Source organism: Eufriesea mexicana, unplaced genomic scaffold (assembly GCF_001483705.2).
Source record: "Eufriesea mexicana isolate 0111107269 unplaced genomic scaffold, ASM148370v2 scaffold2134, whole genome shotgun sequence".
NCBI lineage: Eukaryota > Metazoa > Arthropoda > Insecta > Hymenoptera > Apidae > Eufriesea > Eufriesea mexicana.
Window position 1 is genome coordinate 6,671 of NW_016910211.1, and position 72,089 is coordinate 78,759.

The window sequence follows — 72,089 nt, forward strand, 5'->3', positions numbered from 1 at the left end:
ATTTGTTTAGGATTAATAATTCGTAAATTTATTTTTGAACACTATCGTTATTATTTATAACGTTTATTTAGAAATTTTGCTAAATCAATTTTGCTAAATCATTTAAAAACGTCTCTTGACATTTTTGACCGATGAAGTCAGGATAAAATTATAACAAGTCATTTAATTTATGCAACGGAAGAACTCTTTATCGTTGGAATTAATTACCTTAAGTGGCAGTGGTAAAGCTCAGAAAGTGGTCAGGCGTCAGTCTTTGCCGTATACGTGGAATTTTATATAAATTACCATTAATAACTACTTTTCCTGATTAATAGTGGCCATAACGTCAACCATTCATTTTTCCCATTAATTTTAGCAATTGAAGATCGTGATTATTTACACATTATTCAATTAAATTCGATGGAATAGCTGGTCGAATTTAAAATGTGAATGAAAATTGATTTAATTAAAACAAGTTACATTTAGAAATGTAAATTACGTAAAATAGATAAATAAATTATATGAAAATTACATAGAAAATATTTCATATTTACCGTTCAATAATTTCGCGGTTAAGAAAATGCGATTTTAGCGAGAGGTTTCGTGTAAATAATTTTCACACGATATATCGTTGGTGATACTGTGGTTTACGATTGCAAGCAGGAGCTTGACCGTACTGAGACGGTTACTCATAACAGTTTACTAATTATTACCAATTAATATGACTGTATAAAGCTTATTCATCTGTCACTACAATTCGAAATGCGGATACGATGTTATATCAGCGTATTTCACGCGTGTTAGAGTCGTTATTGATCATTCCACCATTAAATTTCGTTAATATAACAACCCATATTATGATAACTTTTAAATTACTATTTTATTCAAAGGAAAACGATAAAGATAATAAGTAAATTAATAAAAATTATTAACAAATTAACGAAAAGAATTGGCTTTGCGTTGAAACGAATTGTATTAATTTTATAAGTAACGAATTCAAATAATTATAATTTTCATAGGGATGTAAGGAAATGATTTATTCATAAAAATTACATTATTCAGAATGATCGACGATTTCATATTTTATTTGCTATTTTATTTTTATATAGAACTTGAACCTTGTTTTAATAGAGCACGAATTGGGATAAGAAATGATTTTACACTGGAAGCTTACGTGTGAAATATTATTTATTTAAGTATCATTCGTGACTTTCGCATTAAATCTGTGCAATTACATGTAGTAGTGTGGTATCATTGTGTGTCACTGTTGTGTAGTGGTTGTATTAACTCGTTGCAAACAGGTCGATCCTTGAACTAAGCTGTAAATAAAAATAGAAATGATCATTGATTTTGAGAAAAGCGATTAACGAAATACCACGAATTTGATAGCTGTGGAAATGTGTCAATGTTGGTATGTTATGTTGTATTAGAATAATATTTTAATATTCTAATGCTTTGTCCTACGAGGAATAATTTTCAATTACTCCATATTTACATAATTTTATATACAATTTATTATAATATAATATTCATATAGTTCAAATAACTAAGGATATTGAAATAATATTACAAAGTAACATTCAGTTAGTGAAATTCCTATTTAATGTGTCATTTCCTTTACAACGTTGACAAAAATAATTAACACTATACCTTCGTCGTCGTTTCAGACATTTCATATCTATAACAAACGTTAGGCCTGTAAATTGTTAATCATACCTTGCTGTAACGTACATATCACATTAATTAGTTATTCAGATGTCTTTTAATTTTAACGGAGTTAGCGTGTTACGTCACGTTCGCATACAATAACGAGTTAATTTGTACAATTCGATCGATCAGCTTTAATACTCCCGACGTTTCATTGATTTCGTTATGTACACCTACAAGTCACCCTAACGGCGCAGCTGTGCAACGTTTCAAAGTCTTTGGTCGTTATCAAAGGGTTACTATCCTGTCTCACATGTTTAATGTAATTTACATAAATAGTATCACATGGTAATTTTACTGGTTTATAAATTACAACGTGTCATATACAGTTAGGAACTCGAGCAGCAAATTGTGTTGCAGTTAGTTACAGAGTGTAATGAAACTTTAATTTTGATTATCGAAGAGCACAAGATATCGTACGGTGTAAATCGGCTTATCCTCATGACGATGATCGAACACTGACCACGCGTACTTAATTATTAACTGTTACTTAGCTAAGGATCCGAACTTTGTAAGCGTATTTGCATTTCCACGCGATCAATCGTGTTGCGATTCTGACTGAATTCAGATTTTCACAACTCACATGACCAACCTAAATTGTTGGACCCTCGGATCCAACTTGGAGAAAATCTAAATCATTGTCGCATCAAGCGCGCCTGGAATGGATCAATTTGGTTAAATAATTCGATGAAATTAAATTACGAACGTACTATGTCTATTTCTACGGTGTCAGTTCTATCCTCATTTATGTTTTCCATCGTACCTCGACGAGATCAAAATACAGGGTGTTAAAAAGTACGAGAGAAATACGAAGCTTCTTTTCGTTTAACCCTTTGCGGATGGAGCGGTTTTGAGTAAACCGTACCGTGAGGCCGAGCAGCTGCCGTGATAGTCATTCAAAATTATCAGCACTCATTTCTACTTAAACGCGATTTTCATTCATAGCGACGCTGGCAATGAGGACATAAAACAGTCCACCACTTAACTTGGGACGTGGGGTCCTAGGGCCGCAACAGCGGGCACATATATGTGTTTTTGGGTCATAGCAACGCGTTTACATGGGACACATTTAAGCCCTATCAGTTACTTCCGTCGAATGCATATATAAGTTCCTCGGCCAAACTGATGGTTTCCATCAAACGCATGTATGCGACGCTATTAAATGCCACGCCATTTTTACGTGTAGTTCCGTTTACGCCACAGTTAGTCGCTATGCGGGCTCTTTCGGGCCGTACGGACCGGCGATGCCTGAGCGGAAAGTCTACCGCCAGGCGCGGCGTTTAACGTGTCAAAAGAATATTCACACGGTATATCATAAGTCGAAGTCCAAAGCTGCGCCCAAACTACCGTGACTGTGACAACCTCGTTCGTCCCGTTGATTAAAATCGTCAAAGTTTAAGACTTTCTTTTTAAACACTCTGTATACCACTGCGAATCGTGACAACGTAAGTACATCGTCGAATCGATCCTTTTCCTGCATCAACAACACCATTTGGAAATCACAAACAATTAATCCATGCACGCGAGTCGGAATGTGTGAATCAGAAGGACGGAATCCTCCTGAGGAGTATCAAAAATACTGTTAACGTCGTGAGAAACACATAATTACTGGACAGACGGAAACCACGTGGAAATTTCGTATCACGAGTTTCTCCTTCAGTCTAAAATCTTCCAAGATCACTCCAACGTCAGCTTCTCCAAATTCCTTCCTCCTTCATCTGCCGCAACGTCCACGAATCGATGACCCTGGAGCTCCGCTCCAACCGCACAGCCATCCTCGATTACCCCACCAAGTCCATCTTCTTCATTCGCTGTCAGAGACACAAGCGTTTTCCTGCAATTTACTCTTGTCCGCTTGATAGAGCTTGTCCCCGTTGATAGAGTAGCAGACCTTGCTGTATCTGTACATCAGCGAACTCCTTCGTCGGAGATACCACTTGACAGCAGCGTACGTTATCATCGCGACGAACACGGCCACGTTGATCCCAAAGAAAATGGTCATCCGGTAGAACCAGAGGGTGGACTGCATGGTCCACGAGTACTCTCGCAGGACGCACACGGACTCGTCGAGATTCGTTGAGAGATCGGCGTCCTCGTGACAACTGGTACACTCGGTATTCGAAGATCCTGAGCAAGTTAGGCAGGAGTAATGGCAGCCTGAGCAGACAGCCTTTGTCTCGTCGGAAACGCCATAAGTTCCGGTAGGACAATCGTACACGCAGACTCCGCCGTGGTAGTACCAGTTCTGCTTACATTCTGGAAAATGACACAGGTCTTTCACAGGTCTTCCCTTCTTCGATAGTGTTTTCTATGATAGGTATCTCGTTGTGTTGTGTTGTTTCGTTGCTTGTTCTGTGTGTGTGTTCGATGATGTGTCGAGTAGCCTCGGAAACATACGGATGACAATAGCAGACTAACTAGTCATGCAAAAATAATGCTTTATTTTTATCTAGCTGTTCGTCTTTGTAGTCAGTAGTTCTAGGTTCCACGTGAAATCCTATTCCTGAATTTTACTTTAATTCTGCTTTAATTTTGCTAGTCTACTTTGACATGCGTCCTCCTTTGGCAATTACCGATCTCGATTGTCCGTCCCAATTATTCATCCCGGTTATTGAATTTCGAGCAAAGGATTTCAGATTATTCGCGAGTTTAGTCGCAGGTATGCAAAGCTTTTGGCTCATTCCGGAAGATAATTTGAATTTTCAAACAATACCGCGCGTCTAGAGAGTGCTGAAAGCGGACAAGAGACGCGTTTCGAGGATCTTGATGAAGTTAATGCCAATGTTGGTAAACCTATGCTCAACGAGGGACAACCGAGAAACCTGAATTACTGTTACGATCAATGGTCATGGAAACCAGAAGCATCTGATTCCTTGCTATGGAGTTCTCGTGACGTCAAGGTAATAACGTTATCGCGTTTAACACTGCAACTACCAATGGCACCAAAATTACTTGTCTCGGATATTTTATTTCCGCCATTTCCGAGAACACGAGTATCATTCGGACAAGAACGTCATTATATATAATCATCTCTCCCGAGAATATTATTGTAACTGAGAAATTCGTTGGAAGAGGATTATTATTATCATCGTATTTTTATAGTCTACTCCAGCGGTTCTCAACCTTTTTACCTGCATATTGTCAAGTAATACGTGTTCCAGTCACGTATCACTTTGCAAGTAGTATCTATTCATTGTGCAATAACATACTTCACTGAGTATATATAACAATAATGGTAATTTAATTCAGTTCAAATATCATTGGTGGTACACGTGTCATAGGTTGAGAACTGCTGGTCCATTCTATACTATAGTCTTATCATACATCAAAGATGGAATTTATATCGATCAATATTGAGGTCTTTAAGTTTCTCAAAGTAAAAATTTGTAAAAGCATAATTTTGGCAGATAAGATAATGTATAGTATAATAATACTCATGCACGATATTTATACATCATAAAAGACAATACATTCAGTTACTCGTTATATGGTACATCGATAGTTATAATGTTAATCAATTTTCGAGTAAGTTCGATCAAATCTTCCAACTGTCAAACTGTCAAACTGTCAAACTGTCATCCATACGTCACTTGTGTGTTGGTTTCGTGTATGAGATATTATGTGGTAACTTTAATTCACAATCGAAATACATTTTCTGGTTAAATATACATATTCGTTTTACAACAAGGTACACATGTGTGCGATAAGCGATGTTCTATACTATAATGACGAACAATTATACATTCACTGTTTATTAGGCCTTGGTGAATCAAAGATCGATCGACCGCGAACGATTCTCGGCACATTGCGCACGAAGACGAGATATTTTGCACTCTTTCCTTTATTCTCCACTCGGGAATAGCAAAATATCCGACTATCGGGCATCATTGCAAATAAAATCCTCCCTAATGTGTCAATTTCGTTTAGAATCCGTCGCAAACGGTTCTTAACCTCGTTTAGACTCAATCGGAGAGGAAATTTTGTTCAGAATCGACGGGAAACGATTCTCAACTTCGTTTAGAATCGGTCGCAAACGATCTTTAACACTGTCTGGGATCGATAACGATCGAGTTGTACCTTGGAAATTCGATTCTTTAAGGATATTTGAGGAATATCCTGATTTCATATTCGCCCAGCCCTAATGTAAATCTGTCGCTCACATTTATCGAATGCGGAAGTAGCGCCATCTGCGTTACTCCACGATAAAAAAAAGAAAAATAAAGAATAAAAGAAAAAAGAAAACGAAAATGAAGCACGTTAGATAAAATTGTAAATTATGAATTCTGCCAGTCGCTATCCGATGTAACTATAGAAAATAATGCGAGGCCAAAATAATGTTAGGGTCCATGCTGAAGCTTATGGTCACTACGCGATTTATTGGCATTAAATGTAATAATACAATTAGCGAAATACATGTAGAACGATGAAAATTTCCTGGTAATGTTTCGTCGTTGAACATGGGACATTCTAAGTTCGATAATGACAAATAATAATATCAATAATAATAAATAATAATAAACCTGTGTCGAGTGTTCGTTGAAAGAAAGTGCTTGCGATTGTTACGTGTTTGAAATGAAAAATCACTAGATGGTAATGTTCAGGGTAAAATAATTAAATACTCGAGGCTGTATCTAGACATATTTCTGTGAATATACGATATTTCGATTTTCAGCAATAAAAATCTCGTATTGCACAAAGTTAAGCGCGGTTTAACCAGGTTAATTCGATTCACTGGTAATCCAGCAAGCAGCGAAGCGCAAAGAAAATATCATTGCAGCAAAGATCAACCAATTCAAGCACTATGCACGGAACAAGAAACTGATGAGAAAGCAAGATCATTAATTACGAGAATAAAAATGATAAGATTCTAACGGAAAAGAGAAAGTTCAATTGAATCGAAGTAAATTGAATCCAGGCAGACTGAGTATAGACACGCGAGCAATGTGAAACAATAAATAATAGTTGGTCGTAATGACATTTTGTCAGACACTTTCAAATATTCTTCTCACTTTTCTTTAGAGAGATTGAATGGCTTGGTGGAAAATGGTTTTCTTTCTCCAAAATTGAGATAAGCGATTTTTTTTCTCAAAACCAAAATGGCTACGTTTCTTTTAAAAACGAGAGAAATACACGAAACAAAGAGAAATACACGATATTAGTAGATTTATATCGAGGATTTTATTATAAATTTCCACATTTTGGAGATGCTGGAAAATATTATTTCAAAATTCCCTAAAATTAAAGATTTACAAAGTTTGAAAATATTCGGAAATATTTCTTCAAAATTTCCTACAATCAAACACCTTATTTCCTCCATTATTTCCCTTCTGAAACTTTCAATAAATTTTTACAATAAAAATAATAACATTAAAAGCATAAGAAATATGGTATTACTATTTAATAAGCAAATTATTAAATTTTGAAATACTATCTATTAAATATTAATTAAAATACTACTAAATTTTTAAATACTATCTAATAAACTCAGTCACAACTTATCACTCGCAAAATGAAATTTGCATCCGATAAAAATTTTCTTTCTCGGCTGAAAAGAGGTGAATCGTTACGTGAATTGTTTATTAACGCTTTCAATAACAATTCTTCAATGATTTTTGTCGACGTTGCCCACGATTCAAGATACTTGATTCAAAGCAGAGCGCTACTAGCCAAAGGATATAAATAGGAAACATTATAGAACGATAGAGAAGTAAGACTCACCGTGCTGGTGAAGCGATCAGGGATAGGTTCTTTTTTATTTTTTATTGGTTGTACGTGTGTGGTTGTGGATGTGGATGTGGTTGGTGATGGTTGGTTGGTGATGGTAGTTGGCTGGTCTGAGAAAATCCGCACCGCAACTCGCCCACGGAGAGCCCCAAGTACCTAAATACGTTTTCAGAACCTGCTATGGAGTAGAGGGATAAAGCGACACGTGACACTTTAGGACAAGTAATCTTTCTCTTTTGCCTCCACTCGAAGTGAATCAACTTTGATCTCCTGGATAAGCGATCACGATGCTCTTTCCGCAGCTTTCTTTATTCCGTTTCTTCGTTCTGAAGAAAGGAGAAACTCGATTGATTCCGTGCAAATCACTGGTGAAATTTTATCAAATGCTTCATGTGATCGATAATTTCATTCCAATAGAAATTTTCGTATAATGTTTTTTTTTCTTTATAAACGGCTAATTTAATAGACAATGCGATAATTTATTGTATCTCAAGGCTCTTATTATTTTAGACTATTACATCAATTTTGCGATGATCAGAATGGTTCCATTTTAATAATTTCTTTTGTTATTATATATTATTATTCAAATTTTATAAACCAGACAACAACAGACAAAATAATTTGCGATTAGATCCAAATTGGTATTTATTTTTATGTATTATATAAATTTTGTAAACGATCGAATTAAAATTAAAATCAAAATTAAAATTAAAATTAAAATTCTGCTATGATAATTTAATTGCAGGGATTCGTAATATTCGAAATAGTATTTACTTTTGTATATTATTATATCAAGTTTGTAACTATCAGTATGCTTTCACCGTGGTAACTGCAATAAGCAATTTTATAACATTCCAAGTGGTATTTATTGTTATATATTGTTAAATTAATTTTGCAAGTATCAAAGTGCTTTTGTTAAATTGCAACGTGATAATCCGTAATACCCACGAGGAAATACTTTATCGTTATCTCCAGGACAATGAAAGATTCATCGGGCAAGAGGCAGAATTCCTGCAATCTCTTGCTCAGCTGAAGGAATGTGACAGAGTCAACGTGTAATACACGAAAGAGTCAAGCTGTAAGGATACACAAGCAACAAATAGTCGTAGAGATTGATCGCGTCGTTGAAAATCGACGTAGCTTTGCGTGGATGTCAGATATCGATACGAACACACACACATACTAGCAAAAGGTAAAAAACAAAACAATCATTTGAGAATTCTCCCAATTCTCTATCTTCCGAAATACATATGCGTATCAAAAATAAAAATAGAACTGAGAAATAACATCATAAGCTCATTTTTAATTTCAACCTACGTATTTCGGAAGGTAAAAGACTTAGAAAAATTCACAAATCTTTACCTCATTTCTCAACCTATGTCAGTAAGTGTACATAATAAGATCCTGTGAGCTATGTTCCACAGAATGCTTTGATCGATGCGTAGTTTCTCTCAACAATTGAAGCCATAATTACACGTTGTTATGAGAAACGTGAGGAAGGAAAATTAATAAAATTGGAAATTTTCGAATTGGAAATTCTCCTGTGTCACTCGTAGATATCCTTTTTTAAAAATTAGCCCTAATAACGTGCAAGTCTCGTAAACACAAAGCGACGTCACACACCAGAAATCAGTCGCGCCATCTGCCAGTCACATGCAGGACGAGACGTCGAAAATGGCGACGCAGGTACCCAATCCGTTCGCACTGTGCAGAAGGAACTCGCATGCAAGGCAGTGCAAGGGTGAATCGCGTTGAAAACTCGCGTTTTCGAAAGATTCATAAATTCAGCGAATCTACGAAAGCGTAGAGCACTGGAGAAGAAACTTTCCGATTGAATATACTTGATCAGGGCAGAAATATTCTAGATACAATCGTGTCCGAGATGAATCTCGTCGCGACGACAGGCAGGCGAAACGTTGAGACCGTTTGGTATGCATAGGTTTGTGTGTATGCATAAGATTTCGTTAACCAAGGCTATTAGGTGATATTGTTTAACCAAGCGAACTGCTAAATATTTTAATTATTCAAATGCCGGTATTATAGAGCTCTTCTCAGAGTCCAGGTTAAAGTTCACTGAATTATTCATGAAGTGCAAGCAGAAAACTTTCCGTATACACGAAAGTTAAATTAAAATCTATTTCTGTGTTAACTTTTAACAGCTCCACTCCCTGCGTTGTGCCCTCAACGTCTACCGTGCTCCGTGCCCTCGAATCTTCCCCTAGATCCCTTCATTAGCATTTAGTTTCCGATGCGGCTTATCGCGAGTGGATGTCTAAATCCGTTTTTGATAACGCAATTAGTCGTATCGTGTGTACCCTTGGATAACGTGTTTATTAATGAGCACTTCGTAACTCGATTAATAGTCAATTATGTTGGGGATTACGAGTAATAAACTGCTTTCCAATGGCACACCACTGCGATCTACTTCGACTACGATTTAAGAAAAATATAACAATTCGATGCGAAAACGTACGAACAGGTGTAATTCAGTTTTCTGACAATTGTCGAATACTAGGAAAAATAAAATTAAATTTGTTCAATATTTTTTGACAATTTTTGGAATGCATAAATATGGAATGCACACGAAGACCGTAAAATCTTTGGCAAAAACATGATAAACGATTTTCATACAAATAAAGTAATAATAATAATTTCTATTAAATCCAATATTATTTAATTCAACATTCAATAATAAAATCTAGTACTCTTTTAATATTACATTAATTATAATTATAAGACGATCGACTTCGTTCATTATTATATTATATTATTTGCATATTTGAGGCTAACAAGTTTCGTTTTCAATCGTCATATTTAAAACACTTTCTAGCTATCGAGTAAAGTTAAAATAATAAAATAAAGTAACATGAACCTATCGTGTTTTCGCCATGCAGTCTTCGAAATAGATTTAATAGAGTTTAATTGAAGATCCCGAGTAATCTGAATTTCATCAAATGTTTCGTACGTTTTTGCACGCTATGCATCTGCTTACGTTTTGCTACGAAATGCACGGAGCTAAAGCGAGAGTACTAGCGATATTAAACTCGTCTTTAAACAACGATAAGCATGTATGAGGAAGAAAATTAAGTGTACGTAAATTTGCAATCGCTCGATTCGCTTTAGCCAAGAGCAATTCATAGGAAAGGAACTCGTTACACATCTACGCGTTCTATTTCTTAACCACTTGTCATGCGACGATTAGATCACTATCACATAACCACATAAATAGACCAAACATGCAAACCGATTATAACTCTGTACTTGGTCCGCCATCCACATAAAAATCGACGGAAGCATGCTTTATTGGCACATACCTGTTTCCCCGATAAATAACAAATCAGGCTAGCGAATGCGTCTCAGACCTAATCGAATTATTAGCCAATCGAAGTGTCGTCAAATTTTCTTTTTTTCCTGTTCTTTTTTTCTTCCCATTGCACAGAAGAGCTCGATATGAATAACGCCTGGTAATATCTTATTCAGGATATTCTCCTCTTTTAATTCATCCATGATATACAAATTTCAATGTCGCATATAATGGTTCATAGTAGTTGCAATTACTTATACAATATATTATGTATATGTGTACATAAATGTACGTGGCAAGTCCTGAACGCCATTCTCATCGCCGATTCTCCTCCATCTCGTCCATTTTTCTTTCTCCTTTCATCTCAATGCACAAAAGACTTTCTCTCTTTCTCTCTCTCTTTCACTCTCATCCTCGATCATTGTCCTACAGAGGTTTGCGAAGAAGATGAACCGGACGGGATGGAAGAAAATGGCGCAAAGTCGTGGACAAGTCAGGCTAATCGCACCTTACATCTCGTTCCTTTTGTCTCAGAACTCTCTATAACTTAGGATATGTCGCCTTTTCAAGCAAAGATACATTTTACATTACATACAAACATTTACAATAGATACATTAACAGTATAGTGGACAGAGGCCACTGCTGGACAGTTCTGAACATCCGATCTCGTGGGGAACGTTCGGGGAATTTTAAGATCGGCAAATCAACCCTCAAAATCGATCTTCCTTCGATTGATATATAGGGATATCATTTTTCTTCTCTCTGGAAATAGTTCTCTTTTTTCGCATACGGACAGGAAGACTAGAAATTATATGATAGATGCGAACTTCATTCGAAAAATATATTTATTTCTTTTTTATCGTTGATGCATCTTCATCGCGGGCTTACGAAAACTATGAACTATGAGAATCGTTAAATCAAAGTGATCGTAAAGCTATAGAAGATTTTCCAATCTCTCCCGAGTCGCGGCCATCTTTTATAGTAATAAGTAACTATGACGCTTTCCCTCTGTCATTTGCGTAAAATTGAATTTTCGTTTGGGCAATGAAAACGATTGAAAATGGATCTTTCGCGATAAAAAATTCTAATCTAGCATTTGATTCGATAGTACATCTCGCTTGTCAAAAATCACCGTTAAAGCTACTAGTAATTAGAAATAATAAAAAATATTTAAGCAATTTCCAGAAAATATTTGGCTATTTTCTAGAAGTCTGAAATTCGTAAGTCGGGAAGCCAGGTCTATTAAACTATGGACAGACGAAAACTATAGTGTAACAAAAATTATGTAACAAAACTATACAAAGCTATCAAATAATATTAAATATATTAAATAATAAAATCGAGACTCGAATCTTATTATTAGTACTTTTTTCCCTCGAAACATCAAAGTACACTGCATGGAAATACTAAGAGTACATTTCTCCTGTTTAATTCAAATAACTCAATAGCTCCACGGGGATCAGTATAATAATAAATCTGTAATTTATATTTTTTTAACGAAAAAGTACTTTTTTAGATTAACAAATTAAGTATCTCCTCTCGCGATGCAATTTCCGTGGAGAAAGATTTCCGTTAAGTACAAAATTGCAATGCAGGATTAAGTATTCATACGCGGAGTACTATGGAATTTTTTGATCTTTCGAATACCACATAAAATTTCCATAATATTTACCTTTAAAGTCACCGTAATAACAGTGCTCAAAATATAATTAAAATTAATAAAAAGAAAAGCAAAATAGAAAAATCACGATTAAAATCGAGACATTTAAATGATTTCACGCGTTCGTCATTCGCCACGATCGAACACGCTTCGAGCCCAGCTAAAACTACCCTCTTTCGAGCCAGATATTCATCTCCTCGACACCCCGTAAATTATAGTTTATTATTGTCATACGAAAACCGCAAGCGATTTAGTGGCGCTGAATTTATTCCCACCCCCGATCACCTAGCAGACACTAAAGATCGACTCTATGAAGCTATTAAGTACTCGACGACGATCACACGACATTGAAAATTTTACTTATGTCCTAGTTGCACCCCCAGCTATCTCTCTCTCTCTTTCTCTCTCTCGATTATCCATGATAACTCTCACGACGATTATTCGGTAATCCCGAATTCCGATTTATCCTCTGATCCCAGACCTTCGAAACTGTCGCTGGCACAGAACGAAGGGGTGTCGTTAATGGAAAATTTGCGGGTCTAGAAATACCAGGGGTGGCCATCGTGCATCGAAGCGTCGGATGGCTGGAAACGGAAATGGTTCTCGCGGCGTATCGGAATATTCAGCTGTCCAGCCGTGTCGTCCAAAGTATTGTACATCTTGGAAGATACTTTTCACACCTGAACGAATCGAAACACATCCAAAATCCTATGTAATATCCACGTCTATACCATTCGTTTCCCTCTTACACGACTACCAACACCCCCTCCACGCTGATTAGAATAATTGACTCTTATCATAAAGAACCCAATATACACGTATAGTCGGTATGTACTTTCGTTTCATAGGATCGAATAGGACCACGAGTCCGCTTAATTTTAACCCTTAGCCTCGTTTACGTCATCTCATCTCGCTGTCTCTTCGTCGTCTTCTTCGAGGAAAGCGTGCCTTCCCTATAGAGCGCGTTTCGAAGCGAAGAAACGGTATTTTTTCCTTTACATTTTTTAATCCCCCGAGTCGAGATTCTTCTCTCGATGTGCGAGGACAAGTTTCGAGATGGGGTCCAAGATTATTTCGCTCGAAGATTCTCGAACGCGAGACGCGTATCCTTTCCATTTTCTAGGTTTAACCTAACGTAGTATAGTATTCGTCCGAGACGAATTCTTGAATTCTTTTTTCCCTTTTTCCCTTATATTTTCGGAACACCATAATGTGAACAGCGAACAGCGTATAAAATAGAACTATTGCACCTAATTTCGTAGATTGCTCGTTAATTCGATCGCAGTTATTGTGACAGTGGTTTCGTTCGCGGCTATGTTTTACATCGCGTTTCTGGACTTCGTTGATGGCGTCTGATCCTGCGCAGAATTCGTGGTTGACGTCGAAGGAACGATAGTCGACTTCGTCGGATCGTCACGCGTATGCTTGATTCGTGTCGGTATTTCGTCTATTATTGCACGTATGTACAGAATTATTATACATTAACTTATAAGGGATGCAACGTAATTAACTCTCCATAAACCAGGTTCTGCTTCACGCCTTAACGCGTGCTTCAGGACTGTTCACCGAGGAAATTAACCCGGAAGACGGTGACTATCAGATTCACGGCGTCGAGCACGATTCGAGAAAGGCAAATTAAACGTTTACAGTGGATTATAGAGAATTGAGCGTAAGCACACGCTTAATGACATAGAAGCGATATGCCGGAAGTGATCATAATTGCGAGAAATATATCAACAACGTAACGATTAAAGATATTGCTGGTATTAACTCTCTTAACAAAGTTTCGCTAGTACATGAGAAAATGATCACTTCTGAGGTAATGACGAGTACAGTCGCCAAGTGGAAGAACGAAACAGGCTTTACTGCAAAAATCGGAATTTTGGCAAGATTTGAAAAATATTTGCATTTTTATATAATTGTCTGATTTTATTTAAATATTTATGATATTTGTTGTAGTAACGGATCTTGGAATAATAAAATTATCGTGTCCTTCGTTTTTTGGACAAGTTAACTCGCAGCTTTTGCCACTTTGTTACGCGTTGATTCGAATTTATAGTGGGTGCTGTCATTCTGCGTTCGACGAATATATTCGTCACCACGGTTGTGTAATTTCTCATGCAGATGATATGTCTAACGTAAAATTCTGGAATTAAGGGATTAATTAACACCAGAATTACGAGACGATATTTTTAGACGATTTACTTTTTCAATTACTGAAAACATGCAACCGTGTATAATAAGATTAACCCTTTCAGGACGACGTTTGTCTAAAAACTCTCATGAAATCGGAATTTGTCTGTAAAAATGCAGCAAAATCCTGCCCTATATATTACATTACTAAGATAAGAATATCGTTAACCAATTCTGCAAATTAAATATATTTGCAAACTATATGAAAGCTTAATTTAATCTCGATTGACTTTAGATACGTACATCGTCCTCGAAGGATTAATAATAATTTTTTATATTATCTTCGTCGTACTTCAATTACCATCATTTATGTACATTTATCATTGTGTATTTAGTTACACATCGCAGGTCAGTAATTCCAGTGTTAATAACCTTTTCCTAACCCTCCAGACACGCCTAAGTAATTAAAAGAAGATAAAATTAAATAACAAACCTCTTAATTCAGATCACATGATCATAGTAACAATCGAGTTATTGCATAATACCTCACTTTCTATTATTCCTATGCTCGTTAAGCGTGGCTCTCCATCTAAACCATTGCATTATGCTGCATTATGTTGCGACATCTATACAACTAATAAATTAAAAGCTAAATATACATACACATCCGGAATTATGTCCTCCATATTAAATGATCACGAACGGGTAAACGATATCCGGAGAACAGATCACCTTTCCTAACTCGCACCTAAGTACGCGAATGAAAGCTCAACGAATATATAACGATCTGTTGCAAAAAGCGTCAATTATTAATATATATATATATATCCATATATATATGTAGAAGCGTATTTTGCTGCTTTATTTGTCGCGATTAATAACCTCTTTGAACATCGCGTGTTAACCTCTTCGAACTTTGAACCTTCCCCTAAACGAACGCCATGCGACTCTTTCGAACGCGTTGTCTCCGCTGTTCAAGAAGAGAATTCTCGAGGAACTGTTTGTGCGTGTATGGTAACTATTCGCAGAATCATCGTTGCCTTCGGAACCATTTCGATCACAGGTCCCGATCTCCTCGAAGGCAGCGACGAGTCCTTCGTTCGATCTAAATCGTTCGTCGCTGAGGTATGTATATCGCGAGAGTTCCACGCGTTCGGCTTGACATGGTCGCGAGTTTCTGTCAAGAATTTTTCACGGTGGTGTCGAAAGGTCGGGGGTTAAAGCCGAAAAGGCGGGTCGAAGGGCGCGCTCGTAGCGCCGCGTCGCCTCGCGTCGCGTCGCGTCGTCGATCCGCGGACGAATCTCGATTCTTCTCTCATCGGCACGAGCGGACAGCGAAAGGCCCTACTGGCAACGAAAAGTTCACGGTCAGCTCGTCACGCGGATGGAGAGGTGAAACGGAAAGCCGGGTCTCTCGAGGGCGGATGAAAAGCCGTGGAATTTAATAGGGAATTAAATAGGGAATTTAATAGGGAATTTAATACGGAAGTGCCCTCGGCGATGGAAATGATATGTGTGCTTGACGGCTGACCTCGGTCGATCGCGGTCGAAACGCGCGTCATATGGAGACGACGATGACGCGTCGTTCACCCTGCAATGGTACCGCGCCATCCGGCTACCATGATATGATTCGCGATAGAATATAACAACGGATAACAGGTAAACGCCGCTGCTGACGAACAGTCGGGCAAATGATAACAATTGACGATTAAACCTTGATAGAGGCTCGATTACTTTAATAGAGCATATATTATCACTAGTTCGGTGCTGCTTGAACGAACAAATAAAGGAACCATCGTCGGTGTGGAGGAGCTAGGTTGGTAGGGAAATGGATCCTCTTGCATAGCTTATTTATTATGACGATTTATCAACATGTCGACTGCCTCGCATTTTTCATATAGTGCGTTTCATGGGACCGCAATAAAGTTCCCATTAATTATAGGATATAATGAATTTATCTACCGATATCTTCTTAACAAAGAAGAACTACAAACCTGTGAATCACGTAGCACCCCCCACCCCTTAAAGGTTGAACATATTGTTCTATACTACAGAAGACACCATAGCATGAAAGCCACTTTAGAAAACATCCTGAAGGAAACTAAAATAATCCAAAACCTACTGCATTATTTAAAACAGATTTTAAACTTTACTGGTAGTCGCTAATAATACAGTGATTTATGCGACGTCAAACAATATGGCAGAAAAAGAATAGCGGAAATTATTAATAAAATAAATAACTATTCAAAGTTCCCTATTTATTTACATTGTTCAGATTTTCAAAAAATGATTAAAATGAAAGAATTATAAATTTAAAAAATTTACTGATGATTATCGTGGCAGTCAACGTATTAAATTTCTATCAAAGTTCCCTATTTATTTACGATGTTCAGATTTTCAAAAAATGATTAAAATGAAAGAAATATAAATTTTAAAAATTAGCATCGTTGGTCAGTGATGACCATCGTGGCAATCAACGTGCTAAATTTCGATAAACGAACGAGTATGTTCATAGGTGTTTTGATTGCTTGCCATTTTGCCAAAAGTAATTTTATTTTATCCTAGCACGAATGAATACGATGCAAAATAGTAATAGAAGTATTATACACAGATAAAATCCCGAAATTCAAGCGTTTACAAACTCTTTTAGGACTTTTACTACCCCGTCACGACGAAGGCCAGGATTTACCGGTAAAACCTGCAGTTTGTTAATCTTTGGGCCTTTAGACTGATGCATACGTATATGCATGGAAGTCGACGATGTTTGAAGAAACTTTGGTACGTATATGCAACATATGAAGTTTGGCTTTTCAGCCAGTTTTGGAATTTTGCAATTAATTTCCCAAGTAAGTTATGTAAACTACTCTCTTTCAGATAAATTGACAGGATTTTAAAGGAACAATTTTTTGCTGTTTTTAAGTTGCGGTTAAAATCAAAATTATCTAAGATACTGCAACGTGTAATCACTGAAAGCACTGTGTCACGTGCATATTAAAAAATTGAAATATAGCATTCCAAAAACTATGCAAAATCGAACAAATTATCGTTCATAGCAAGAGAACTGGGTCAATAAAGTGTCGATATTATAATAAATTGACAGGGCAGTTACATATTAATTAGTAAATTTCCATTACACGATTTCCTGAATTTTCTATCAATTTCACATTGGACCCACAATGCTTGACACACAAACGCAATGTAGCTCGTCAAAAATAAAAATTTATTAAAATTTACTTCATGCTGAAACTTGACAGCACGATTTATCACTCAAATTATTAGAAATATTAGGAAAACTGTATGCAAAAGTGACTGAAATTAATGATACCATATATATAGGTAAAAGTTCTTTGAAAAATTTGATCGTTAGCGACACCGATCGACAAGCTTCATCGATTACATTAGCCCGATGGCGCAAGAGGAACCAGGATGCTGCGAAGCAGGATGGAAGAGACTTCTGAAGTCAGAGTGAGGGAAAAATCTCGGAACAATATCGCGTTCATAAGACCCTTCTTTTCTTTGATTCTCTGCGTCATGCGCTTAAACTTCGATCATCCATCATTAATCCAAGAGTCCTTCGAGCATTTTTAGAGGAACGCGATATTTCTCCGAGTATCGGTTAATGGCGCAAAACGAGGAGAAAGTGGAAGATCGAAGCATACGAGACGGATGGAGGCATCCATCTGTCGGATGTAATGCGTGTAAGACGCGAGATTGAATCACAGACGTTAATTAAGCGAGACAGAATACGTTCCCCTGTCACGCGATCTGTGCGTTTGGAAGCAAACAGATATGAGAAAATATCGACTCTTTCCTGAACAGAGGCTGATTAATCCTACGCGGAGGATAGGAAATAATTTATGCATAAATTATTATCGTCTAATGATTACCTAAGGTGTAAAACAAAGGTAACGAGACTACGAATTAATTTCACTTAAGAGCTAAAATAACAACGCTGAACTAAGTTACGACTTATCGGAAAGTTAAGATCGATATGTTGTAATGAAACTCGAGGTATATTGCCACAATCAGGGATATAAAGAAAGAGAATTCCGCGGGTAGTCCCTGCGCGACGACTCGAATCCTGATCAAACCAATTAAGCTATCACGTCGTCGAGTTCTATGAAAGAGGAATCACCGGTATTTACCATTTCGCTCTTTGTGGCTGACCGCTGGCGAAGCCAATTAAAGGCGAAGTAGGTCGTTCCAACTTTTGTTCCTCCGATTCCTTTCTTTTTCCCATTTTTACTTTCATCGTCTGGGCGACCACTAAATTTTCCCGTGCTTGAAAATCTTTGTACGCCGTGTAACGTGCGTTTTTCCTTTTTCCTTTTTCCTTTCTTTCTTTTTTCATCGAGCGAAGTCGTTTGGAAAAAATTTTTCCATCTGCACTCGGCTGAATTCTTTTTCTCTCTCTCCGACCACTTCGCGTGGAATTCGTGAAATTAGCAGAGGTCTCGATCATGGTAATAATTTCGCGGATGTAGAGAGGAATTCTGTGGCTTTGGCTTTAATTCTGTAGCACGCTCGATTGATTTTAGCCTCGATTTATGGATATTCTGAAAATGTTGGAAAGAATCGAGCAAGGAAACTACTGTCAGGGGAAATATTTTTTCTGCGAGTTCGGGAAGAGATTGCGAATGTAATGGCAGTCGGTAGAGTGCGTGTCTAACGCTTTTTACTTTCTTCGCGTTTCAGTTCGAGAGAAAGTACGTAGCTCGAAGGTAGTGGAACTAAATTCGCACTTGGTGTCTGTTATTTAGACTCTGTTTGAAAGGTGATATCACGAGTATCGTAAAGAGTATTTTATCCGTGGTTCTAGAAGTTAGTTTTGAAAACCTGAGAATCTAAGGGCTGCAAATATTATTGAGTTAATATTAAAAAGAAAGAAGTTTTCTCAATAGAGAATATTATTTTATATTATTATATTTCAACCCTTTGTAATCTAAATTATTTTTCAATTTTGTTCTCAATATCTCCCTACTATTTTAAGTATTTTGTTGGAAATTTACTTCACAGGACAGTTCCTCGACTGCTGCTTATTTTAAAGAATTTCGTTTACTGATTATATTAAATATAATTTCGCAAATATTATTGTAATTTATATTTCGAATTTAAATAATTCGAGTACTTATTTATTTCCTCTTTTCTTGTTCAGTAAATGAAGAATCAAAAGACGTCGAGTGTAACTCAATATAGGATTTCCTGTGATAAAAACTCGTCAAAGGAGTGCAAAGGGTTAAAATATGCCTGATAAATGAAGATAAAAGAATGAAAAAATAATAAAAAATTTATCGATCTTTAAAATTATCCATAAATAACAAAAAGAAATGATCGATAATAATAAAAATCGCTCGATCTTCGAAGACACCGTTAAAAAATAAAGAAAAATCTAATATCGAAGAAGAACACTAAAAAGATCGAAATTACGAATTTTGCTATTTCGAATCATCCTTAAAACACGAAAAGGAACCACGTGTATTAACGAAACTCGCGAAACTTTTTCAAAAGGAAAACATAGAATTCTCCGCTACAAACAATAAATACTCGTCTATGTTCCATGAAGAGAAATCAAATTAATCAGATGAAACGTTCGACGGGAAAAGTTGCACGATACCCTTTCCTACGAGCCAATATTATTCTTCCCAAGTATCCCTTCCAGTTCATTTATACTTCCGCCAAGTTTCGTAAATTGCATTGATCCTCTTATCGACCGTGTTGCTCTCTCAACGATCTTCCTTGCGTCTCCAGCGAGACACGTACGCGTGTACAAATTTATTAAACATCGAATTGTTATTACCACCGAGCAGAGAGGTTCTTCACGTGATCGTGGCAGTGTTCTGATTAAAATCTTTGCCGTCGCCACTTGGAAATAAATTTTCCAAAACTTCCCGCACCGCCGGCGCAATTATGCCTTTGTTCTCTGGTCCTGGCGAGGTTGAGGTTTCGTAAAAATTAATAGAGCATGACGAGGCTCGCTAATAAAATTCGTACGTCAGTTTGGTGTACGTTCGAGACCTCATATTTAAACGATTCTTTCGTCCCGATTACCGGTCTAACTTTAAGGACCATTTGAACGAAAAAGGACCCATCCAACACATTCGAGGGATATAAACGACATCCCTGCCAATGAACCAGGTCATTTTCAATTTGACGAAATACTTGAAATCGTCTGTATAAATTCACGTTGCCTCTTTTAACATCAGGGATATTATAATTGCCATTTTATAATTGCCATAATCCCCTCGTTCCCTATTTTATTCTCACCATTCGCGTCTCTCTAATGGAGAAATGTATTTTAATATAATTCTAGCCAAATTTCATTTTTTCCTTTTCGATATCGTGCGGGATATCAAAAATTGTCGTTTGGAGATGAAAATGGCCGAGAAGTTTGTTTTCGCGGCATTTTTAAACGGTTTCCCTGGTAAAAGAATAGCTCGGGTCCCATTCTTCGTTTATTCGTCACGGAGAATCGGATCGACGATTGTTGCTCGATCGTCAATGGAAGGTAACACTTTCTATTGCCTCATCGTGCGAACGGATTATCGTGTACGAAATAGAAAGTAACGATCGTCGTCGATCAAATGCCGCAGTCATCGAGGCCATAACTTCATCTGGCAGTTTAATCACTTCGTTCTCCCTCTTTATCGTTGACCAGCTTCTATGTCCTCCTTCGTTCCGAAATTTCTCTTTCGCTAATTTATCACTTATCGTGTATCGGTAAACGTTATTCGATCCTTCGCGCATTTAAACGTTCCCTTCGATTTTTCCTGCGCGATCTCCATTCGAATCGGCCTCGATGAGAGGATCCTTTGTCACTCGACGAATTATTCCTCATTCAATTTCCGCCTCGCCATTTTCCCGTTCGACGGATTATACTTCGCTCAATTTTCTCTCCGCCATTTTGCCATTCGAAGAATTATTTTTTCTTCAATTTTCCCGTCGCCATAAGACCTGCAAACCCATTGCACAATGGGACGGCTACTCTTTAAAGCGACTCATTAGACATCATTCTCTGTCTCGTCGCTTTTTAATTACTGCTGGTGTTCGTCCATTTTAAGACCTCGAGCAAGAGCTCCTCGCGAATTTCAAGGAATTTTAGCGTTTCGAAATTTTAACGTTTACCATGTAGAAAGGAAGGAATATTCGGTGGTCTCAATTTTCCGGCCGATTCTCATGTGAATTTCGAATCCTTCTGTCGGCACAGAGCTCTTGATTCGATCCCAAATCCCAAGCGGCGATTTTACAAAATATCAGTTTCCGCGAAAGTGGTGCCATTAACGGCGATCCACGCCAGCGCTCGTATCGCATAAATTACTCGAACGACTCGAAAAGTCGATTAACGTCCCGATAATTTAAAGTCGGGGCACGTACGTTCGTAAGTCACCGAGGCACGTAGTTTATTTAAGGTAAGAATAAATTAACGTTGTAATTACGCAGCGAAGTTGACGTTCATTCGTCTCTTTCGTCGCTAGGGAAATGAAACTGCAGTGAAGATTTTGTCGTGAACTTAGCTTAACTCTTGCAAGGGTCAAGATCTCTAAATTGGAATATTTTATTAAAATTTTGTGCGTGTGTGCGCGGAAGAGTACGAAGAGATTGATATTAAATTTGGTCGCTGAGGATGAGTAGATTCTATGCGACAATGCCTGAAGAAAATGGAGGCTGGACACGAGGAAGAAGATCATAGGATCACATAATAACGTGCAAAATTCAATCTCTACTATAGAGTGAATCTTTTAGCAAGAATATATCAAAGAATTTGAAGAGAAAAATTGAGAGAATTAATAGGCAATGAAACGTATAGGACTCTCGTATATAAACAAAATGGCGATGGTGTGAATACGAAAAGGTAGCATTGCCAATTTAATCGAGGAGTTTTATTATTTCTTTAATATATTTCGATTATTTTATCAAACTATCATCTGTCGTATACAAGGAATAATTCGTTGGAAAGCCAAAAACTAGCAAAGACACCATAAACACCAAAGATCTTCACAGAGACACTATGACGTCTTCGGTGACAGTTGAGAATTTATACAACACAATTTAAATTTTTCATGATACCTAAATTCACACATTCCACAAAGCTACCCGAAATAATTCGTTGCCAAATAATAATTGGTAAGCTAAAAGCTAACAAAGACACCATAAACATCAAAGACTTTCACAGAGACACCATGATGTCTTCGGGTGACAGTTGAGAATTTAAACATAATTTCGATTTTTCATGACACCTAAATTTACACATATTCCCAAAGCTACCCGGAATAATTCGATGCAAATAATAATTGGTAAGCCAAAAATTGGTAAAGACGCCACAAAGGCCAAAGACCTTCACAGAGACACTATGACGTCCTCGGGTGATAGTTGAGAATTTAAACATAATTTCGATTTTTCATGACACCCAAATCCACACATATTCCACATATATATTCCACATATATATTCCATGCTACCAGTGCAACAACCGAAGCAGATTTCAAAGACACTCTAACGCGAAACACGTTAACCACCCTAATCCGAGAGTCAGCCGTGCTAGCCACAGCAGCTGGCCGGACAATAAGCCGATCCTTCGCAAGAAAATCGGTGCAGATAGCAAAATCTCGGTCGTTCGAGTAATTACGATGCAGCTGTAGCTATCCTCTCGGATGTTGGAGAGTTTGCCGAAATTGTAGTTATTTATCGAGGCAATGCCAGCCGTTCCGTTTGGGATCGAAACCGAATAACAGAGCTGAGGGTTCCGCTCTTACGTAAACGTGTACTCTGCAGGCCAGCATCGAGTCTTATGTATCTTCTTCCCGGTTGTTTGCATCAGCCGGTCGTAAACGCTCTGTTACCTTTTTGTTTCGGCAGTGCTGATAACCCCAGCTGGTGTACCCTTCCTCTGATGCTGTCTTGGGCAAGCAAAGCTACAGAGGAAACGAGAGAGAAAGTTCGCCGGGAAGAAAATGAAGCAAAGGGACAGAGGGAACCCGGTGGTTGTAGGTAAAGCAAGAAACTGGAAGATAAAAGTGAAACGTCCGGAAAAAGCGGAGAGGCGGAAGGCAAAGAGATGAAAAGGGGAGAAGCTCTTTGGAACACGTTCGGTCGTTTCGTCAATCGATACGCAGAGAGAAACTATCGTTGCTGGACAGACTAAGCTGGCATTACGAGATTATTGCAACATCTCTTCCATTCTTTTACCTTTTTTCCACTTTGACCCGTATATTTTCCTCTCTTTTGTTTTCCTTTTCCTTTTCCGTCGAATTCTCGCGCGAATTTCGATTACTTCGCCTGTGTATGAATAGAGGGAGACACGGCGTTGAATTTATGGAACGATTAATATCCCGTATGTACACTTTCCTTCAAAAGTTTGGAGTCTTTTCTAATATTCCACGTAATATTCTAAACAACGAAACGAAAGTAACCATCTCATCGTTTCGTTCGTGTTCTTCCCGTTAGGTGAAAGATGGAAATACCCTTGAAAAAGTCAAATCCAATATTACTAAATTCAAATACTCCCGCCAAACTTTCGAACAGCAGTGTAGATATGTACCAATCGCTTATTAATCTCGTATCGAAACGAATCTCGGAGTTTAAGCAACTAGATTATCCCATGGAATATTCGTTATAATTACGCAGTCGAGCAGCCACTGACGATTGGCTGTTTAGTAAATGGAACAATTTCGCGAAATATCGGGGTACCGAATAGAACCTCGTCCACGGACGCGATCCTTCGATCTTAGATCCCCGTAGTGGCAGTTTCGCGGATGACTCGATTACACGTGATGAAAAAGCATCGCCGAGTGTTCCCGGATAACACGGAGCGTGATATCGAAGGTGGTTATACGTGGCTGAAAGGAAACAGATCTCCGATCGAGCAGGGAGAAAATCAAGGCGGAGATGTCAATTCGACAGAGACACTTGGTTACGATTCAGGCCGGTGAAATAAACTGGAACGAATCGCTGGAACCTCTGTACGGTAGCTATCGAGCAACCTTCTCGTGATTAATCTTCTCCAGACCTCGACTCAATGGGAATTGAACAATCAGCGAAGAATATCGAAGGATCGGTCCGCCCTTTTCCACGATGAAAATTATTATCTCAGCGTATCGCTTTCGCGGGATATACGACCGAGTCGGGTATCCGTTGTGAATAATTCATCGGGAGGAAAAATCAAGGGCGACCGCTGCATATTCAAAGGAAGGGGAGTCATAAACGTTCAGCTCGTCAAAATCGATCTTCCCCGATGCTTGATCGAGCTAGCTATCGGTCTATCAGTGTCTCAATGCCGTCCTGAAAAAGAGGCCGCCTTTGGCTACCGCTCACGAACGTCCAGACAACTCTCCTTACATGCATACCGGTCACAGAAGTCTCTCATACACGACACTTAATTGGACTAATCCTAACCCTAGAACGACATACGGTAGTGAGCGATCGGGTGTCCACGTGGAAAGCACGTGAACCAGCCCATAGGACATTTGTAAGCTCGATGTTCGACACATCATCCTCAGAGTTCTTTCTCCGGACGGGCGGGAGGAAAGCGTCTAGGAGAAAGCGGCTGACACGACAGTGTAGATCACCGTCGGCTCACGTGGTTAGGGGAATCACAACACACGATTGTTCGAACGAAACGAAATTGGAACCGACTCTTGGCGCGAGTTCTCGACTCAGAGCGTGGATCGAGAGGCCAAGACGTCGATCGTCCAGGGATATCATCATGAGCACCAGGGAGTCCCTACCGGCCTGTCGATCGCTAAGCTTGCGTCGTATGTCGCCATTCTCTCGCACGACGTCGTCGAGGATGAACCCGAGGTGACGTCGTCCACCTCGAGGTCACTCTCGTTTCGAACACTCAACGAATCCTGCCAGCTGGTCGCCAGGTTCCCCCAGCTGGCTCCACCGAGCAGGTAGGCTAGAAGGAGTAGAATGAGGCACCCACCTAGGCACCTGCCACTTCCTGCGTCCACGCTACTGCAACCGCTCGTCCGGTTCTCGGTCGTCGGTCTTTGTACTTCCTGGTGGGACACGCGTTCTACCTGCTGGCTACCTGTCCATGGGTCATCTACCGTGTTCACGATGTTGTGTCTAGCTCCGATCGCCGTGTTGTCCTGGCCCACGTCCTGTTGATTCACAGGTGGCTGCGGCTTGTCCCTGTCCAGGTCGTTGTCGAACTCCAGAGACGTCTCCGTACCGTAGAACACTAACTTGAATTCCTCGAGGGTGTCTGGAATATCGTGGTGCTTTGTTAGATTTCGCTTTAGGGGTATGAATGAGTCGTGAAATGGAGACGAATTAATATTGCTTCGCTCCACGATGTGGACTCGTGGCTTTGAGCTGAAGTTAAGCGGCCATTGGCGGCGCTGTGATCGCGTCTCCGTTTCACTTGTCAGTTGCACCTCTATGGGGCAGTAATCGGCAACGTATGTCGTTGCACGAACAGAGTTGTCGTTTCTCAGAAGTTTTAGAAATGGACAAGATATATACGCGTATAATGGATTCTCGTTTCCAGAAATTAATAATCTCTTTGTATATTTATTTAATTATTTATATCGTTATATATGAGATATAAAATTTATATCATCTACCTTATTTTATAATATATATATATCAATGAAAAATAAAAATCTCTTATATACATATATACATATATAAATTATTTTTGGTTTTGTCTTTTGAGAGGTAACACATGGTTCGTGCAACGAGGTTCGTTTCTCACAAATTTGTAACACGTATCTATATCGGGGTACACAAAGGGTGCTTATAAATAATGAACGTAAAACACATGTGAGCATGCTGAAAATCAAAATTTTTAAATCTTCGAAATACTTCAAAATGCTGGGCGACATGGAACTGTGGGAATAGGCAAAGATACATTCATCTAACTGTGTATACTAAATTGTACAATAATACTAATTATTTTTGGGTACATCGTTTGAAAGCAACGAAATCGTAGATAAATTCGCAATTCGCTATTTAAATGAAAATATAAAATTTTCTGAGTAGCACAGAAAATAGATACTGCGATAATAATGATAATTTGAAATTATGACGAAAACGAAAGACACATATGATAGAGAAGGAAGAAAAATTTCGTCGTATTTTAAACATGCTGCTAAAGACGTTCTATTTTAACTATATATTTTAAGAGATACGTACAGCGAATTTCCTCCAAGGATAAATATGTGCATATGTTCGCTACGTGGTACGCAGAAACAAATGGAATCGTGCTTGAATAAAGATGAAGGATCTAAATAAGCTTTAAGATAATGTTGCACACCTGATAACACGTAGAATTATTCACAACCTTCGCGTTTTATCTCGTGGACCGACGTAGTAACCATGCAAAGAAGATACATTTAAATTCGCATTTCACAAGAAATTTCAATTACGGAATAGAAGAAATCTCAGTTAGAATTTAATTTCCGGTGTTACAATATTTACACGGATTTGAGTTCGAACTTTTTTCCAGGCACCATAGGAAATGAAAGTACATCGAATTGAACTTCCTGCACTGCTTTCTTTTCCCTTCCCTTTATTTTGCGTATAAAAGATAAAGTAAAAATCATGAACCACGAACGCGATGCATTTGTGTTTCACTTCTCCAATTTAATAAATTCATAAGAGCGATGAATTATCGGAAACAATTCTCTACGATATGAAACCCAAATCGCCATCTTGCTACTCTTTCACGCGAGTTGACAGAATATCAATGGCAGAAATTGTTTAATAATTACGTTGTGTAAAATCGAGAATATTTAAATCGCGGATTAAATCCGTAAACTATCGAATATAGTGAAATGATCTGGATTAAAATTTTCATTTATGGTTGTTCGTCTAATGTTTCGTCATAGCGATTCGTGAAATTAAATTTTCGTGAAATATAAAATGTTCATTTACTATGATATTCCAGGAAAGGATGTAATTGCATTTAAACGATCCAGACTTCTCCTCACCACAGCTATATATATTTTATACGTACAAACAGCTGGTATTATCGATACTTGTCGATACCTTCGACAGTTACAGCTCTCTAGTGCAGAGCTAAGAAGAAAAACGTGCCGACCCAAAGCGCGCAAGCGTCTGCTCGTTTTCTTAATGTCACCACCGTCTAACGACAGATGGGTGCTTCTATTTGACGTGACATAGGTGCACTTTGCATTATCCACACGCAAGCGCGCACACATGCACACGGACGAGTCCGTGTACCGTCTGCGTTCCTTCGCGTGAATAACCATGTTTTACCCATGAGATACTTGGTGTACTCGATGTAGGTGTCTCGAAGCGTGGTCTAGAGGAGACAGTGAAATGGGCGAGGCGAGGAGGGTGTCGATGTCGGCGTCGGGAAATTAATAAAGCGTTACGACGCGACGCGCCGCGACGTCGCCCGAGGAATTTTATTCTTGACATTGACGGCAGCAGGAAACGGATTAGCGTGAAATAAATCAGCACGAGGAATAACTGTCAGGGAAGATATTAATAATGCAACTGATATTTCTAGATTTAACGAATAATTTTGGAAAATATGCTACGCGACGAGTCACTGGGATTTCCAATATTTCTTCGTATTTATGCAAATTTTATATACGTATATGTATACACATGCGATGTACTTTTCTTCTTAACGATACAGAAGACGATCAACCATAATTTCTTTTTTTGAGACGAATTTTATTTGTTTACGTGAGAGATGAACGCGATAAAATGACGCAGATATGAAGGAACGGATCTAGTCAAAAACAAAAATTATTTATGTTTGGATTAGAAGGTAAGTGAATTATTTGATAAATTTATAAAAATACTCATGTAAAAGAAAATTATTATACTAACAATTATACTAAAAAGTTCACAATAATTATTAGTATAGGCAATTATCTTAAGCTTATATTAACTCTTTGCACTCGACGACTTTTTCGTTATAGAAAAATAGTAATTCGAAGACTTTCTGTCATAGAGTCGACGATATTTTTAAACTGGTAAATGAGAAATCATAGGCAAATTAAGACGTAGAATTATTTTTCTTCGACATTCTACACATCGTTAGGTAATTTTAAATTTGATATATTAATTAACGTCGATCTTTAGAATATAATTAAATGGTGACTGAGAGTCACCCAAAGGGTTAATATATTTATATTAATTATATATAAAAAAAAGTCGCATTTATATATTTTTTCTAATACGAAATTTTTGTCCATATGCTGCAATATACCACAAATATTTTGTATCGATTTTTTATCAATGAAGTGTCAATTCGTATTTAATATAATTTCTCCTCCAAAAGTTCCGACAAATAAATATCCAGTGGTATAACATTGGTGTTTGATATCTGACAATTTACAGGACCAAAAATCGGTTTACCGATAGTTTAATGGTCAAACCACTGCATCGAACTATAAACCAATTCGAAGCTATTTGACATCTTCGTTAAAGAGTCTTGTCAAAGCTTTTACGAGCTAATATTTTTTCCCCTTTTTCGATCGTCGAACATGCTGCCATCCTTTGATAGGAAATTAGAAAAAAAGAAAAAAGGGAAGAAATGAAATATAAAGTGGAATGATGCATGGAAAAAATTCTTCCCGAGAATTCTTTGTTCACGTGTATAGAACATAATCCTAAATTTCTGCCTGTTTCATGGGTGCTTTATGATATGCTGCCATCCTTTGATAGGAAATTAGAAAAAAAGAAAAAAGGGAAGAAATGAAATATAAAACGGAATGATGCATGGAAAAAATTCTTCCCGAGAATTCTTTGTTCACGTGTACAGAACATAATCCTAAATTTCTGCCTGTTTCATGGGTGCTTTATGGACATCGATGAGAGCAACTCGAGGGTAAAATGGAAATGTTAGCACCGATGAATAGCCCGATATCGTTATTACTGTTATAAAAAATCGACATGATCGGCGAGTTATGTTTGTCATCGGCAAACTTTATACGAACGTAATATATAAAAATGAGATTTCCACTTTGTCACAGGAAATTGATGAATTTTTTAATAGCTCTCACTGCTGTGAAACGTTTCACGTGTTTGTTATTTAAAACGGTAACCGATATTAAAATAAATAATACTCGAAAAATCGTTTCAAATGATCGAGTTGACGTATTCGGAGGTCAATCAATTTTCGAGAATACAGCTCTAAAAGAGCAATTATTTAAAAATGAAATTAACGAGGTTTGTAGATCGATAACTGGTCTTGTCGTAAAGCATACTTCTACTAAACACACACTTTCATGCATATAAGCGAATTAAATATGGAAGCATTATATGCGACGAAGTTATTGGAAGTTTTGATTAATACGACATAACTTGCGTACGACTATCTTGATAGCTTTAACAGCTTTGCAACAGCAATACCTACAAGCAGCTAAATTTCCATCCATAGGGAAATAAGGTTTCGTTAATACTTAAAAGAGAAGCATTTAAATAGCATGCAATGAAGCTTGTTAGAAAATAGTTTACAAGGACCCTAATGTTAAGAAATAATTTAATGAAAATTAAAATTACGTTGAGTTTTTATTAATTAGAGATATTTTTGATCGTGAATGTAATTAAGATATTATTTCATATATTGTAAAAGTGAAATACAATAGCGAGTAACCCGAAGAGAATAATATTTTCAGTGGCAGAGGATGCAAATTCCATTAAGATGGTAAAAGTTGCAAATGCTAGAATAATTTATTTTATCTTCCAGAGCTGCCAGCGACGGTAAGATAACACAATAAACGAAAAAATAAACGCATATATCATTTTGGCGTTTACAATAGTTTACCATGTGAAATTATGTACAAACATCTTACTGAATAATTCCTATAGCTTCGTCTCCTTTATTTTCTCACTCACCGATATAACAGCAAACGTAAAAGAAAACATTAGTGTAATTTAAAACAACTGCCGTGAAAACACATGGAAAATGTCTCTCGAGGGAACACAGAGGGGAATAATACAAACAAAGAGCATATGAAGAATATTAACAATTACACCGAAGTGTGCTTGCAATAATAGAGTAAAAGTGAGGGCAGGGCAACAAAAGACCTAAACTGTAGGAAGTTCACTTGATCTCATAATTTTACACATGGATGCACTTCTATTTCATAAATTCCACTACTCTGGCGAGATGCGACAAAAGAAACTGGCGTGTATCGCGAATCCGTGGATGGTGCATGCGGATCTATCGAATGACGTACAGTTCCCCTATTCAAACACCAAGATCGTGTCATTAGAATAGTCTCTAGGCGCCCGGGGTCTCATCCGACTCGTCCCAACCCATCCACGGATTGCTCGTTACACGAACGTGGAGTCCACGTGAACGAAAGCAGAATACCCTTGTCCAAATTCTTCGAATCGAACTGTTCGTCCTGGAGTAACACGAGACCCTTAGCCCTGGTTGCGTGCTGCTGACCGGCTCCCCTAACTCCGGCAAAGACGGGATAGAGCGGATAGAGCTGTTGAATTTTAGGATACTGCTGGAAGATCGCCGGTACGTTGCTGATGACAGGTTTCGGTGGTGGCTCCAGGAGGATCAGGCCTCTCTGAAGCGACGAGGCAGTCACCACGTCGACGATTTTTAATCTGCTCGTCACTTTGGTGGTTGGAATCGTCGTAGGTACAGTGGTATGGACGACTGTGGTGGTAATCGGACTAGGTGTGCTCCTACCCCGTGGTCTCGACGTGATTAGGCGTACCTCTCCGGCGATGTTAGGTCCTTTGGCCAGTGTCAGACCTCTTAGCGTTTGCACCGTAGGTCTCGGCGTCGGTTTATTGGCTGATTTGCCGTTTTTGTGCTGACCACGCACTTTGCTCTTTTTCTGCGACTGTATCTGAGCATTCACCACGTACGGTGGACTAAGGCTGCCCGGCTTCTCGGATTTGTGTTGAGTCTGCTTGATCTTCGAGCTCGTGAGGGAGTTCTGCGTTTTCGAGAACACGGTTTCCCGTGGCTTCACGAATGGTCTCCTCGGTATGTTCATCCCGGCAGGATTGTACAATGCGTATTCCGTGCGATCAGGCAGCGTTGACGTTCCGTGGAAAATCAACGCCCATTCGTGCAGCGTAGCACGACCTGGTTGTTCGTTGGTCGTCAGAGCGTGAGGCAGCAGGAAATTGGAGAGTTTTGTTATATAGTTGCAGTGATAATCGATAAGTAATGAATGGCGTAGTGAAAAGGCTAGTGTCTTTCGCTCTAGTGCCAAATACTCGGCCCATTCTCGCATCTCTACCATTTTTAGCCACGCTATATAAACATGCATACCAAATTCCTGTCATCGTATTTATTATCACGTTGACGACTACTGATATTATTTTAAATAATAATTTTAATTTCATTCTATGAACTAAAAACACGATATACGCGTGTATCTTTTAGCATCGAATAGTTTCATAAATATTACCGTTTATTTAACTAAACATTTTCGTGAATCTTGACATCGTTACCCATCGATAACCACTATGGCATTAATGGGAAATCGAATGTCGGTCATCGATAATCCCTTTGGCAATTAACCTGTTAATTACTCGAGTGCCACTCAACGCGATCGCGTAGTTCAGATCTTATATCGAAAAGAGCTTCTACATTAAAATGTCATCGTATACAATTAACGGTCCGTTCAGATCCTACCGCAGCGCCATCTCAGACTTACTGATGATTAAAAGGCACAAACATTAAGTATGCTTATACGTCGATACAAATTGAAACAAGCTTAAAGATATCGATTAATGCTTTTCCAGAGATTTCTAAAATTTAGTTTCTAAAAATGCTATAATATCCGATCACCATATGTAACGAACGACACGTTTGGACTCTACTGCAGCGCCCACTCAGACTGGCCGATGATTAAAAGGCACAAACATTAAGTATGCTTATACTTTGATACGAATCGAAACGACGAAATACGAATTAAAGATATCGATTAATGCTTTTTCAGAGATTTCTAAAATTTAGTATCTAAAAATGCTTTAATATCCGTCCACCATATGCAACGAACGACACGTTCGGAGTCTACCGCGGCGCCATCTCAGCGCTCTTGGTGCTCCGGATGAACAAAGCGCGATGGCGTCGCTTGGCGCTGTCTGATAAGATTTACCCAACGATCCCTGATATTCGATTAACACTTGATCGTTGATGAAGAACGATTTCCCCCAAGTTCGTGGTCCCTCGAACGATTTAGAGCCAAGAGATGCAAGTAATCCCATGAGAGAATGTCGTGCAGTCGGGCTTATCAGTGGCTGGGGATTAGAAAATCATTGACGACCAACAGGTGCAATTCTCGACCAACACAATATTGTTGTTGGGCGACGACGACGAGGATGAAGCGGATTTCGTACCAATGTACAGAGAATCAACGCAAACACGACGTGTAATGGTTTGAATACCTGTACTTGGAATGTGTCCCGCATATTACGCGGCATAATGGACCAGGGCTCTATCTTGTGCATGGATACACTAGACTACAAGACTGCACGGGAGTACAAGCTCGCGTTAACTCAAACTTTATGCACATATCGGCTTTAACGGGCTTCTAGCTTGAAGTGGTTCAGACGGTTCCACCCTGCGCAAGGTCAACTTCCCCTAACGGTTCACGAGATCCATTGCTGCTGGATGCCATCGCACACGTTTCGAACATGGAATTATGCCCTTGGGAGATGATGCAGCAGCTTACGTGGTCCCACGTGTACGGTTTACGAGAACTCCGTTTATGTTCTCGGAGATCAGGTGATAAGATAGCAGCTGGCTCTTTGTGTTTACACTGGCCGTTACAGTCTATGGAACCGTTGACAGATTCTGTCAACCTATAGCACGTTTTAATTTCTTTTTTTCTATTTTCTCGACGTAGTCCGTGTCTCGAGACAAGGTATCCGTAATTGGTGGATGGTTTCGAGGATGTTTGTCTATCTCCGATGCAGATTCTCGCGGAAGCTTATAGTAGCTACAGTTTCGTCCCCGGTTTGTCAGTTTAACGATGATGAACTTGATGTACAAACATCTGTTCCTTCGAAGACGATGGGAATTTGCGATGCATAGATGCGGAGGACAGTACGTATAGATACGAACCATTTTGAGATGAATTCTGCGTAATGAATTGTACGTAGATACAAGATTAACTGGATGAGTCTTTTGGTTTACTGTAAAACCCGGTGAATTTAGATTCGTGCCATTGATAATGATACAATGATCATTGTGCTATTCTATCTCGATCGTTTCTCGTTTGTGGTCCAGAGATCTTAGACATGGAATATTTAAATGACTCGTTAGTGTTATTAATCGTTTGTTAATTGTTATTTCGAATACTCAGAGTATGGAGTTTGGCCTAAGTATGGAGTTCCTTCGACTCGCAATGGATACAGAATTAAAAATTCCTACGAAGAATGGCAATCTTTTGGTCATTGATTCTTGGAACGTTTCAGAGATTCACATTAGATAAAGATTCACAAGGAATGGAAATTTTAAAGTAGAATTCGACGTTTCGTGAGATTATAATCGAGGTTGGTTTTCGTGAAGAAAGTAACGGGATACAGAACCCTGGAAAATGTCTGATCTAGACTAGGTTGTGTCTGGAAATGTACGCGATGAAAGGAAGGAACAAAAAGACGCACACAATGGACTTACCTTGGTATCGACCCTCATTGTGGATTTCAAGTTTCCACGTGCCATGTGGCCTTTCTCCCCAAGTGTGAACCGACATAAATGGCCATTGATTGAAACCAGCCTTCGAGACGTCGTGGAGCCTTTTTGCAAGAAGAGTGCTCTTTGTACCTTGCGGAGATGTTAGCTGTATCTGAAGATCTCCTCTCCTCGTGGCCATCAGAGAAACCTTTGCCTATAAAAAAGGCGTACGAATAATCGTACAGATAGAAAATTTATTTCATCATTTAGGTGACACTTACAAACGTCATATAAATATGGGGTTGACACGTTGTAGCAAAATAATTCGATTCCCTTCCGAAATTATTATACAGCTAGCTTCCGATTTTTGCATAAGACACGGAATATAAGATAAATTTCATTTCCAACCAAAATTGATGTTTATCAGAGGAAAGTAATTAACGCGAATTTAAAATAATTATTCGGTTGAATGAAAAAATAATTTTAATTCCGTGCACTCCTCTCTGAAATTTTCGATCAAGCCTGTGTACACGCAGAGGAGAATTTGGGGCGATTCCTCGTATAAAAGTGATCGAAACCATTTCAGAGGAGAACTATTAATTAGCCTACTACTTACAGTGAGTGACATAGTACTTACCTGCACGTGCTCGAGAAAATTAACGCCGCTACACTCCTTGACGTACAATTCCAGAGTTAGCTGGCTCTTTGGCGGTATTGGCCTGTACGTACATATGAAATTTAGGTCAGCCACGGAAACGAGACAGGAAGCTGCCTTGATTTTATTTTTTCTCCCGCGAATTTCGTGCCATCGAATTTGTTAAGAAAATCATTGTGTACACTTTTTCATTATTTTTATTATCGAGAAAATCACTCGCATTTCCACGGTTACGAAATCGTCTCTACGAAATCGAGTGCACGCGTTGCAGAAGTTATTTCCTGGGATCAGTTTATCCTCATCATAGCAAGCAAAGCGAATGGTACGTGGGGGAAATAGTAATGGACCGAACTGCATCGTCACGTCTCGCATAGTCATTTATTTCACAAACTTATTAACTTCTAAATTCTATTTGATATTTCCAGATGACTTAATCTCCGATAAATCGTCTTTTTATATTTGTTTCTGTTAGATTGCACGAAAATAACGTAAATAATTCAGCCACCGTTTCAATTTTTTATTCGAGGTTTAGTTGTAATTGTGATATACCGGTTGCTTGTTTGTAAAGTTCGCAAAGTGTGAAGTAATTAACTGACCTGCTCATGTGCGGTGCAGAAACTTCGCATTTGTGTTGCTCAGGAACTGTTCGCCATCTTCTAGCTAAGCGCACCATGGCGGCGGCGTCCATTAACCCATAGCCAAAACTGTGACTCACTGAGTAAATATTGGAAAATTTAAAAAAGATTATGGCACGTGTACTGTATGTATTAAAATATATATTATTCAAGAAAGTGTGAATAGAAAAATAATTAATAAATAATATTAAAAAGAAATATTTTATATTATAATATTATATTTATAACTGGCTCTGTAGCTAACTTATAAAATTATGTTTATATTATATCCCTGACAAAAAGTTTTTGGTTAGATTCAATAATACTTATTCTTTTATTACTTTCTTTTTGATATTAAATAAAGGTTCGAATTATTTCCTTCTTTTCTACTTTTGTTTCATATCAGACTGATTCAGTATCTAGTTTTATGCTTATATTGTAACACTTTGCATCTAGAAACCTATACTAATTTCAGATAATTTCATATTATCGCTTTTGGCCGAAAATTTTTTGCCATGGGTGGTATTTGACCTAGATCTATACCTGGTTCGTATATTATAATGAATTTTTCAGTTATATTCTTATCATTTTATTTCGCTATTTACTCCAAAATACTATTCCCAAATTTGCAGAGAAAAATAAGGTGTAAATTTAATATAACGTCTCTGACTCGCAAATTCAACGCTAAAGGTAGAAGAAACATGAAAGAAACTCATTTCTTGACTCACCATTTCGTCCAACACCGTTGGTGACCCAGTCCAAAGCCTTCAGGTTCGCAGGTTTAGCCGTTCTCACGACGATGTGCTGCATGTCTCTCCAAGTTAGATCTCTATTCGCCTCGAGGGCAAGGGCGCAGATGCCGGCAGCCAAGGGTGCAGATGCAGACGTGCCCGTGTGACTAGTCGTGCAAAGCTGATGCAGGTCAGTAGTCACTACTTGTTTCTCTTCGGACGAGCCGGAGCTATAAGTGGTGGCAAGAGTGGAGGAGCAGGCCTCGCTGTACCAGGGCACCTGGCCATTCTCCGTGGCGCTGCTGATGGACAACGTCCAGATACTGTTCGTGTAGCCGTCGCAGTTGCAGTTGTCGTGATCCCTGCCTCCGTTTCCTGACGCCCAGACGAAAATTGACCCTTTACCGTTGCGACCCTGACGATCAAAGCGACGAATTTAGCGAGGCGTCCGGTCAAAGAGCCTTTCATAAGGCGCGAAAGGCTCGATTGATCGGTTCATCTTGGCCCGACGCTTTTGGTCTTCGATTTTCCTATGTACCGGATTTTCGTGCAGTCGCCTTTTTAAGTGGCAAGTGGTCAAAGAGGTTATTAAATTTATTCACTACGCCGGAGTTGTATTCATCGTTTCGACACCCAGAGTAACTAAACGTTATGAAGCAGTGAATAAACCGGTATTGGAGTCAGAATTGCTGATACAATCTAACGAAGCTGTCATGGTACGATAGATCAAAGAACATTCGAATTATTTTCACTAGCATCCGAATATTCTAAACTTTTTCTCGCTTTTAGAGTCTCTGTATTATTTTCTGCTTTGGAAAATTCCCGTCTATTCGGTCAAATTTCAGAAGCAGAAAATTTGTTTTGTAACGTAAACACGTGCTGTCATATTTATCGATGTAGAGTGAACAATATTTAAACAATTCACGTCAGCTTGACCGACAGGTTTGATCTTCAGTTTTAACGTTAACAAAATTTTTGAAAATTCTTTTTTGAAAATTTGTGTTATTTTATGGCAAAGAAAATACCATATGCGTATATAGTGACCAGTTGAAACGAAACGCTTCTTCGACTTTTTGCAATTAAATCGTGGTGTACAGAGGTAATACGCCGTTTCGGGACGTAATCGCGAAATTTGATTATAAATCGGGAACGTTTGTTCTTGTTAGCGAGGAGGTACTAATACAAGGTCGAATTCCACTGCCACCACTTCTAGTTACGCATCGAGTTTCTACCACTTCCGGTACCTCTACTGTTCCGGTGATCAAAGGACCATCCTTGAAATTACTAGATTAGTTATGGTACTGTGTTAAATGCAATTCTCAGACTCTGAATGCACTTGTAGTTTTGAATATACGGATACACGTGAGAGCACACGGCGATTTTAATTGAATTATAATAAATCCAATAGGGGATACCGTGGAATGAATAGTCAATAATTTTAGCTCTTTCTGCTATGAATTATTAAACCTTTGTCATTGGTACACATCAAATTGTAATATTAATTCCTACAAAACTTGCTTCTCTAGTTTAGTTATTTAACGTTCGATGTTGTCGTTAATAATCGAGATGAATTAACAATTGGAGATATTGCAAAAATATTGAGTTCGTTCGGGTAATTGAAAGAGCATATAAAAATAGGATTGGTTTATTTATTCTACGCAGAAGACCCAAAGGGTGCACGAAGGAAGTACAATTTATTGGATTAATCTTTGCTATGCAAGCAGGAAGCATCGAAATTTACCTCGATATCGTTATGACAAATACATCGAGATATTCCTTGGAAATTTTCAGCTATTTTCTGATAGAAAGAATAACTCGTGAATGGCTACCAGTGGTTACCGTCTTCATGAATATTTAACGGTTAGCTGTCTATCGAGGAGGAGTGCTTTAAATTCAGAAGTAACAGTAATTACACTGAAAAGCTAAATTCATATTTCAGTACAATACTGACGGTATCGTTGCATTAACAGGAAAGTGGAAGCTAAAAAGTTCTCTGAATATTCAAATGCCATCAAACGAAAGATTTATTTCGATACAAAAATTCTTCGAAAATTTTTCAGACAGTAGTACATATATTTATAATAAAAAGAAGGAAAGAAGCATAAAATATCTAATACGTTTCGAACTAAAAATGAAATATCAATCGAGGAAAGGAAAAGATCACTCGTAGTAATTATAAATTGATCGAATTTCACAGCTTCAGATTTATACGATAATAATTAATATTTAACTGAAAATGTAATTTCAATTATTTCTGCTAATTAAAAAGGCGTTTAATTACATTAAATACACGATATTCATTTCTTCATTTTCATACAGAGTGAACCACGATGTGTGATCAAGCCAAGATTATTCCACTCGCTGATCAAAGCGAGTAAATTTTTCTTTCTAGAGTTTCATCTTTAGATTTTCAACACATGAAACTATAATCTTTCACATCCACGTTTTTAATTTAGATCGAAGAAATATATTAAAATATCATCAATTTATTATAACTTATTAAAAAAAAATTCTAAAAAAATTTACTTCTAAGAAATTGCAAAAATTCCTTTTCCATTTTAGAATAATTTCAGACGACCACGTTTCTCGATTAATTGGCATACCTTAAAATCTACAATTATCAAAATATTTAACTAAACATTATTTAACTAAATTAATTTTAACTAAACATTTCAAACGATATATTTCCCTTTAATTTGTACGATATTCAAAATGATACCTATTTAATTATACCTATTTAATATTTACAATATTCGCAATTGCAATTTACATAGAAATAAAGAAAAATTAATTTAAACAAAAATTCGACAAGCTTCCTTTTCCTTTCGAAGAACAGAATTGCAAAAGATTTGCCATAATCGTCTCCCAGATTTTCTCGAATAATATCCTATCGAAGTAATAATAATAGACATGCCAACGATTCTAATAATTTAAACAAATTCAGTTTTGTGGACCATCCTGTGTTAAAAATTTCTCGATTAGCTATGAAATTAACTCGTTGTGAAAATATTTTAATACGATTATGCGTAAGGTAAACGTTTCAAAGGACGAAGGGATGGAAGAGAGAATTTCAACCGACAGTCGATCCACCCTCGAATGTTCAGTTTGCTTTCGTTCCAGGCACAATTTCTACCTGTATATTTAATAAGATGCAGCTTCCCTGAAATATAAACGGTTCATCTTATAAGTCAGTGGAGTGGTGAAAAATTTACGAGGTGGATGGTACAATGGAATGTCTGCTCGTATAACGGATATCCAAGGGTAGTTTTGGGAAACAGTAGCTCAAACAATGCCGCGTATCACTAGCAACTATTATGGGTCAAAACGAGCGAATGTAACGTGCCTATAAAGAGATGAAAAAGAGGAAAAAAAGGGAATACAATGGTAGAGCAGAGTTTTCGCACTTTCAAAGTGAACGCTGTATAACGGAATAAAAGTATCGTTTTAACGGATGAATTTCGCGTATTCAGAGGAAATTTATGACAGAGTGTTAACGCCTTTGCAAAACTGGAGTACAAGAAATATATACACTGCATAAATATTAAAAACATTTCCTTTAAGAATCCATCGTCTCCGCCAATCTGCACAGATTTTATCAAACTTTGTCAACCATTTGACAATCGTGAAAGTGATCTGAGAGAAGTACTGGCGGAATTTAGAAAAGGGGATCAATGTTTTTGCAAAACTGGGGTGTAATATGCATTACATAAATATTAAAAATTTTTCCTCCAAGAATCTATTGTCTCCGTCAATCTGCACAAATTTTATCAAACTTTATCAACCTTTTAACGATCATAAAAGTGATCTGAGAAAAGTTCTGACAGAATTTACAATGTAGTGTGAACGTCTTTGCAAAACTGGGGTGCAAGAAATATGCATTGAATAAATACTAAAAATTTTTCCTCTAAGAATCTACCGTCTCCGTCAATCTGCACAAATTTTATCAATCTTTATCAACCTTTTAACGTTTATAAAAGTGATCCGAGAAAAGTTCTGATGGAATTTACAACGGAGTGTTAACGCTTTTGCAAAACTGGGGTGTAATAAGCATTGCATAAATACTAAAAAATTTTCCTCTAAGAATCTATTCTTTCCGTCAATCTGCACAGATTTGATCAAACTTTATCAACCTTTTTAACGATTATAAAAGTGATCTGAGGAAAGTTCTGACGGAATTTACAACGGAGTGTTAACGCTTTTGCAAAACTGGGGTGTAAGAAATATGCATTGTATAAATATTGAAAATTTTTCCTCCAAGAACTTATCGTCTACATCGATTTGCACAGATTTTATCAAACTTTATCAACCTTTTAATAATCACAAAAGTGGTCTGAGTGAAAAATCCGAAACGAACAATTTCGTCATTTATTTTGTTTCATATCCGTTTATGCCGTCCTTGAATAAATAGAATAATTTTCTTCCGACAATTCTACGCGAAGAATTAATCTTACGGCGTTTATGGCCTTTTACAAACGTGAATTAGTTCCATTGTCTTTATCGTAATATTTTATTCACCTTGATTCAGAGAATTCACAATGCTTGAATTGTACGTTGTGTACGTTCAGCTCGACGTTCCGGTTTTGACGACTGGTCGAAGCGGACTTGGTCGTTCCAAACGTCTCTATTTATTTTTTCCGCTAGAAGGCAATATGCGTGTGTATACGTGACACGACTAGTAGAAACGCGTGTGTATTGGTGAATGTTACAGAGAGCGGAACAATTTCCCAACAAAGAAGAATCGAATCGTTATATCGAATTTGTACCTGTGCTCTGATTAATTTTTCAACTTATTTTTAATATTCTATCACGAAACACGACTAGACACGTGACCTAGGTAACTTCCACGATCACCGGCAAAATTAATCGCTTTCTCACATTTTCATACCTAATCTCTCTAGCGTCACTTTCGCAACTTCCGCGACTTCGGAGATCTTACTCCGGGACTCCATTTTCGGACTTTCCGGTTCCATTTTAACGAGTTCCCGCGACCCTCGAGCAAAAGTGCCTCCCGATATTTGCATATGACTTACGGCTACCTGGTGCCGGGCAAGGTTAAAATGGTAATGCGTGCAGGTACGTGGACGGGCGACAGGTCGCTTAAAAGGGCCCAATTAGAAACTTTCCATGAGCTAACCCCGTTGACTGGAGTTTGTTAAGGTAGGATTGGGCGAAGAAGTTACCTTCTCCATGACGAAAAATAATCGAATCGTAGTTACTCTTAGTAACGACCGTTTCTGAAGAATTATTTTTCCATCGGCCATATAATTAATTGCGTTATTAACCCTTGGCCAACAACGATTAGGGGGTTAGTTGAATACTTTTGCATTCTTGCTACTATTCGATTGGCAATGACAGAGATAGGGGTTAATTGTCCTGAAAAAAAGACTAATTGTTAATAACTTTGCTGAATCGCGAAAAAATTTGGTGTAGGAAGAAATCATGTGTGAAATGGGACCCTGAAGATCCAGAAAAATCATTTATTATCGAATTAAATCAGTTTTATTCACGTAATCAGATAATTAAATGTATATCTCATCAGATATAATAATTATTTTAATAGTATTTCGTCCATGGAATTTATTAAAAAATAAATATACATACTGCTATATAGGAAAATTTTAGCCGATGAAATTAAATTTCTTGTTAAGAGATATGGGAAATTGCTGGGTTTACTCATTCAAGGTATGAAGATAATTTTAATAACTTTTGGGTTCATTACGTTATCGTTTATGGAAGTATAATGAGACATTTTGGATTTTATATAGGATTTTGTTGAAGCAATTTAATTTATTGACTAATTTTGAGAATCTTTAATTTCATTGAGCTGCTATTAATGAAGGTATATTGAAAAATTTATGGTACACTGCAGAATTTAGTTGATAAAATCTGTCACATTATCCAAATATTTCAAAACTATAGGGAATTCTCTATCACAAGATTTGTGAACTATCTTGAGAATTTTGGGATCCATTGTGTTATCATTTATGAAGATATATCGAAAATTTCACGATCCGATGATAGAATTTAATTTATATAACTTAACAGATCAGGGTATTCTGTACTCTGCACTCTGAGAATTTTCAGAGCATTTTATTTGGAGACTGAAGTTATTTTGACAATTGTTGGATTTACTAAAAATTTCTCAGTCTCATATGAGATTTAGCTGGTACGATTAATTCGTTAATTAAGGTCGAGTTCTAAGAATTTTCATAGCACTGTGTTCCATAGTTAGGGAACTATTTTGAGGATTCTTGGGGTTATCGAGTCGCCATTCATGAAGGTATATCGAAAATTTCTGCTATAGAACTCACTTGATCTTCGTCACGTTATGAGAAAACTCTGAGTATTGTAAGAATTTCTCTATATCAAAAATTCAAAAACCATTTCCAGAATTTTCCACAGAATCTAAAATATACTCGAATGCACCGAGAACGAATTCCAAGAATATTCCAAAAAAATTCCAATTTACATCGATTTACGATTTATTTAAATAAACTCACTCAATTGTTAACACACTAAATGATTTGAAACACACTACAGAAGATAGATAATATCCAATGGAATTTAAAATTTCCATAAAAGATTGCAATTTTAAATTTTTACTGACATTTCGACGTGTTAGAATATTTTTCCGAAATTTCGCTCTCGATCGGCTTTTTCAAATATTTAAACAACGGTTTGTAGAAAATAAATTTTTTCTTTTTTATTTCCAGGACCCAGATACTACAAAACGTTTTTGTCACTGGGCACACGTATGTACACGTTATATATACATTGCGGAATTTCGAGTTACACCAGTGTCCGAATATTTTTTCGACTTTTTTATTATTTCCCCGTAGAACCACCACGAGGCAGCAAATGAAAAAACCAATAAAACCGAACTTGTCGCTCTCTATTATATCCCTCGATTTATTACTCTCAAAGTAATCATGTTTTTCCTCGTTGCCTGTTGAAGGTTTACCACGGTCTCACGGGTCATCTGTTTTAATCGTGGGCGTATCTGTGTTCTCAACGATCGATGCGTTAGTTCGATGTAACGTTGGCCAACATGCTGAAATTCCTTGTCCGAGGAACAAGATAAAAGACCTCCTCTGGCAATCGAAGAGAGTCGCTTTCGAGCGACTGCTAAGCATGTACATCGAGATAACAACAGGGTATCTGCCCTCCAGTTGTCGACCCGTGGAAACATCCTGGAAATGCTTCCAGAAGATACACATTTCTGGAAATTTCATTCCGGCAAACGGGCAACCTTCAGTGCTATCGATTGTACCAGACTTTCCGCGTATAGCAAAGGCAGTAAGGAATTATTCGTTTTCCATGAGACCCTGATGGAAAGCGAGAAGGAAGGATGCAATTTTAGGCGAACCGAGACTATACTTCCTACGTTGGTACAGGGATCAGTGATGAATATTAAGGGGAAAATTGAAAGGGAATATTAACCCTTTGCGCTCGACGATTTTTTGGCTAAAAACAGGTACGAGTTGACAAATTTTCTGCTATAAGGTTGCTTATATTTTTTGAGCAGTAAATAAGAAATCGTATAATAACTAACACATAGAATTATTTAATTTCGATACCTCGCACACTATTATATTATTTTAAATTTGATGTATTAATTAATATCGAACTTCGAAATTTTATCAAATGGTGAGTGAAAAGCATCTCTCGAGTGCAAAGGGTTAAATTGAGAGAAAAAGGCGTTGATATACCGGGTGAATTTCAATTTCCCGTTGAGTTAGTTAAAGGACAACGAGTCCGGACCAAAATTAAGGGAATGTTTGTGAATTTCTTGAGAAGAAGCTATGAGACTTTGTATAAGACTTTGTTTGAAAATACTTTCAATTTTTTTTAGCATAAAATAGCGAAAATTGTAGGAATTATATAGAGATATGTGTAAGCAGGTTCAAAAATGGGTTCTAATGGCTGACTCTATAACGGCTGTTCTACTTATCGAATGGGAAGAAATGAGGAAGTATATTGATTAATGAAGATACAGTTATGGCTCTGACTAGGGAAAAGAAGAAATGTCTGAATATAAATTTATGACAATATTTTGAAATTTATATGACGATTTTCTTCTACCTTTTCTTACATTTTGAGTTAAAAAAAGAAGAGAAAGAAAAATAGAAACACTTGTCTTTCTTGCTTCTAAGATTTTCCAAATATTAATTTTTTTTATAGCTAACGTGACATCCTATGGCAACGAAATTTATTTTCACAGTTTCTGAGATTTCTCACGAATTAATTCTTCGTTATCGTCGTGAACTTTTACTGTACAGGATTTTTTTTATTTTTCCGAGTGGATTTTCATGGCAAAGAAATTTGTTTTTCTCATTTTGGCGGTTTTTGGGATTTTCCAAGCATTAATTTTTCAGCGTTCGCGTAAATTCCTGTGGTGAAGAAATTTGCCTTTTCCGTTTTGGAGGCTTTCCAAGCATTAATTTCTTATTTTTATCGTTCACGCGAATCTCTTTGGCAAGAAAATTTGTCTTCACTGCTTCCGACATTTCCCAACCGTTAATCTTTGATCACCGACACGTATTTGCGTGGCAGAGAAAATCGTGACGCGACGTTAATGCTTAGTTCGGTTTGGTGTATGCGAAGGGTGACGTATTTACCAACCTTTGTGATCCCTTCGATGAAAGCTCTGGTGGCGAGTTCACCTGGACCATCCACCGTTTTTCCATCGTCATCGGGACCCCAGGACGCACTGTAAATGTCGATGTGCTGAGGATTCAGGCTCAGAGATCTTGCCTCTACAGCATCCGTTACGTCTCCGTCTAGCATTCTCACACCTATGGGAATAAGATGAAAGGCGTTTAATTAAATTAGTTATTTCGGACCCGACTTTTATTTTCAATTTTCAATTACTAGTAATTTCATTTACCAAGTTTCTGTATGTTAATTACTAAAATTGCGATACTTGGTAATATTTGTATAATATACAACGGCGAATTTATTGAGTTAGGTTTGGAGAGTTTGCTACGTCTTCGACGTGTGTATACGTGACACGACTAGTAGAAACGCGTGTGTATTGGTGAATGTTACAGAGAGCGGAACAATTTCCCAACAAAGAAGAATCGAATCGTTATATCGAATTTGTACCTGTGCTCTGATTAATTTTTCAACTTATTTTTAATATTCTATCACGAAACACGACTAGACACGTGACCTAGGTAACTTCCACGATCACCGGCAAAATTAATCGCTTTCTCACATTTTCATACCTAATCTCTCTAGCGTCACTTTCGCAACTTCCGCGACTTCGGAGATCTTACTCCGGGACTCCATTTTCGGACTTTCCGGTTCCATTTTAACGAGTTCCCGCGACCCTCGAGCAAAAGTGCCTCCCGATATTTGCATATGACTTACGGCTACCTGGTGCCGGGCAAGGTTAAAATGGTAATGCGTGCAGGTACGTGGACGGGCGACAGGTCGCTTAAAAGGGCCCAATTAGAAACTTTCCATGAGCTAACCCCGTTGACTGGAGTTTGTTAAGGTAGGATTGGGCGAAGAAGTTACCTTCTCCATGACGAAAAATAATCGAATCGTAGTTACTCTTAGTAACGACCGTTTCTGAAGAATTATTTTTCCATCGGCCATATAATTAATTGCGTTATTAACCCTTGGCCAACAACGATTAGGGGGTTAGTTGAATACTTTTGCATTCTTGCTACTATTCGATTGGCAATGACAGAGATAGGGGTTAATTGTCCTGAAAAAAAGACTAATTGTTAATAACTTTGCTGAATCGCGAAAAAATTTGGTGTAGGAAGAAATCATGTGTGAAATGGGACCCTGAAGATCCAGAAAAATCATTTATTATCGAATTAAATCAGTTTTATTCACGTAATCAGATAATTAAATGTATATCTCATCAGATATAATAATTATTTTAATAGTATTTCGTCCATGGAATTTATTAAAAAATAAATATACATACTGCTATATAGGAAAATTTTAGCCGATGAAATTAAATTTCTTGTTAAGAGATATGGGAAATTGCTGGGTTTACTCATTCAAGGTATGAAGATAATTTTAATAACTTTTGGGTTCATTACGTTATCGTTTATGGAAGTATAATGAGACATTTTGGATTTTATATAGGATTTTGTTGAAGCAATTTAATTTATTGACTAATTTTGAGAATCTTTAATTTCATTGAGCTGCTATTAATGAAGGTATATTGAAAAATTTATGGTACACTGCAGAATTTAGTTGATAAAATCTGTCACATTATCCAAATATTTCAAAACTATAGGGAATTCTCTATCACAAGATTTGTGAACTATCTTGAGAATTTTGGGATCCATTGTGTTATCATTTATGAAGATATATCGAAAATTTCACGATCCGATGATAGAATTTAATTTATATAACTTAACAGATCAGGGTATTCTGTACTCTGCACTCTGAGAATTTTCAGAGCATTTTATTTGGAGACTGAAGTTATTTTGACAATTGTTGGATTTACTAAAAATTTCTCAGTCTCATATGAGATTTAGCTGGTACGATTAATTCGTTAATTAAGGTCGAGTTCTAAGAATTTTCATAGCACTGTGTTCCATAGTTAGGGAACTATTTTGAGGATTCTTGGGGTTATCGAGTCGCCATTCATGAAGGTATATCGAAAATTTCTGCTATAGAACTCACTTGATCTTCGTCACGTTATGAGAAAACTCTGAGTATTGTAAGAATTTCTCTATATCAAAAATTCAAAAACCATTTCCAGAATTTTCCACAGAATCTAAAATATACTCGAATGCACCGAGAACGAATTCCAAGAATATTCCAAAAAAATTCCAATTTACATCGATTTACGATTTATTTAAATAAACTCACTCAATTGTTAACACACTAAATGATTTGAAACACACTACAGAAGATAGATAATATCCAATGGAATTTAAAATTTCCATAAAAGATTGCAATTTTAAATTTTTACTGACATTTCGACGTGTTAGAATATTTTTCCGAAATTTCGCTCTCGATCGGCTTTTTCAAATATTTAAACAACGGTTTGTAGAAAATAAATTTTTTCTTTTTTATTTCCAGGACCCAGATACTACAAAACGTTTTTGTCACTGGGCACACGTATGTACACGTTATATATACATTGCGGAATTTCGAGTTACACCAGTGTCCGAATATTTTTTCGACTTTTTTATTATTTCCCCGTAGAACCACCACGAGGCAGCAAATGAAAAAACCAATAAAACCGAACTTGTCGCTCTCTATTATATCCCTCGATTTATTACTCTCAAAGTAATCATGTTTTTCCTCGTTGCCTGTTGAAGGTTTACCACGGTCTCACGGGTCATCTGTTTTAATCGTGGGCGTATCTGTGTTCTCAACGATCGATGCGTTAGTTCGATGTAACGTTGGCCAACATGCTGAAATTCCTTGTCCGAGGAACAAGATAAAAGACCTCCTCTGGCAATCGAAGAGAGTCGCTTTCGAGCGACTGCTAAGCATGTACATCGAGATAACAACAGGGTATCTGCCCTCCAGTTGTCGACCCGTGGAAACATCCTGGAAATGCTTCCAGAAGATACACATTTCTGGAAATTTCATTCCGGCAAACGGGCAACCTTCAGTGCTATCGATTGTACCAGACTTTCCGCGTATAGCAAAGGCAGTAAGGAATTATTCGTTTTCCATGAGACCCTGATGGAAAGCGAGAAGGAAGGATGCAATTTTAGGCGAACCGAGACTATACTTCCTACGTTGGTACAGGGATCAGTGATGAATATTAAGGGGAAAATTGAAAGGGAATATTAACCCTTTGCGCTCGACGATTTTTTGGCTAAAAACAGGTACGAGTTGACAAATTTTCTGCTATAAGGTTGCTTATATTTTTTGAGCAGTAAATAAGAAATCGTATAATAACTAACACATAGAATTATTTAATTTCGATACCTCGCACACTATTATATTATTTTAAATTTGATGTATTAATTAATATCGAACTTCGAAATTTTATCAAATGGTGAGTGAAAAGCATCTCTCGAGTGCAAAGGGTTAAATTGAGAGAAAAAGGCGTTGATATACCGGGTGAATTTCAATTTCCCGTTGAGTTAGTTAAAGGACAACGAGTCCGGACCAAAATTAAGGGAATGTTTGTGAATTTCTTGAGAAGAAGCTATGAGACTTTGTATAAGACTTTGTTTGAAAATACTTTCAATTTTTTTTAGCATAAAATAGCGAAAATTGTAGGAATTATATAGAGATATGTGTAAGCAGGTTCAAAAATGGGTTCTAATGGCTGACTCTATAACGGCTGTTCTACTTATCGAATGGGAAGAAATGAGGAAGTATATTGATTAATGAAGATACAGTTATGGCTCTGACTAGGGAAAAGAAGAAATGTCTGAATATAAATTTATGACAATATTTTGAAATTTATATGACGATTTTCTTCTACCTTTTCTTACATTTTGAGTTAAAAAAAGAAGAGAAAGAAAAATAGAAACACTTGTCTTTCTTGCTTCTAAGATTTTCCAAATATTAATTTTTTTTATAGCTAACGTGACATCCTATGGCAACGAAATTTATTTTCACAGTTTCTGAGATTTCTCACGAATTAATTCTTCGTTATCGTCGTGAACTTTTACTGTACAGGATTTTTTTTATTTTTCCGAGTGGATTTTCATGGCAAAGAAATTTGTTTTTCTCATTTTGGCGGTTTTTGGGATTTTCCAAGCATTAATTTTTCAGCGTTCGCGTAAATTCCTGTGGTGAAGAAATTTGCCTTTTCCGTTTTGGAGGCTTTCCAAGCATTAATTTCTTATTTTTATCGTTCACGCGAATCTCTTTGGCAAGAAAATTTGTCTTCACTGCTTCCGACATTTCCCAACCGTTAATCTTTGATCACCGACACGTATTTGCGTGGCAGAGAAAATCGTGACGCGACGTTAATGCTTAGTTCGGTTTGGTGTATGCGAAGGGTGACGTATTTACCAACCTTTGTGATCCCTTCGATGAAAGCTCTGGTGGCGAGTTCACCTGGACCATCCACCGTTTTTCCATCGTCATCGGGACCCCAGGACGCACTGTAAATGTCGATGTGCTGAGGATTCAGGCTCAGAGATCTTGCCTCTACAGCATCCGTTACGTCTCCGTCTAGCATTCTCACACCTATGGGAATAAGATGAAAGGCGTTTAATTAAATTAGTTATTTCGGACCCGACTTTTATTTTCAATTTTCAATTACTAGTAATTTCATTTACCAAGTTTCTGTATGTTAATTACTAAAATTGCGATACTTGGTAATATTTGTATAATATACAACGGCGAATTTATTGAGTTAGGTTTGGAGAGTTTGCTACGTCTTCGAATAAATATGGTTCCCATAGTTCTTTAATTATATAATGATATATAAATATAGTTATTGTTTGGAAAGTTTGCTACGTCTTCGAATAAATATGGTTCCCATAGTTCTTAAATTATATAATGATATATAAATATAGTTATTGAACCGTTTATTATTCTTATAATTATAAGAATTTATTATCTAATCCCTCTCCAATTGCAAGAAGTTGAATACATTATTAGACAGGAATATTTAACGCCAAAATTATCATAGCTTAAACAACCGACTTCAAATTTTTAATTAAAAATTCTCTATTCAGTGTTATTAGTTAATCCCCTCGAATTTTCGACAGTTCCTTTAATATACGTAGTTGTTCAATATTTTCTATTTCTATTTCCTTTGAAACTCTTCCTCTTTCATTTTTCTAATTCTTCCATCTAGTAGAATTTGACTGGTCCTTGTAGATTTAGCATTGAAGAAAAGAAGACTAAAGGTTTCATAAAAATATGATAATGAAGAAAACCATTAACGAAAAACAATAATAATAATAATAATAATAGACACGCTATTCCATAAGATAATAACTCTACACAAATTTTTCTATCTCAATATAGCAAATGGCATCAATTTATTAAATTAAATTCCATCTTCTGTCAGTTTCCACGTAAAAATTTGACAGCAAAACGATGGAAGTATCTCTTATTTAATTTAATTAATTTATTTTAATTGCAAAATACTGTCTTGGATTTTATACGAATTGAACATCGAATATGCAACATCTTGAAATGCTGTTTGTAAATTATATGTTTATAGATACAGTTATGACTGTCATTATGCTTCGATCTAATGGTTGAACTCCATTCTTCGAGCACACTTACCACCAACGCCAGCTCCAAATGCAACTCCCACAGCGCACAAGGAATTGTTAGCAGTTGCAGCCACTTCACCGGCGCATCTGGTGCCATGTCGATTACTGTCTACGACATCGTATCGCGGCATGGGATCTTCATCATGGTTGTTGACGTCGTAGCTCGCTTGCGGGTCCTGCAACGTATATTTTCGTATTTTTCCCGTCAATCTTGTGCCTCATTTTACAGCTTAAATTACACGCGATAAATATTAAATATTAAACTGGTATTATATAAATGTCATCGGAAAAATGAAATTTTTATCGAGAAATTATTGTAACATTTTTGACATGTCAAAGAATTACCCACTTTGAATCTTTTATGCTATAATATTGCTCATGTTTTAATTTTCTTTATCGTATTTCAGTAAAATTCTTTTAACCTCTACACGCGAAAAATAAATAACTAGAAAGAGAATGGTACAGAATTGGAAGTAATTACTTTATTCCAACGAAAATTTGGTCTAAATTTTATTGGGGAAATATATTTCTGACAATTTCATTTTCTCCTATATAATTACTATTAATTACTATTTTTCTAGTTTTCTGAGAGACAACAATCGAGTACAAAGGGTTAATAATATTTTTATTTCTAAATATAAATATATTTATTTTAATTATACGTACTAATATACTAATTTTAGTGTTTCTTACTTTCTTTTCCTGTTTCTTTTCGCCTCGTGTCTGTTTTACAACCTAATTGCTCGACAATATCTCGTATTATACTGCACCTCTTCTTCTTATCGTTCGATAAGATGTTTGATTAATATCGCGTGAACTACTTTCGTAATTAATGAATACAACTTCTCTACAATTTTACGAACTTCATCGTGAATATCGATTTCCTACTGGATCCGAAGTAATTGCTTTTTCCTTCGGGCAGTTTAAAAATTGTTTTAAAGTCCGAGTTCAGTATCACGATTCTCGATTTCTTTCGTGCAATATCTTCCTTTTATTGGTTAAACAATTCCTTCGAAAAAATTACGAAATCACATCGATTGCATTCCCACGAAACAATATTTTATACTCCTACTCAGTTACAAAATTAGAAAAATATCAAATCATTCTTCGCGAAATTAAAGAACCCATACACCTTCCTATAAGCTCGAGAATAATCGAAGCATTTGTTATTTAATATTAATTAAAAGAATTTTCCACAATATCACTTGTGACACATTTGTGAGTGAATTTGACGATAGTGCAAATTATAAAACACTATTATTAATATTGATTACAAAATAGATATATAATAAATAGATTATAATAAATAGATAAATAGATAATAAATAGATTAAATAATTGGACCCTTTGCACTCGGTGATTATTTTGGTTACAGAGAAATAGCAATTTAATAACTTTCTGCTGTAACGTAGAGGATATTTTTGAAACGGGAAATAAGGAATTGGGTATAAATTAAGACTTAAAATTATTTGATTTCGATATTCCATGCAATCTTAGATTAGTTTAGATTTGATATCTTCATTAACATAGGTCTTCGGAATTTGATTAAACGGTGACTTAGGCTCACCTCTCGAGTGCAAAGGGTTAATAACTATAATCGTTCCACAGTGTATTTCTCTATCTCTCTAATACTCTTTTCCTCGCACTAACAATATGTACTCTTTTCTGTTTCCTTTTCTGCGATTGACTTCTTTCCCATAAAAATCGTCAACCATAAGATTGTTTCTTTTCTAAATTATAATTTATTTCACAATTAACCCTGTTGACAGTCTTTACGCTTTTCGTATTATACAGATGTTTGTCGTTTCACTTTTAATTTATGAGTACTCATTATTATTTTTCGTTTCACGTATCTCCCATCAGCATCCAAGACTAAAATGGAGCCTACAAGATCCTCTCACACATGAAAAAAATATCCCCACTCGAGCATACGCATTCACATTCGTACCATCTCACACGTGAAACCAATCCCGCAGCACCAACCACGAAAAAATTCGACGTTCCTCCCAATATCCAAATACGAAAATCCTATCTTTCTAAAAATTACAGACTTCAACTTCATCGACGAAATTCGTCCACGAAGGTCGTGCCATTCGCGAGATCAATATCGACCAGAGTAGACCGAGTCTGATCATAGGCATCTGCCGGGAAATTGTGCAGCTCGATACACGTTTGTTCGTGGTTGCCTTATTAACCCCGGCCATTTGCCAGTAAACACACGCGTTTCTCTCGTGCGGTTCGGGTCTAGTGTTTGACTCGTTGGCTGGCTCCGAGTTTCACTGCTAACTTCGACAATTTCGCCACGAGTCCACTTCTTGCAGTCCGCGAACCCCTTCCTTCGAGTACTTGCCGCGTTACCTCAGGGTCGATCGTGTGCTACATTAATCGCGCGGACGTATCTGACGCGTTGCCCTCTGATAATTTCCACCGCGACAACCTTCCGCGCTCGGAGTTAGACATTCGGTATACAGGACCTCTCGCGGCAGTTTCCAAACGGCTGTACAGTTTTTGGCACCGTTCCGACAGTCTCCTCTATCCGTCCTATTGCGCAGTTTCCCTCGACCTGTCTGCTCTGTTTGTTTCGTGCGAGCTGTCGATCTTTGTGCGAAGTGCAGCGGACCCTGATAAATTGGCAGGAAATTGATCCTCCTACCGTCAAGCGTTGTAGCTGCATACTCGTTTCGACTTTGAACGAATAGCAGGAACGTTTTATCGAAACCAAGGTGGGATTAGACGTTTTAATTTTGAATCGTTATATTTCTGCACAGGTGTATACTCGTTTTGACAGCTTGTATACTAATATTGGAACGATAGGGAATATCGACAAAACCGTGTGAAAATCGCGAATTTTTCAACCCTTTGCACTCGGAAGTCTTTTGGTTACGTAAAGATAGTAATTTTTCTGACACGAGTCGATGACGTTATTATTATGGTAATAATATAGACTTACGTAGTTATCACAGAGATCAGGATGGTTTTTTTCCAATCCATCATCAAGGATCGTGACTACGACGCCGTGTCCCGTAATTCCTTCGGCCCAGGCTTCCTGCACGTTCATATCTAACCCCTTACCCCTGTTCTGAAATCAATTATCGATAGTCGTGCTTTAATACGTTTTTCTTCAATTTACGAACGCAAACAAGCCTCCAAATTTTTACTCAATCGTGCCAGGGATAAGCGATTTTAAATCCGTTCAATTTCGTCCTTAGACGATAATTGGCTCCGAGAATTTAAATGTAAGATCGAGGGAATGTAAGTTATAATTAGCATGAATTTAGCGTGAAAATTAAAATATCTAGGTAGTTATTTCTGTCTATGTATCATGGTGCCACTTTCAACCGAGTAGCCCGTGCACGTTTGATCGATCTAGCGAGAGAAATGAACATATTCAACTAACCAAGTACCACATTTGGGGCCACATGTCGTCGTTCAGAACGGTTTTCAGGTTGGACGGACCGCGTTTGATTATCAGATCCCGTTTCGTTCGTGATTTTACCCGCTGCTGTTCCGCACGACGCACTCTGCGGTCTTGTATTAGTCTCTCTTGTACCCCGAAATGCGGTTCCGCTGATCTCTTCACCACCGACGTGTGCACCATGTGGTACCAGTCGTCTACTATCTGCAACAAAAAACGATTTCATATTAACTGTCTTTGTCTGGGAAACAGGGCAATTATAACAACAAAGTTTGCTCGATTGAATTTAACATTCTATCACCATCCTCCTCTCGTCATTCGTTGTCATTTATTATTTAGAGATCAGGAAAATTTGATGCTATTAAAGAAAAATTTACTTTCTTTGTCCACAAATGAAAATTCTATCGAATTTTGTTTTTAGTCATTTTGGTTCGCGAGATATTAAAAGAAAATTAGTTTTTGAACTCTAACTTTGATGACTGTTTTCACCCCTTTAATATGGACAATGGCCGATGAAGAAAATACTATAAAATAATTTTTTCGGAAACTTTTTCTCATACAAACTTCATCAAATTCGGTGTATGCGAATTTACAAAATTATTTTATAAATAATTAATCTCGATAGAAAATCTCTGAGCTGCTACAGTAATAAAATATGCATTTTGTATCGAAACCTTTTATTGCTCGATTAATTACGCTTTTAATTAATATTATATATTTCATTGAAATTTCCCGACGATGCACGCTTTTGGTAAATATAATATAAATATCGAACGTATCAGTGAATTATTCTTCACTATTCTTTAATGATACAATAATAATCCCCCTTCCTACGTGTAACATATTATACCATTGTATTCAAGCGCATATTTGTCTGGTTGAAAGACGTAAATGTAAGTCGTCAAAAATTTTCATGTACGAGTGTATTTCGACAAAAATACATACGCGAGCTACTGTAGCTCATTTAACTGAGAAAATATTCACCGAGATTCATCTAACGTCGTGGTCAAAGGAGAAATATAATTATTCGTAAAAGTGTCTTAATCTCGTCGGGAGTAAACGACGATGGTGGCGCTAGTGTAGACTAACGCTCGGAAATTAGAGGTAGCCTTAAGACGAACTTACGTTCGGTACGAGCTACGTTAAATGGAAATGGCATTAAACTAGCATGGGAAGTTTCCTTCTTCCGCTTCATTCTTCTTTTCCTTTTCGAGAATCGTTAACGGCGGAAGGAAAAGATGCAAGTCGTCGCAGACTTTTGCAGGGTATTCATTAAGGACGGAATATCCGTCATATTTTCAGATCGGGGGGGAAATTTGTGTTGCTCTGTATAGCAAGATTATTTGATGCACAAGTTTGTTTCATGGTATGCGCGATACGCGACGGCTAAAATATATGGCGCAACGTAATGATAAATGTGAAAAGTTGGCAACAGCTGTTGCAGGCGAGCTTCTTACTGCTTCTTTGCTCGTGACAACTTGCGCCCCATTTTTTCACGACGTATGTTTCTTTGTTTCGAGAGTGCAGCCCGCATGGAAGCATTTCCATTGCAATGGAATTACAATGGAAGCATGGTCCCAGCGTGCCTTTATCGAGTTAGCAAGAGAAGTACGCTTGTATTTTTATTATTTGGTATTTACTTCGACTCTAATTATTCTAAACCCGATGTAACTACGAGGTAATATTCGTACCACGTCACTGGATTACGAATGTTTGCAGAAATAATACTCGTATGCTACGATAAGCAAGATACCTTTATTTATTATTTAAATTTTTGCACTGTATTACGGATAAAATACATTAAGTATTTCCATTTCCCATAAATATATCTTTAATAAATGAAAGAAAAATAAATTCGCAGGATTTTTAAACGAGAAGATACATTTCCTTTCATATCTGAATATTACTATCGTAAATACCCCTATTTACTTTATTTATCGCAATTATCAAGAATCAGATGAAATAATATAAAATACGCCGTGATGAAAATTTTTACAGTATTTTCGGATAATTAAATCAAAGACAAAGATTGCAGAATTAATAATTTAGCAAAATTAATAAGAAAGAATAATATACAAGGACCCCAGTCTCTTCTTTTCTTTCCTACTTTCTCATCAATTTTCTCCAGTCTCGTCACGCCTTCCATAGTTCCCACGATATCGACATGGCGATAACCAAGCAGATAGGAAGTTTCGAGTAACATCAAAATTCCACTGGACTTAGTCTTGGTTACTCCGTGTTCTCAAGAATTACGACTACCTTTACGCACTTCCACCAGTACAGGTGGTCGTGGATCCAGGCCATCATTCGACTTATAGATCTTCACTCTGACTTGGTACTTCTGCTTCTGCCATTCGCCAGATGACTTGTAACATATACGCTTCTTTCGTGGTGGTAAGTACATTCCATGTGGCTGTTTCGAACGCTTCGCGTCGGCTTCCATCAACCTATTATCGCAGGTCCTTCGTGCATCTTCCACTCGGGGGTCTTTGTGATAACTATACTTCGCACTCGATGCATCAGTCTTCGAGACTCTGCACCTGGCTTTTGATGGCGTCGTTGACGAGACACTTGACGGCTTCGTTGACGAGATATCTGACAGCTTAACTGACGAGATACACGAAGGATCAACGAAATTCGATTGACTCCCTGTACATCTTTCAGCGGATGGATGTCGGAAGCATGTCTTATCAGCTCTCTCCAAGGATTTCTTATACGATGGAGATAAGCAACTATGAATGTCGTAACTGGACTGACGTTTCGTTGGACGTTCTGACGTGCTTTTACTTGATTCATCGTAAGGAACGAATACCATAGGAGAAGGACAAGTCGACGAGCTGCGTTTCTTGTGATACTGGTCCATTTCTGTCCTTTCAGACCAGTGAACAGACTTTGGCGGTGGTGGGTCAGGCTTAACCTCGTCTGATAGAGAGTCAGACATGTCCTCGGAAGGTTTCAGCTTCTTCCTTTTCTCTGATATCATACAGAGAAACGTTTTGATCGCGTCAGAGGTACGTTTCTTCGCGAGAAACGCGATTGTGTCTATTTTTGGAAGCATCTTTGACCCTTTTTTGGCTGCATCGTATGTCGTCTGACGTAGACCAGGCGACTTGCAGTCAGTCTGATCGCGCCAGCGGACGAATCGATTGCTCTTTATACGATCAGGTTGACAATCTTGGGGATACTGTGGTTTACAGACCTTTGGGATCGTTTTGAGATAATTTTCCCACGACCTTTTATAATCCTCGAAATTTGTCGCTGCCTTGTCGACGCTTTTGTACTCTTCGGGTTTGTAGGAATCGGATGGACCCGACTTTTGCATGGAATGAACAGCTTCCACATCTGGATGCTGTGTATTTTGATAGTTCGAACGAGATTGATCTATTGGAGGTGGCTGAGTAGTATGATCAGGTGGATGAGAATGTCCTTGTTGGCAAACAACCTGAGTATCTTGCTGGCATGCGTGAGTGGATGGTTGGACGCTTACTTGAGCAAGAGAACTCTGAGGATCTTGTTGATAAGTATGATCAGATGCTTGGGTATATATTAATCTAGGATCTTGCTCTGAAATTTGATCATGTGTTTTAGAATCTACTTGTCCAGGAGAGTCTTCTGCATTTTGCTGGAAGGTATGATCAGGTGTTTCAGAATATTCCTGTTTAGGAAGTTTCTGACGATCATGCTGGGAAGCATAATTAGACGTTCGAGAATATACTTGTTTAGGATGCTTCTGGAGGCCTTGCTGGGAAGTTTCATCAGGTGTATAGTTACATTCTTGGTTGGCAGATTTCTCATAACCTCCTGTCGTTTTTATAGGAGATTCTTGATCGTTGGACTTTGTAGACCACCTATTTTCGATAGGCTCTCTTTTGACAAGTTTGAAGGAAAAACTTCTCTTTGTACAATTAATTACAGGCACGCTACTTAATCGGTTTAGGCGAATTGGTAGAGCCTGAGTTAGGATATGGGTAGATAGTTTCGTCTTCAGTGGAACGATTTGTTGCTCAGACGAGTTGAAGCGTTCACTTTCAATAGCAAAATCGATACATCTACCCAAGTCAAAGTCTTTCCTGAGAACGAGATTCAATGACTCATTAAATATTCGCGTGGTGGAGATTTTTTTGTTGAAGTAGTAATCGATTATTTCTCTCAACCCGTTCTCTTCACGTCGGGGTCCAGTTTTCCCTGTGACAGTGTTCTCTGAGCCTTTTACTTCGTCAAATTGCGTGCATCTCGTACTCGTATTTCTCATTCCTCGTATTGACAATTGTGCCCTCGAGGATACCTGTCAGTCGTAACACATATCGATGAAGCAGAATGTGAAAGCACGATGAACGAGTATGCGAGCAAAGAAAACGCGAAAGCAAATAATTATTCGAATTAATGCGAGACTGGTGATAGCGCAGAATTTTTATTTCTTCCTTTATATTGTATCTCTTTTCACAATTGCTATAATACAATACTTGTAACCTTCACAATTTACCCTAACTCCTACAAAGACTCTACGAGTACTTAAAATTTTGTAAGAAATATTATTTATATTTAAAAATTTTTGTCGACTATTATTCATATTCATTATCATTTTCTTTTAGTTTACTTTGTTAATTAATATTTTCTACACACATACACTAATGGAGACTTCGTTGTATATTACGAATATATTATTTTTATTATAAAATGTATTTGAAAGGAAAAGGTAAGATCGTTTCACGTAATATTTCCAATAAATATTCTCTGGATAATCTACGCTTTTACATAAAATGGAATATTTCTAGCAAAATGAAATATTCACATTTAAAACGTTTGTATGAATCTTTGATCTGTTTCCCTTTTCTTTTCTTCCCTCTTTACCGACAGCAAGCTGTCGAACAAATCTATTTTTAATCGCGAGGTATTCTTAAGAATTTCGATGGATTTAATGGTGGTATCATGACAAGTTGAAATGTGTCTCATGCTCTTTGACGCGAAGCTTTACCTTTCGAAATAAAAGTCCCAACATTTCCTACAACGACTCGTCGGTGTATTTTCCGTTCAGACCTTACATCTTTCCTCCTTTCCTTCCTCCTTTTCCTGTTTCCTTTCTGCGATTACTCCCTCAGTCTATTTGATTGCACCTTTTCATCATTGGAATACTGATCTCGAGATGGAAGGAGAATATTGACGTGGATTTGATTACGTTCGAGGTTAATTGCTCGAGAAATTTCCTCGTGTTCTTTATTGGGCTTTATGTCACAGAAAGTTCAATATTTTTGGTACTTTCACGCTATCTAGTCGTCACAGAAAATTTAATTACCGGGACATAATGGTTTGGTCAATGGAGAATGTTTCTTCATGACTATCACTAGAATTTTTATACTTATCACGGTGGATGCGAATGATCGAACAGTATTTATTAGCTTATATCTTCAGACTGATCGAAACGTATTTTCAGCATTTTTTCTAATATGTACGATGTTAATTAATTAAAAAGAAAAATTGTATTGGTTGTAGCTCGGTAAAAAATTAACGAAGAAATCGTCCATTTTATGTAGCTCCTTGATATGGTTATTTTTTCGTATAATTTGTAAGATGTTAATTAATAGAAGTTAAATAGTAATGTAATAAAAAGATTTGAAATTTAGAAAAAAATTTTAGTTCATTGCAGCTTCGTATTAAATAAAGAATTAATTCGGAAATTACAAAAGTATAATTCTAAAATTGCAGGAATAATCACAATTTTATTTAGCAACATAAAACAATAATTTTTTCCATGTAACGTGTACATTAAATAGAAAATCACGCGAAGTTCTACAATGAAAAGAAATAACTTCAACTCTACATAGCTTTTTAAAATAATTATTCCTCCAATTATATTTTAGATATTTCTATTATTCAGTGTAAATTATTACTTCATAGATGATAGAAAAAAAGAAATTATAGTTTATTTAAAATTATATGTTTTTAAAGGCGAAAAATGAATACAAAATAAAAAATAGATGGAAAAAACTATTAATTATGAGCGGGATCGAACTCTGCCTCCCAACGGTAGAAACTTTCTAACGCTGCCACTAACCCACAACGGTATTAAGTAAAAACAGATAATTAATTGGAGAAATTGTCCAGTTAAGAATAATAAAGCTTTAAGCATAAATATCTCAAAAACTATTGAGTAGTTGCTCTTATAATGGTACATTTTCTTGAACTGGATGACTAAATCTACAAACCTGAAAAGTTTAAACTAAATCAATGACCCGAATGGCTTACACTCTTCCTGTTAGATTTAATTTTCTACACTTATCGTATTCAATTTGTCATACATCTCAATCTTTCTCATCTCCTTTTCCAGTATGACTTTAAATATCAATATTCGCACAGTTTCCAAAAGATAAATTGAATATAGAGTATAAATGTTACAGTAAGACAAAAATCTGTAGAAATATCCATAGGAACTTAGAAATTATAAAAGTAGCAGAACTAATAGGACTATGACAAATAAACTTGATTGAGCCAATAAAACCAACGTCAAAAGGAGGTAAAAGGTATGTCTTAACTACTGATGATTACTCGAGAATGATTATTGTCTTGCTCGTACAAGAAAAAGATCAGATAGCTGAGAAAATAAAAAGATTAGTGACATTAAAAGAAAATCAATCTATCAAGAAGTTGAAAAGGACTTATATGCAGAGACAATGGAGGTAAATTTGTGGGACAAGACCCCTAGGTTTGGTAAAATCAAAAGGAAGTAAATTAAGATTTGATTCCAGCTGGGATGCTGTGCAATGGAGTTACTGAGAAGAAGTACAAATCCACCATAGAGATGACAAAGATATTTATGATGGATCCAGATTTGCCAATGTATTTTTGGGCAGAAGTGGTGTCAAGTGGTTCAGCTGTCCATATAAAAAACAGAACAAAGTTAGCTATCCGTTAAAGAACTCCTTATGAGGTTTAGTATGAGTGAAAGCTAAACATAGGGTATATAAAAAGATTTGTTCCAAAAAAGGAACAGGTGAAGAATGAATATGATGTAAAATTCAATGAAACAATGAATAGGGCTCAGGTATTGAAAAATGAAGATGAGAAAAAATATAAGAAGAATGATGAATTATAAATTGTTGAATCTATGGATTAAAATAGACAGAAAAGTCTAGGAACAAATACCTTACTGATGTGTTAATCAAAAAAGGATTACACCAGTCAAAGAAGAATCCATGTTTATTTTGCAAAGTGGAAAATCATAGATTTCTATACTGTGAAGTACGCTAAGGTGACATGGTTATAATAGTAAGCAATCAAGAATTTGAAAGAAAAGCCATGGAGACAATAGAACAAAAAATGGATTATTGAAATTATTGGGGGAAGCTAGAACAGTTTTGGGAATGCAAATGGCACAGAACAATGGAAAAATCCATATGTATTTAAGAAACTATACAAAAAAATTGTTGGAATCCTATGGAATAAGAGAACGTAATACTGTATCGACCTCAATAGATGTAAATGTCCATATAGATAACCATGGGAACAGCAGAAGATGCAAGATAAACCAATATCAAGAATTATTAGGGTATCTCATGAATTTGAATAGAAACAGTTGCAGTAGGATACTTAACCATGATTAAAAAATGATAAATATAAATGGATTGAAGAAAAAATTGAGATATTTGAGGGGCACAATGGAGTATTTCCTTGAATTTTGGATAGGAACAGAAATCTAATAAATGAAATGCCAATGTAAAAATTATTAAAAATGAAAAATAAACAATTAAGTTAAATAAATTATTAAACGTGAGAAATAAATTAATTAAAGAAATTAATTTAATAAATTATTATAAGTGAAAACTAGATAAATATTAAATTTTGTAACCAATATATAATATATGTTACTATATATTATAATTATTAATTTTATTAATTTAAAATATCTTTGTAGTGGAAATTAAGCATTCTTTAAATTGTCATTTTCATAAAAGAAACATATTTATATATGCTTCATTGATATTAATAAATATAAGAGATATTGTTTGATATTCTACATCGATAGTTTAGCAAATAGCTATTTCAAAGACGAAGCATCTTCCCGCGAAAAAAACGCATAGCTTGTCTCACAGTAGACAACTTTCAGTCGATGCCGAATCGAAGAAAGAGGTAACACGTGGCAGAATATTATCACTCGTTAAAGTGAAACATTCATTATCGGCTAAAAACGTTTTGTGAAGTAGTGATGTAATTGATGTTTTAATTGTTGCAACTGACGGATTATATATTTAACAACAATAGTGTGCGGTATCGGACATTATTTCAACAATGGCAATTGTAGGTTATATTCGAAACATTGCCGAAATATTTACGAACGGGCGACAGTTTAAAGAATTATGAGACATTTAGCAAGATAAATAGATTTAACCGCAATATTTGGAATGAAGTGAGACCTAGTGAAATTCATGGATGTAAATAGTGTAGTTACATAGTGCAAATCATATAAGGACACATGTGCCAAATGAAGTGGTGTGACTGTAAATGATATAGACCCGAATAATAACCAAACATCAATTGTAGATTAGACTTCCATTGCACATAGGGATAAAAGATCCACATTGCTCAGTCTCGGCAACTCTTTCATAGTTTTAGAAATATTTCTCCCGGTTTGACGATGCATATATGAAATAAAGGGAGAGAAGTACAAATGTGTATAATGTCGAGCCGCATATAACGGTGTATCTTGTCGTTTAGCTCACTCTGTAGCTAAGGCTGTTCGCTGGCAGGTTTACCGATTTTCGCCGCTCGTTTCGCAAAGACAGTGCAGAAAGTGGAATTGTCCGACGGCTCGTGCTGCGTAGTTTCATGTTGACATTTAGATCGTTTAAAATAGGAATTTTGACCCGGTTTTTTCTATTATACTCCGTAGCCTGGAATGTTGGTTAACAGATTTGCCGATTTTTTTCCGATTTTTGCCGATCGTTTCGCGAAGACAGTGCGGAATGTGGAAGTGTCCGACGGCTCGCGTTGCGTAGTTTCATGTTGGCTTCTAGATCTTTCAAAATAGGAATTCAGTCCCGGTTTTTTATATTTCACTCGGTAGCCTGGAATGTTGGCTAACAGATTTGCCGATTTTCTTCCGATTTTTGCCAATCGTTTCGCGAAAACAGTGCGGAATGTGGAATCGTGTGACAGGTCGTGCTGCGTAGTTTCATGTTGGCCTTTAGATCTTTCAAAATAGGAATTTTAACCCGGTTTTTTCTATTTTACTCCGTAGCCTGGAATGTTGGCTAACAGATTTGCCGATTTTTTTCCGATTTTTGCCGATCGTTTCGCGAAAACAGTGCGGAAAGTGGAAGTGTGTGACAGGTCGTGCTGCGTAGTTTCATGTTGTGCTTTAGATCTCTCAAAATAGGAATTCTGACCCGGTTTTTTCTATTTTACTCCGTAACCTGGAATATTGGCTAACAGATTTGCCGATTTTTTTCCGATTTTTGCAGATCGTTTCGCGAAAACAGTGCGGAATGTGGAATCGTGTGACAGGTCGTGCAGCGTAGTTTCATGTTGGCCATTAGATCTTTCAAAATAGGAATTCTGACCCGGTTTTTTCTATTTCACTCTGTAGCCTGGAATGTTGGCTAACAGATTTGCCGATTTTTTTCCGATTTTTGCCGATCGTTTCGCGAAGACAGTGCAGAAAGTGGAAGTGTGTGACAGGTCGTGCTGCGTAGTTTCATGTTGGCCTTTAGATCTTTCAAAATAGGGATTTTGAACCGGTTTTTTCTATTTTACTCGATAGCCTGAAATGTTCGCTAATAGATTTGCCGATTTTTTTCCGATTTTTGCCCATCGTTTCGCGAAGATAGTGCAGAAAGTGGAAGTGTGTGACAGGTCGTGCTGCGTAGTTTCATGTTGTGCTTTAGATCTCTCAAAATAGGAATTCTGACCCGGTTTTTTCTACTTCACTCGGTAGACGGGAATGTTGGCTAACAGATTTGCCGATTTTTTTCCGATTTTTGCCGATCGTTTCGCGAAGACAGTGCGGAATGTGGAAGTGTCCGACGGCTCGCGCTGCGTAGTTTCATGTTGGCTTCTAGATCTTTCAAAATAGGAATTCTGTCCCGGTTTTTTATATTTCACTCGGTAGCCTGGAATGTTGGCTAACAGATTTGCCGATTTTCTTCCGATTTTTGCCGATCGTTTCGCGAAAACAGTGCAGAAAATGGAAGTGTGTGACAGGTCGTGCTGCGTAGTTTCATGTTGTGCTTTAGATCTCTCAAAATAGGAATTCTGACCCGGTTTTTTCTACTTCACTCGGTAGACGGGAATGTTGGCTAACAGATTTGCCGATTTTTTTCCGATTTTTGCCGATCGTTTCGCGAAGACAGTGCGGAATGTGGAAGTGTCCGACGGCTCGCGCTGCGTAGTTTCATGTTGGCTTCTAGATCTTTCAAAATAGGAATTCTGTCCCGGTTTTTTATATTTCACTCGGTAGCCTGGAATGTTGGCTAACAGATTTGCCGATTTTCTTCCGATTTTTGCCGATCGTTTCGCGAAAACAGTGCAGAAAGTGGAAGTGTGTGACAGGTCGTGCTGCGTAGTTTCATGTTGTGCTTTAGATCTCTCAAAATAGGAATTCTGACCCGGTTTTTTCTACTTCACTCGGTAGACGGGAATGTTGGCTAACAGATTTGCCGATTTTCTTTCGATTTTTGCCGATCGTTTCGCGAAAACAGTACGGAATGTGGAATCGTGTGACAGGTCGTGCTGCGTAGTTTCATTTTGGCCTTTAGATCTTTCAAAATAGGAATTCTGACCCGGTTTTTTCTATTTTACTCGATAGCCTGAAATGTTCGCTAATAGATTTGTCGATTTTTTTCCGATTTTTGCCCATCGTTTCGCGAAGACAGTGCAGAAAGTGGAAGTGTGTGACAGGTCGCGCTGCGTAGTTTCATGTTGGCCTTTAGATCTTTCAAAATAGCAATTTTGACCCGGTTTTTTCTATTTTGCTCGATAGTCTGGAATGTTGGCTAACAGACTTGCCGATTTTTTTCCGATTTTTGCCGATCGTTTGGCGAAAACAGTGCGGAATGTGGGATCGTGTGACAGGTCGTGCTGCGTAGTTTCATGTTGGCGTTTAGATGTTTGAAAATTGGCATTTTGACTCGGATTTTTGTGTTTCACTTTTTAGCCTAGAATGTTCGCTAACAGATTTGCCGATTTTTTACCGGTTTTCGCCGATCGTTTCGCGAAGACAGTGGAGAAAGTGGAAGTGTGTGACTGTTCGTGCTGTGTGGTTTTTAATTATAATTATAAAAAAAGTGAAAAAATTAATAAATTATTGTCTATTACTTAAATTTATGCCGTACTTGGCTTAAGGTGTACCTTTGTTTGCCAAAAGTTTATTAATTATTTCACCAATTGTTTATAACAAATTAATATTGTTAATAGCAAAATTTTTGCAATGTAAATTTATAATTAAAGTGAAAAACTTAATAAATTATTGGTTACTACTTAAATTTATAACGTACTTCTCTTGTGATGTACCTTTAAATTGCAAGCAGTTTATAAACTATTATATTGATTGTTAATAACAAATTAATATTATTAATAGCAAATTTTTGGCAACGTAAATTTACAATAAAAATGAAAAAATTAAGAAATTATTGGCTATTACAGCCGAAAAATAATTAATAAAAATTTCTGTGGATGTTAGGGGTGGGGATCAGTGGTTATATAAAGGGTGACGCACCGCTGCTCAAGTCATTTGTCAGTTTGGCATCGGCAGTGTAACATCTAAATATTTTCGTGTGCGGGAATGGGGGTGGGTCCGAAGTGAGGTGGGGTTGGCCACCCCACCCACACCCCACCCCTTTAAACAATTTATTAATCATTTTTTTTATTTTCAGCTGTTAATTATTTGTTTCTTTCAGATTTTATTTTTCGATATCTCAAAAATATTTTAAAAACTATTGGGTAGCTGCCCATATGATGGCACATTTTCTTGAACTGGATGAGTAAATTTACAAACATGCAAAGTTTCAACTAAAACGATGAATTGAAAGACTTACACTCTCCTTGTTAACCCACTGTTCTTTAAGTGTACATTTTAAACGTATCTTCTGTACAATTTAATCATAGACCTCTTTAATTTTTCAAGGTCACATAACATTGCAGTACAAGACCGGCCATTCCAGTTACATCATCCCAGCGACGAGATACAAGGAAAAACTAAACTCGACTTTTGCAGAGGAATTTTATTATATTCTTCAATGTTCGCTGCCTCAAAGTACCGCTTACTCTAATCGCATTACTATTCGTCATCAGGAAAAACCTCCCAGAACGCGCGAGCCATGCAGGAACACGCTGAAGAATTTTCTAACAGACGGAATGGAAAATTTAACGAAAGCGACACAACGAAACTCCTCAAAGGTCAGGAAGTCGCAAAAAGAGATAAAGAACGTGTTCCATCCGTACAGAAGGTTCAAAGGCACGAAGGGGCGAGTTGACAAGATATTCCATCAAAGTATTAGATCAAATCGCGAATATTTACGTTACCATTTTGAAACCACGCGAAACTCATGCGAGTTTCAATGCAATGGATGTGGTTTTTAATTATAATTATAAAAAAAGTGAAAAAATTAATAAATTATTGTCTATTACTTAAATTTATGCCGTACTTGGCTTAAGGTGTACCTTTGTTTGCCAAAAGTTTATTAATTATTTCACCAATTGTTTATAACAAATTAATATTGTTAATAGCAAAATTTTTGCAATGTAAATTTATAATTAAAGTGAAAAACTTAATAAATTATTGGTTACTACTTAAATTTATAACGTACTTCTCTTGTGATGTACCTTTAAATTGCAAGCAGTTTATAAACTATTATATTGATTGTTAATAACAAATTAATATTATTAATAGCAAATTTTTGGCAACGTAAATTTACAATAAAAATGAAAAAATTAAGAAATTATTGGCTATTACAGCCGAAAAATAATTAATAAAAATTTCTGTGGATGTTAGGGGTGGGGATCAGTGGTTATATAAAGGGTGACGCACCGCTGCTCAAGTCATTTGTCAGTTTGGCATCGGCAGTGTAACATCTAAATATTTTCGTGTGCGGGAATGGGGGTGGGTCCGAAGTGAGGTGGGGTTGGCCACCCCACCCACACCCCACCCCTTTAAACAATTTATTAATCATTTTTTTTATTTTCAGCTGTTAATTATTTGTTTCTTTCAGATTTTATTTTTCGATATCTCAAAAATATTTTAAAAACTATTGGGTAGCTGCCCATATGATGGCACATTTTCTTGAACTGGATGAGTAAATTTACAAACATGCAAAGTTTCAACTAAAACGATGAATTGAAAGACTTACACTCTCCTTGTTAACCCACTGTTCTTTAAGTGTACATTTTAAACGTATCTTCTGTACAATTTAATCATAGACCTCTTTAATTTTTCAAGGTCACATAACATTGCAGTACAAGACCGGCCATTCCAGTTACATCATCCCAGCGACGAGATACAAGGAAAAACTAAACTCGACTTTTGCAGAGGAATTTTATTATATTCTTCAATGTTCGCTGCCTCAAAGTACCGCTTACTCTAATCGCATTACTATTCGTCATCAGGAAAAACCTCCCAGAACGCGCGAGCCATGCAGGAACACGCTGAAGAATTTTCTAACAGACGGAATGGAAAATTTAACGAAAGCGACACAACGAAACTCCTCAAAGGTCAGGAAGTCGCAAAAAGAGATAAAGAACGTGTTCCATCCGTACAGAAGGTTCAAAGGCACGAAGGGGCGAGTTGACAAGATATTCCATCAAAGTATTAGATCAAATCGCGAATATTTACGTTACCATTTTGAAACCACGCGAAACTCATGCGAGTTTCAATGCAATGGTAAAAATCCTCGACAGCAGTGGAAACGAATGTCTTGAATTGAAAATTGGAAAATGAAAAGTCGAAATTACACGTGCGTCACTCCTCGATGTATCGAAATCCATCAGTGCACATTTAGCGCTTGACAGTTAAATTCTGTTCGAACTTCCGTCGCCAGGACGTTTTGGAATCCGATGCTAGATTGCTTTAGTTCCGGGATGCGAGTTCATCTTCGATATGTGGCTCGACATACGCAGACACTGATCGATCCGATTCATCGCCGGTTTGGCTTACGCGGTTGTGCAAGTCTACGTAAAGGTATTCCTCGATAAATTCCGTCCTGCAAGTTGTCAGTGATAACACGTATGCATGTAGGATGTACGCTGTTTCCGAATATATCTGAATTCCTTATCGCAACATTTTATCGATTTCAACACTGTTTATCCGAATTCACAGCGTTGTTTCGACGCATTCGAGATTATGACAGCCATTGGCTTCTGTGCATAGTTTTTAATTATTTATTTATACGGGATTAACCTATCAGAAAAATTATTTCAGTGAGGTATAAAATTAATGCTAACAAAGAAAAATAAAAATAAAAATATACAAACATTCAAATAGATGAGATATGTATAAGTATAAGAAACAACATTTTTTACAGAGAGGTGTGATGTAGTAGCTGTTTTATAGAATGAAGAGATTGACTGAATAGATCTACTTAGGGTAGGATAAGTGTTGTTAACGTTAATAATCATTCTATTATGCAAAAGCGGTTTTATGTTGTTCTATACGAAGAAAGTTGTATCGTCTTAAATGAAAAGTTGGAACATTGATTGAGAATTTTTGTAATATATCAGAATAATTTATGAGACCATCGAGCACTTTATAAACAAAAAGAATATCAGAGATTTCCCTCATTCTTTCTAACGTTGTTAAATTGAGTGATGAGAGTGTGAATTCATTGCTATGACAGGTAACTGACTTAGGTTGTCCAATATGTCGTGAAGATAAACGTAGGACCTGGTGTTGTACTTTTTCTAAAGAGCTAGTTTGTAATTTGAAGTAAGGTGTCCAGATTATGCTACCGTATTCCAGTATTGAGGAACTTATAAGGAAGGATTCCTTACTAAGGAACAATATAAAAGCCTTAAAGTACTCGTGTTTCAGAAAAATTTGGCAGCTCTATGGATAAGTCTGAGAGACCTGTAGTTGCGAGATATAATATTTTTGTAGTCAATGGAAATTATGGAAAATTATTACTCAGCATAGTCCATATATACATTTAACAAATACGAACACTGAAAAATAATTGAAGATAGAATAATTAAATTAAAATAGATCATTCTGAAATAAAAGAGAATAAATAGAATAATTACATTTGGAAATGAAGGATGCAAATAAAGTAACTGTCAAAATAGTAATTAATATTGCATTTAAAATTCCGAAAAGGATAATCGGAGTTTCCATGCATATGTTTACACAGTCTTATCGTAATTTCAAGGAAAGATCCTAGTTCGTATGACGACGTGAAGTGATCGATCGATCACTATGTCGATGGCACGGCATCAAATCAGATTTATTAAGTGACTACCCCTGTATTGGTGTACACGATGTGGAAAGTCACGGTGATTGCTGAATTCGCAATTAACTAAGCGAAGCCCTGGGCACGTGAACTCGAACTTTCTGGATCGAAACTTTGAAAGGGTATTGGAAACTTAACATCCACTATTTATGTGAGAAACTGCGCACGGTGTGGTGAATCCCGTGATTAGAAATGATCGATGGGGAGCGACTGTTAACGTGATTGAAGTATACGTTTATAGCCTATTTCAAATTTTGAATTCTTAAACTATGAAATTCAAATTTATAGACTAGCTACGTGATATTTATTAATTTCTTAAATTTATTAGCTCCTCGTTTCAAGTTTTGGATTCTGAGTATATACAGTTCAAACCCACAGGCTTTTTATTAAAAATTTTGGATACTTAATCTATATAGTGTGAGGGGCGTGGCAAGGGTGAAACGAAGGTATACGGATCAAAAACTTAACCCTTTGCACTGAACAATTTTTTGGCTAAAGAAGAGAATGAGTTGAAAAATTTTCTGTTATAAGGCTGATGATATTTTCTGAGCAGTAAATAAGAAATCGTATAATAATTGGCACGTAGATTATTTAATTTAATTTATTTAGTTATTTAATTTCGATACCTCGCGCACTGTTACATTATTTTAACCCTTTGCACTCGAGTCACCATTAATTGCAGTCACCATTTAATTAGATTCTAAAGATCGATGTTAATTAATATATCAAATTCAAAATTACCTAACGATGCGTGCAATGTCGAAGTAAAATAATTCTAAGTCTTAATTTGCATGCGATTTCTTATTTGCCATTTTAAAAATATCCTCGACTTTATGGCAGAAAATCTTTGAATTACTATTTTTCTGTAACGAAAACATCGTCGAGTGCAAAGGGTTAAATTTGATATGTTAATTAACATCGAGCATCGAAATTTTATCAAATGGCGACTGAAGGGTGCTTCTCGAGTGCAAAGGGTTAATAGCGTCTTGTTTCGAAAAAGGTTTATTTCACGCTAAGGTCTTTGCTTAACTGTTTGAGGGTCTCTGCGTGACTCCTCGAGGGTTTCTTAAGAACCTTCGCCCTTTCGGTGCTCTTCGCTCTTGATCGTTTATGCAACGATCGAGAGTTTACGCGAGCACAGAGTTATCGCGATCCATTTGTCAGTGGCCGATGAGGCCCATTTGATCGCTGAGGCCCGATTATCAGCGCAACCAGCAAGATAGTAGGTTATTTTCTTACAATAATTTTAATATAATTTAATAGTTAATAGTTTAATATAATTATAGGCTTATTTAAAATTTTGTATGCTTAGTTTATGGAGTTGTTAACCACTTGCGGTAGCAAGAAATTCACTGACGCGTGTGCCAGAACGGTCCAGTGTTTCTGTAACAATTGCCTAACGACGTGTGTACCACGTCGTTGGCGATTCTGTGACAAAAGCATTACGACGTGCGTGACACGTCTTTCCAGCGTAAGTGATTAAAGTGAAATTAATAAATAAAATTAAGTAAAGTAAAATTAATAATATTCCTAATTAAAGAATTAATAAATATGGACAAATAAACGTTAATTTTATTGTACACAGTTACTAAGATGGTCTACGTGGATTTTCTATAAAGTTCTATGAAGAAACGGAATAATAATTTTCTATAATTATCGTCATTTTCCAACGACTTTTCAGGTGTGGATAATTGTCCATGGGTGTTCTAATAGCTATGATTGGAAGTGTGCAGCCTTCGATCTCGACAGCAGTAGACGTAATTGATTAGGAACAGCTTTCTGGTCTATGCTGTCAGCGCGATGACACTGATTAGTGACTTCCATGCTCCATTCCCGGAAATACGCGAGCTATCAAGATTACTGTAACTTCTTCGTTGATTTACGACCAACAGTTCTTCGCTGTAAATCTAGAACAATGTCTTCACTTACTGTTATCGCGGCTTCGCTATGTTTGATCTCGTAAAAACCAAAGTTCCGGGCTTCATTTCTGCAGATTTTACAGTAGTTAATAACGGAACCTCGTATTCATATTAAACATAGGAAAATTAATTAAAAACATCCATAATATGTATCTGAATTCTTAAATTATTATTAAATTATACTATATATGACAGTTCCATTTGGATTTTTATTTCCAAAAGTATGAAATTACGTAACTAATCAGACAACTGGAAGTTGCAACTGAAAACTGGAAGTAAGACGTGATATCCATAGGATTTTTTACGGACTCCCAAGCTTTCGTGAATATATAATAAATTTTAAAGCTCGAAAGCGTACAGACTTTTCTGTCAAAGAAACCATAGACGTTTTCAAGGATTTAATTTATTGTTCTTAATTTTTCCCTCGATTTTTTAATTTCTTGCTCTTTGTACGCGAATATTTTAATACTTGAAAGCACAGAGATTTCTCCGTCCAAACCTATTCGCCGTTCTTTTTAAATTACAAATTTATCTTTCATATCCTTGACATTTAGAAGCGTTCAAATTTTTCAGTCAAACTCTACGTACAGAATTTAAAAATTAAAAATTAACTCACTGTCCCGCAATTTATTCACGCGAATTTCCTGCTCTTTATTCATACACACAGTAACAATATTTTAAAGCTTGAAAACATACAGATTTTTCCGTCACTTTTTACCCACCACCTTTTTACGTTAAAAATTGACCTGCCATTACCCAATTTTTCCACATAAATATGTACAATAATAAAGTTTAACGCACGTACATTTGTATTTAACTTTTCCATTAAAGTCCATTCACGCTTGTACACGCTTTTGAATCAAAAAATTATCCCAGTCTCTCAATTGCTCTCCGCAAAATTCCCAAATAATTGTAAACATTCGTATACAAAAATAAATTTCGACATTAAAAAACAACCAGATTTTCTCTCAAGGCCTATCCACAATTTTCCCCAAATGGAGCAAAATTCATCAAAAATCAACGCATTTTCATCTAATTCTCTCATCTATGGATTTCA

General features: G+C 36.9%; 1 protein-coding gene across 1 annotated transcript; it reads right to left on the reverse strand.

Moving 5' to 3' along the window:
• Positions 1–2,850: 2,850 nt before the first annotated feature.
• Positions 2,851–58,255, reverse strand: LOC108549657 (uncharacterized). The gene is made up of 12 exons (XM_017903152.1): positions 58,169–58,255; positions 55,955–57,970; positions 53,668–53,889; positions 53,221–53,349; positions 50,281–50,446; positions 49,055–49,227; positions 36,088–36,505; positions 35,342–35,459; positions 34,728–34,809; positions 34,094–34,304; positions 25,430–25,714; positions 2,851–3,942 (listed from the first exon to the last, which is right to left on the reverse strand). The coding sequence occupies exons 1-12, from the start codon at positions 58,253–58,255 to the stop codon at positions 3,491–3,493; spliced, it is 4,359 nt and encodes a 1,452-aa protein (XP_017758641.1). The 3' UTR covers positions 2,851–3,490.
• Between the last annotated feature and the right edge of the window lie 13,834 nt (positions 58,256–72,089).

Coding starts and splice junctions, on each gene's coding strand:
- LOC108549657 (XM_017903152.1), bottom strand. CDS start 58,255: ATGAATAATAGTCGACAAAAATTTTTAAATATAAATAATATTTCTTAC. Junction 35,460..36,087: donor CAACGGTGTTGGACGAAATG/GTGAGTCAAGAA, acceptor ATATTTACTCAG/TGAGTCACAGTTTTGGCTAT. Junction 34,305..34,727: donor ATTTTCTCGAGCACGTGCAG/GTAAGTACTATG, acceptor CCTTTTTTATAG/GCAAAGGTTTCTCTGATGGC.